Source organism: Cyprinus carpio, chromosome B9 (assembly GCF_018340385.1).
Source record: "Cyprinus carpio isolate SPL01 chromosome B9, ASM1834038v1, whole genome shotgun sequence".
Taxonomy (NCBI): domain Eukaryota; kingdom Metazoa; phylum Chordata; class Actinopteri; order Cypriniformes; family Cyprinidae; genus Cyprinus; species Cyprinus carpio.
This window is the reverse complement of record NC_056605.1, coordinates 1,275,539-1,347,627: the sequence shown is the minus strand read 5'-3', so window position 1 is coordinate 1,347,627 and position 72,089 is coordinate 1,275,539. Positions and strand designations below refer to the sequence as shown.

The 72,089-nt window shown below is 38.9% G+C and overlaps 1 protein-coding gene across 2 annotated transcripts; it reads left to right on the top strand.

The window, feature by feature from the left end:
- The first annotated feature begins 34,993 nt into the window (after positions 1 to 34,993).
- On the top strand, positions 34,994 to 71,221 carry kif5aa (kinesin family member 5A, a). Of its 2 annotated transcripts, none has more exons than XM_042730576.1 (29): positions 34,994 to 35,361; positions 36,199 to 36,286; positions 36,414 to 36,487; positions 37,935 to 38,039; positions 38,151 to 38,199; positions 38,287 to 38,342; positions 38,429 to 38,516; positions 39,992 to 40,116; positions 48,548 to 48,652; positions 48,733 to 48,881; positions 50,327 to 50,505; positions 53,536 to 53,750; positions 53,912 to 53,980; positions 54,861 to 55,067; positions 55,161 to 55,307; positions 56,444 to 56,632; positions 58,127 to 58,244; positions 59,411 to 59,469; positions 59,663 to 59,769; positions 59,870 to 59,971; positions 60,094 to 60,154; positions 65,562 to 65,633; positions 65,725 to 65,829; positions 66,570 to 66,786; positions 67,223 to 67,364; positions 67,444 to 67,508; positions 69,647 to 69,674; positions 69,858 to 69,945; positions 70,037 to 71,221. In XM_042730576.1, exons 1-28 carry the CDS (start codon positions 35,233 to 35,235, stop codon positions 69,934 to 69,936), a joined length of 3,129 nt encoding a protein of 1,042 aa, XP_042586510.1. In that variant the 5' UTR covers positions 34,994 to 35,232; the 3' UTR covers positions 69,937 to 69,945; positions 70,037 to 71,221. The 2 variants fall into 2 exon arrangements, with proteins under 2 accessions (XP_042586510.1, XP_042586511.1); XM_042730577.1 differs by having other exon boundaries at positions 34,997 to 35,361; positions 50,327 to 50,475.
- Positions 71,222 to 72,089: the final 868 nt, after the last annotated feature.

Here is a 72,089-nt window from a genome sequence, read left to right as displayed (position 1 = left end):
CAGACATGGTTCCCCAAGATGATTCAGCTGCTATCTGCAGCCCTGTGGCCAAATCCATTGAGGAAAGATCTTCTCTTGCAAGCGAGGGACATGATTTGGCATCCCTAGCTAGAGCTGTGGAACTTTCATGTCTGGCCCCTTGACTGGAATCTTTACAGCCAACTTGTGACGTGTCTTGTGACGTGTCCCACATGCTGACCTTTCTACAAGAGCTGCTGGATAAGGAGGGAACCCCTTTCACACTCAAAGTCTATGTGGCAGCCATCACAGCGAACCACTTCCTTGTGGCTGGCCAGTCAGTCACCACAGTTTTTGAGGGGAGCTACAGTAGGGGGCTGAATCCTCCTTACCCTCACACTGTGGCGATGTGGGACTTCTCTATAGTCCTTAAGGCCCTCCAGGGCCGTCCTTTCGAGCCGCTTCAATCGGCTGACTTTTGACCTATGTCGCTCAAAACAGCTCTGTTCTTAGCCTTGGCTTCGGTCAAGTGAGTGGGCGACCTGCAAACACTGTCTGTCAGCACTTCATGTCTTGAGTTTGGGCCTGACGACAGTAAAGTCATCCTGAAACAGAGACACGGCTATGTGCCGAAAGTTCTCTCTACTCCATCAGAGCTCAAATTATCTCCCTCCTGATGCTCCACGCTGAAGACGACGAGCAGGGTCTTAATCCACTCTGTCCTGTTAGGGCTCTTAGAGTGTATTTGGAGCGCTCTAGCTTTTTCAGGAATTCAGAAGAGCTCTTTGTATGCTTTTGTAGGTCACTCTAAGGGGCTACTGGTCACAAACCAGTGTCTTTCCTGCTGGATAGTGCATGCCATAGACTTGGCTTACACCTCTGCAGGCTTGCAGTGCCCCATAGGGGTAAGGGCCTACTCTACTAGAGGAATGTCCTCCTCCTGGGTGTGGTCAAGTGGGATATCTATCAATGAGATTTGTGCGGCCTTTTGTTAGATTTTATGGCTGCATTCGAAACCACATACTTCCCTACTATATAGTAGGCAAAAAGCAGTAGATGAATGAATATGTTCGAATCCTCAGTATTTATAAAAGAGTAGGCAATAATTACTTGGTTAAGTACTAATTCTCGCAGGATTCAGTCAAATGTATTCTTAAATTGCACCTAAAAATTCCTACTGACCTTCTATATAGAATGTGAAAACAGCAATGTGGGTGTTTTCAAAGGTGAGTAAACAAAAACACAGTTACTTGTATTAAAATCACATTTGTTCAACTACTGCAGAGTAAACTGTTAAAATGTTGAAGGTGTAAAGACAATAGATAGTATGGTATGTTTGTGATTTTACTAAAAAACAAAACGTTTTATAATATATAGCTCACAGGGGAGCTCCAGTAAACGCACATACGTCTCCAAAGTGGATTTACAAACATTCTGAACCATTTACATATTAAAGGCACTTATTAAATGTCTGTTTAAAATATGACAAGAAAATCTTTAAGTATTGCAGATGAGCACATCAAACATATGCTTTGAGGTTCATAAATAGTACAATTTATATGCAACATTTTATAGCTTTTTTTCAAACTATAAATTTGAATAAAGCTTTGTTTCATGTGTTTGTTATTCACACCGGCGCTAACGATGTTTGACTTCGCCAGTCGGAGATCACTAAAAATAACATTAAAGAGGTGTTTGAACTTGCAAGCACGATGTCAGACACTGTAATATGCTCTGGTCCCCTCCCTGCTTACAGTGGTGATAAGATACATAGCAGACTGTCGTCACTCAATGGCTGGATGTCTAAGTGGTGCCTGCAGAATAACATAGGTTTTATAGACAGTTGGACAAGTTTTTGGGGTAGACCAGACCTGTTGAAAAGAGATGGTCTTCATCCCTCCTGGGGTGGTGCCACTCTTCTGTTTAGAAATTTGGCACATAGTCTCAGAGTTTGTACTTGACTAACTTGGGCCCAGGTCAGGAAGCAGACAGACTGGCTAAACCGACCGTCTGCTAGCCGCCTCATGTCACAGAAGTCCATTAATTCTCAGCACATAGAGACTCTTTCACCTAGATATCACACTATAGAGACTGTGTCTGTTCCCTGAACTAGAAAATAGAAAAAAACATCTAAAAAAATTTAAGAGTAATTTTTTATAGATGTAATACTGTTGAGAATGTGTTTGTGCTTGACTTATTGAATATCAGGTCCCTTTCTACAAAAGCACTTTTTGTAAATGATATGATCACTGATCATAAGCTAGATGTGCTCTGTTTGACAGAAACCTGACTAAAACCTGATGATTACATTATTTTAAATGAGTCTACCCCCCAAGATTACCGTTATAAACATGAGCCACGTCCAAAAGGTAAAGGGGTAGGTGTTGCTTCAATTTATAACAATGTTTTCAGTATTTCTCAGAGGGTGGGCTTCAAGTATAACTCGTTTGAAGCAGCCATTTTAATGAAAAAAGCGGCAAGATCATCTGACCCAGCTGCTTTATTGTGGTCCAGAGCGGTCAATTCTTTCAGGACTTCCCCCACTAAAACAGGCTGGATGGAAAAACTGTGAAGAGGTGCTAAAAGGCTGCAGGTATTAGAGGCTGCAGGGGCTGTATCAACAGGGTTTAATGCATTGGAAACAAAGCCAGAATTTATGACATGGTGATTGAATGCTTCAGCCATGGAGTTTTTATTAGTGACAACTATGTCATCCACTTTTAGGGACAATGGTACGGTCAGGGGTTTGTCTTTTAAAAGTTTTTTTACCGTATTCCAAAATGCTTTTGGATTCGCACCACAAAGTGTGAACTGTTTTTTAAAGAAGACAGCTTTAGCCTCCCTCACTGCTTGTGTGGCCTTGTTCCTAATTTGGCGAAATAAAAGGTTTTCAGAATGTGACAGAATGTGTCTTACATGCTTTGCGCCAGGCTGTATATTTTGATGAAGCAGAACAGCTAGATCACGATTAATCCATGGGCTGTTTCGGTTTTTTATGCTTATCTTTTTGTTTGGGGCATGTTTGTTGATCACAGCATTAAGAAGATCTTTAAACAACAACCATGCATCATTCACGGTGGGAATCAGTATCCTACAGTACACAGGCTACCAGGGCACCATACAGACTTCATTAAAGAATGTGCTGATTTTATATCCGAGTTAGTGCTGGCTGCAGATAAAGTTTTAATTGTTGGTGATTTTAATATCCATGTTGATAATGAAAAAGATGCATTGGGATCAGCATTCACAGACATTCTGAACTCTATTGGGGTTAGACAACACGTCTCAGGACCTACTCATTGTCAAAATTATGCTCTAGATTTAATACTGTCACATGGAATTGATGTTGATGGTGTTGAAATTATGCAGCCAAGCGATGATATCTCAGATCATTATTTAGTATTGTGCAAACTTCATTTAGCTAAAACTGTAAATTCTACTCCTTGTTGTAAGTATGGTAGGACCATCACTTCTACCACACAAAAGACTGCTTTGTAAGTAATCTTCCTGATTTATCCCAATTCCTTAGCATATCCAAAACCTCAGAACAACATGATGATGTAACAGAAACTACAGTATAGACTCTCTTTTCTAGCATTTTAGATACAGTTGCTCCTTTACGCTTAAGGAAGATTAAGGAAAACAGTTTGACACTGTGGTATAATGAGCACATTCACACCCTAAAGAGAGCAGCCCGGAAAATGGAGCGCAGCTGGAGGAAAACAAAACTAGAGGTATTTTGTATTGCTTGGCGGGAAAGTAACCTATCTTACAGAAAAGCATTAAAAACTGCTAGATCTGATTACTTTTCATCTCTTTTAGAAGAAAACAAACATAACCCCAGGTATTTATTTAATACAGTGGCTAAATTAATGAAAAATAAAGCATAAACAGGTTTGACATTTCCCAATTGCACAGCATTAATGACTTTATGAACTACTTTACTTCCAAGATCGATACTATTAGAGATAAAATTGTAACCATGCAGCCGTCAGCTACAGTATCGCATCAGATAGTGTGCTATAGATCGCCTGAGGAACAATTCCACTCATTCTCTACTATAGGAGAGGAAGAAATGTATAAACATGTTAAATCATGTAAACCAACAACATGTATGTTAGACCCCATTCCATCTAAGCTCCTAAAAGAGGTGCTTCCAGAAGTCATAGAGCTTGACCCCAAAGAACTAGTTAATTACAGACCGATCTCGAATCTCCCTTTTCTGTAAAATATACTAGAAAAGGTAGTATCCTCACAATTATATTCCTTCTTAGAGAAAAATGGTATCTGTGGTATTTCCAGTCAGGATTTAGAGCGTATCACAGTACTGAGACTGCTCTCATTGTGCGTCCCTGTGTTTAATAAGCAGCGTTGTGGACCCGCCTATACTAACACGCTCTTTAAATAACAAAGAAAAAACATTGCACCAGACTTTAGACCAGGTTTGAGTTGGTCTATGGCGCAGTCTATTTTCAGCTCCATAAAATAGCAATGCTCCAGCAATGTGCCTGAACACCTCTTTTTTAGACCAGCACGCCCATGGGCGCACAAATGGGCACAAATGCATTTGCTAATTAAATGACGTTGTGCTGGACGGGAAAATGCGAACGGCGCCAGACTGAAACTAGCAAACACACTTGTGCTGCGCCTTGCGTCGCATCGCGCCGGGTGTATGATAGGGCCCCTTGTCTCAGACGGCCACCGGGACAAGACCACAGGAACCAATTGAGTCCTCTGCACAATGTGACTTTGCTGCAGCCTGGAATTGAACTGCTGGTTTGGTCTGGCCAGAGGAGAACTCAGTTGTCTTTTTTTCTCCATTCTGTCACTGATGGAGTTTTGGTTCCTTGCCACTGTTGCCTCTGGCTTGCTTAGTTGGGGACACTTCATTTCCAGCGATGTTGTTTTGTTATTTGCACAGGTACTATTTAAACTGGACTGAGCTGGATGATGACATCACTGAATTCAATGATGAACTGCCTTTAGCTGAAAAATTAGTGTTTACTATTGTCATTTTGCATTATTGACACACTATTTTCCTAATTAATGTTGTACAGTTGCTTTGCCACTATCTGTATTGTTAAAAGCGCTTTATAAATAAAGGTGTCTTGACTTGACTTGACCTCTGGAGGTTCTACAGCACTGACATCAGGAAACAAGGAGCGTTCAGTAATGGTTTCTTCGACCACGACATATCAGGCTGAGAGTGCATTGCTGGGCACCACCCCCAGGCAAGGAGCTGTAGCGACCACCGCTGCCTCGGGAGGTTCTGCAGCATATGCCATCACCTCTGGAGAAGCTGCAGTGGGGGCAATCACTTTGGGGAACACAGCAGCGAGCTCCACTACCCCAGGAGGTTCTGCAGCATCAGCTGCCACCTCTGTAGACACCAGAGTGAATGCCGCCACCTCGGGAGGTTGTGTATGCCCAAACACACCAAAAAGCGATCCCCATCATGGGAAGCACTTCAGACAGGGGAATCAGTTCAGGAACAAGAGGGCTAGATTGAGTGGGTTTGGGGATATCAGCTGCACGTGCAGACACCAGCGGTGGATACCAGACTGGGATACCGAAGGACTGACCTTGAAGATCTGGGTTCAACAGACAGGACGTGACAAGACTCTGGATGATCAGCTGTGATGTGACATGACTCTGGATGATCAGCTGTGGTGTGACATGTCTCTGGATGATCAGCTGTGATGTGACGTTACTCTGGAAGAGCAGCTGTGACATGAATCTGGACAAACAGCTGAGACCTGACTTGCCATGAAGAGCAGCTGTTACTTGACTTGACTCATGAAGATCAGCTGTGACTTGACTTGCCTGATGACGATCAATGGTGACTTGAGTTGACTCAGGAAAATCAGCTGTGACTTAACTCAGGAAAGACAGCAGTAGCATGACACGGCTTTGTTGTCGATGCCATTTTGTGAGCACGCGCCGGTGGTTGTGTGGTGTTTGTTTCCATAGTAATGAGCAGTTAATCTCTGGTGGTGAGCGAATGGACGGGCATTTCATAAAAAAGTAATATAATTAAGTATTGGTCAGCACTGATTATTATTATTAATGTCTAAGTGTTTGGGAGGGCTAGCTTTGCAGTCCATTCTGTGGTAATCCAATATTGTAAGTATTAATATTTACATTTTTTGAGTATATGATCAGCTATAAGCAGCTGCCTGACATCTCCTCTGTACAGACATTACAAATGCTGAGGAAAACCGTACATGTAGGGTTGTCGAGTTACTGATGTTAGTGCCCCTGTCACTCAATTTTTTTAAAGTATCAAAAATATACAGAATTGTCAAAACTGCATACAAAGAAATTACAATAAAAGCAAAGCACCATTTATACATGTGCATATAGAAAATACAAACATGAAAGCTTTAACAAATTAAAAATCTGAAATGTTAACTGTTAACAGCTTTAAGCTTCTTAGAGGATGAAATATTTTGGCTGTACTGTAGAACTGTTGTTGATGAGTTAATTTTCTGTAGTGAATATGAAATTTAGCAAAAGGGAATAATCGATTAATACTAAAGTGATACATTTTTGCTTTCTGTACATTAAAGAAGCTAAACAGTGCATCCTTAAAAAACTGTGAGAAACCTGGGAACATATTGCAATAGATAACATTAGAAAATTAAATCCAAAATAACCTGTCGTTCACATCTTTTAAACTGCTGCACTTGTTCTTACGTTGCAAGTCACATGATAACGTCAACATGGTGGATGATGTCCGGATCGCACTCATACTTAATGAGATTTGGCTATAAATGTATTCACTGAACACTCAATAAGTGAGTACTTATTGGAATTAAGTACCTACTCATTGAGTATGCGGTTTCAAAAGCAGCCTATAACTTGGACATCCCTGCACTGCAGGCACGGATTTTGTTCATTTGAATTTTGATACTCGCCCCTCTAAGTGGAGAGGTTATATATATTTGCAGCCACCACCTAAGTGCTTGGGACTCAATGTATGCTCATGCTTGTGGGAACCCCAGTCCAGGTGTCCCAAGGTTGGGCTTGCAGTATGGCCTTGTTCTGTACTCGCCTATAGCATGTCGTTGTTGGATGCATTCCCCATAAGCAGACCCTTAAGATCATCCATTAAAGCACTCTACTCCTACAGTCTTGTTTAATACTAAAAGGTGATAGATGTCTTTCATTCGCTGCCACACATAGAACTCATTTGTCCACTGTCAATGAATCACCATCCAAATGCATGAGTTTTATTACTGACCTGCCATTCAAAGTACAAATGCAAAGCAGGTACCATTTCAATAGGGCTTTTGAATTCTAAATGGCAGAAAGTTTAGATAAAGCTCCTTGGAAGACCATAAAATATGATTAAAACAATAAAATGGTGTTTGGAGTCTGCTTTACCACCAGACATTCAGCTTGGGTAGTCGTGGCCTAATGGTTAGAAAGTCAGGCTCCTAACCTGAAGGTCGCCGATTAGATTCTCTTTATGTATTTATTTATTTATTTATTTATTTTTTCGATTCTCTCACTGCCAGGAATTAAAGGTGGAGATGAACAGCACTCTCTTCCACCTTCAATATCACATCTGAGGTGTCCTTAAGCCTCAGTCGCTTTCTGTGTGCTGGAGCAATGGCTGCCCACTGCTCCGAGTGTGTGTTCATGGTGTGTGTGTGTGCGCGCACATGGATGGGTTAAATGAAGAGCACAAATTTTGAGTATGTGTTACCATACTTAATAACATGTCTCGAATTTCACTTTCACTTTGTTAAATATTTAGCAGACTCCAACCAGATGGATTATTTTGCTCACAAGCCTCTTTCATAGATGTGTGTATGTGTAAAGAAGTGTTCAGACTATAAACAATGAAATAAAATAATAATGTGTATGTGTAAAGAAGTATTCAGACTATAAACAATATATATATATATATATATATATATATATATATATATTATATATATATATATATATAGTACAGGTCAAAAGTTTGGAAACATTACTATTTTTAATGCTTTTGAAAGAAGTTTCTTCTGCATATCAAGCCTGCATTTATTTGATCAAAAATACAGAAAAAAATGTAATATTGTGATATATTATTACAATTTAAAATAATTGTTTTTTAAATTTATTATACTTTAAATTATCATTTATTTCTGTGATGCAAAGCTGAATTTTTAGGATCATTATCACATGATCCTTTAGAAATCATTCTAATATGATGATTCATTATCAAAGTTGGAAACAGTTCTGCTGCTTAATATTTTTTCAGAACATGTGATACTTTTTTAGGATACTTTGATGAATAAAAAGTAAAAAAAAAAAAAAAAAAAAAAAAAAAAAAGAAGCTATGTTTTTAAAATATAAATATTTTGTAATAACAATATACACTACTAGTCAATAATTTGGGGTCAGTAATTTTTTTTCTTTCTTTTTTTAAATAGAATCAATACTTTTATTCAGCAAGGATGTGTTAAATTGATAAAAAAGTGATAGTAAAGAAAATATATTATTAGAATATATATTATTAGAATTTTTTTTTTTACTTTTGAATAAATGCAGTTCTTTTTAACCTTTTATCATCAAATATATTAGACAGCAGAACTGTTTCCAAAACTCATAATAAATCAGAATATTAGAATGATTTCTAAATGATCATGTGATAGACTGGATGTTACATGTGACACTGAAGGCTGGAGTAATGATGCTGAAAAATTCAGCTTTGCATCACAGGAATAAATTATTTTTTTAAAGTATATTCAAATAGAAAACTATTATTTTAAGTTGTAATAATATTTCACAATATTACTGTTTGTTCTGTATTTTTGATCAAATAAATGCAGGCTTGATGAGCAGAAGAATCTTCTTTCAAAAAACATTAAAAATAGAAATGTTTCCAAACTTTTGACCTGTACTGTATATATATATATATATATATATATATATATATATATATATATATATATATATGTATGTATGTATGTATGTATAAAGCTTTATATAATTCTGAATCACCTGATTTCATTAAAGACCACTCTCAGTTTCTTAATTATCTTCAGCTTCCACATGTTAGAAGGTCAAAATTATTTAGACAATGTAGTGATGGATTGCCAATTGACATACAGTATAAAGGATATTTAATAACAAACCGGTTGGTGTTTTGAAGGAAATGTAGGCAGAGTCATTTCAAACTGGTTATTTACAACTCTTTGTTAAATCCCCTGTGAAGGCCTTTTCGACACGACAGCCATCGGCACAGATCCTCAGCAAAGATCACGAGAACTAGATGAGACCTCTGCACAGACCCCATGGAATCCTGTCTTCAAGCAGAAGGAACTGGATGAAATATTCTGAATGATACTGAACCCCATCTGACCTGTGATGCGGCCTGAATCTTAATCACACTGTGTATGTTTATTGGCCGAAGGAGAACTGCTACACAGACGAAATGACATCATCTAATAATTTATGTATTTCACACAGTTAATGAACTGAACTGAATCAACACTGATTACTATTGTCTTTTGAGAGCTGCTTTACAAAATAATTTAACCAAATCATTACAGTGGGTGCATAATTATTATGGAAGTTGATATTCTGATTTTTTATTATATTTTTTCAAGCACATTTTACCAATTCCATACCACATCAGTCTTCATGTACAGTCATGTGAAAAAATTAGGAAACCCTATTGAATGGCATGGTTTTCCGTATCAGGACATAATAATAAAAAAATAATAATTATCTGGTCCTTGGCAGGTCTTAAAATTTGGAAAATAAAACTTCAGATGAACAACATCACATGACATATTACATTGTATCATTATTTATTTAATAAAAACAAAGTCAACATGGAAAAGCCAAAGTCAACATGGAAAAGTTAAGACACCTTATAATTCAATAGCCTGTCAATCTACTTTTAGCAGCAATAACTTGAAGTAATCATTTTCTGGATGACTTTATCAGTCTCTCACATGATTCTGGTGGAATTCTGGACCACTCTTCTTTACAATGTTGCTCCATTTTATTGAGGTTTGTGGGCATTTCAGTCAGGATGAGCTCTGGACTTTGACTGGACTGTTGCAACCCCTTGATTCTTTTCTTTTCTGCCGTTCTGTTGTAGATTTGCCAGTGTGCTTTGGTTCATTTTCTTGTTACATGACCCAATTTTGGGCCAACTTTAGCTGTCATACGGATGTCCTCACATTTGACTCTACAATACTTTGGGATACAGAGGACTTCATGGTCGATTCACTACTTGGGGAAAAGATACACTCATTAAGAAATTGTTGCGTTTTATGAATTCTTTCCTTTATTTTAGTAAAACTTGAGGAACTTTATAATTTCACTCCCATTATTGAGGCCTAACTAAAACAAGAAATGAATAAATTAAAACTGGCCACAATTTAGCTAAATCATTGAAAATGAGAAGCAACGGATTAATAAAACGTCCTCACGCTTAAACTCAAGTGCACACGAGGAAAAAAAAAACCTCATTATTTGACAACTTCTGCGATTTTAAAGGGAACCTTCTTTACTCGCTCTAATACAATTTAAGCAAAATAATAATAATAATAATATTAAAATTGCAGCTGCATTTAAATGCAGGAGTGGATCAGAGTGCAAGATTTGCACGGCACGCACGATGCTGAGTGCAACAAGAGATGTGCTGTGGTTTTACATCATTTATTCTTATGTCTACATATTTTTTCTTCATTGCAAATCTTGTTTGGTTTTATTTTGTATCAGTGCATGTAAAAAAATCATATTCATTTATTACAACATTACTTTGTAATGCATATACATAATGTGAAACTGCAATCTTATTCGCTGTCTATAACATTTTATGATTATTTGTACAATAATATTTAACTTAACCTGCTTTGTACTGTATCATTTAATGCAAAAGAGATTTTTTAAAACAAGTTTATGAGAGTCATACATCCCTTTAATCTTGATCAAAAACAACTAATGATCAATGAATTGGAGCATGAACATCTTAGATCATTTTAAAACATCAAATAGCCTTCAATTTACAGGTTATAACTGCATCTATCTTGGTTGTAGACTTGTGAAGATTTATTTTTAATGCAGATCCCATAATGTAACCTAAAAGAAATGTGCTCTATTACTATTCATATTCAAGTGTTTATGCGAAAAATTATTAATGCGCATGCATGACTGAGGCGCCCTCGAGATCACTTGAATTTTTTCCTGATTATGAAATAACTTAAATTAAGGGTGCCTCACATACATGAGAAATATATAGGCCTATACAGAAAGCTTGAAAGGCTCATTATGGATTAGACTGTGTTAATTTAATATAAACGTGCGATTAGTTGAATAATGACTTAAATGAACGACTACTAGTAACTAGAAAAATCTTACCTGGGGGGCAGCCCTAAATTCCTTCTAGACATCTCTGTTAAAGGGATAGTTCACCCAAAAATGAAAATTATGTCATTAATGACTCACCCTCATGTCGTTCCAAACCCGTAAGACCTCCGTTCATCTTCGGAACACAGTTTTAGATATTTTAGATTTAGTCCGAGAGCTTTCTGTCCCTCCATTGAGAATGTATGTACGGTATACTGTCCACGTCCAGAAAGGTAATAAAAACATCTTCAAAGTAGTCCATGTGACATCAGAGGGTCCGTTAGAATTTTCTGAAGCATCGAAAATACATTTTTTGGTCCAAAAAATATCAAAAACTACGACTTTATTCAGCATTGACTTCTCTCCCGGGTCTGTTATGAGCATGTTCACAATACTGCAGTTTAGTGATATCCGGTTCACGAACGAATCACTCGATGTAACCGGATCTTCTTGAACCAGTTCACAAAATCGAACTGAATCTTTTGAAATGGTTCGCGTCAACAATAAGCATTAATCCACAAATGACTTAAGCTGTTAACTTTTTTAAAAAGGCTGACACTCCCTCTGAGTTCAAATAAACCAATATCCCGGAGTAATTCATTTACTCAATCAGTACACTGACTGAACCGAGCCAGATAACGAACGAAACATTGACTCGTTCTCGAGTCAAGAACCGTTTCTGTCGGACGCGTCCGGTTCGAGAACCGAGGAGCTGATGATACTGCGCATGCGTGATTCAGACTGACACACAGCGCGTCTTAACTGAACTGGTTCTTTTGGTGATTGATTCTGAACTGATTCTGTGCTAATGTTATGAGCGCAGGTAAACCGAAGGCTTGAATCAAGGGCAATCATCGCCAATGAAGTCATTACGTCGAGCGCAAAAGAACTGGTGAATCATTTTCGGCAACCGGTTTATTGAATCAAACTGTCCGAAAGAACCGGTTCGCGGAAAAGAACAGAACTTCCCATCACTACCGGTGATCCGAAAACCGATGCAACCGGTTCTTGACTCGAGAACGAGTCAACGTTTCGTTCGTTATCTGGCTCGGCTCGTGTTCATCTTCAGTCCTCTCTTCACAGCAGTTCAGTCAGTGTACTGTTTGAGTAAATGAATTACTCCGGGATATTGGTTTATTTGAACTCAGAGGGAGTGTCAGCCTTGTTAAAAAAGTTAACAGCTTAAGTCATTTGTGGATTAATGCTTATTGTTGACGCGAACCGTTTCAAACGATTCAGTTCGATTTGGTGAACTGGTTCAAGAAGATCCGGTTACATCGAGTGATTCGGATATCACTAAACTGCAGTGTTGTGAACACGCTCAATAACAGACCCGGGAGAGAAGTCAATGCTGAATAAAGTCGTAGTCTTTGATATTTTTGGACCAAAATGTATTTTCGATGCTTCAAAAAATTCTAACGGACCCTCTGATGTCACATGGACATGGACATGGAAAAGATGTTTTTATTACCTTTCTGGACGTGGACAGTATACCGTACATACATTCTCAATGGAGGGACAGAAAGCTCTCGGACTAAATCTAAAATATCTTAAACTGTGTTCCGAAGATGAACGGAGGTCTCACGGGTTTGGAACGACATGAGGGTGAGTCATTAATGACATAATTTTCATTTTTGGGTGAACTATCCCTTTAAAGTTTTTAAAGCATTATATATGCGTTTGCATAAATTCTGCTTTCAGAACGGTCCATAATGGAGAGATGACTCATCATTGATATTTTATGTTTTAAGAATGGTCAACCCTTCTCCATTCTGCAGATATTGTTGCTTCTGGTTTGTGCATCATAAATCACAGAAAGTCTACAAAATGTCTCCCAAAAACTTGGTTCTTTTTTCCCCAAATATAAAAATAGCCATTCATTTTTGTCATGTCATGGGCTCTGTATAAGGGAATAAAATGTGTAAAAAACAAACAAACAAACAAACAAAACAACAATAACGAATAAGTATGTGTGACCTGCTGAAATACATAAGCGAATTATTAAATGCAAGCCTTTCATAATTTGTGACATTAATGTTTCTGCCAAAATATGTGCTAGAACTAGGTCTAGCCTATAACACTCAACAATAAGCCACCTTTTCAATCGTTTTATTTTTTATGGCATAATGCACACCTCCTTAAATGTAATCTAAATATTCCAAGTTAATATCCTACTTTTTGTACGATTTCTAGATTTTCATGTTGCAGTTTCAGCCTATTAATCTTGATTTCTCACAACTCATTTTAAAAAAGTTTTGGTGTTTATGGTGTGAGTCAGAGTAAATTGCGAGGCGAATAAAGTCTCATGAACGTGCAGCCTTGTACAGAGGACCAACGGCCAAGGTCAGGAAAAAACTTTCATTAGCCTGTTGATGGAAATGAAAGGCCCTTAATACAACATAAGGAAATTCTGTAGCTTTAATGGTTTCCATATTGACTATTAAACGCACAGTATGGAATTTTTGGCCACCAGGGGTCACTCAATCAAAATAATAACAAAAGACGTACTTTGATGACGTCGGGAAAGAGCGTGGGCTCATGGGAGTTGTTGTTACTGTCAAATGTTCACTGACGAGGTAATGTATTGTTATTTGTATATTATATTTCTATTCTTGTTACGTTTAGTTATGGCTATTCAGTTCATGAAATGCCATTCTAATGAAACTGCCGCGAAGTAACGTTAGCTAATAAAACGGATAGATATAGTTAGCTGAATGGATGCATACCTGTTTATTAGAATGCAAGCGAGTTCGGCATCTCTTTGTAGATTCAGCTTGTCATGAAGCTCTCTCCATCTTGGAAATGCAGCTCCAATATTTACCTTTGTCTTGTTTCTTCTCTTGTCCCTAAACCTTCTCGGGTCATTTATTTCACCTGTTCGTTTGCGCTTCACAGAACGTTCAGGCAAAGCATAATCATGTTCCATAACTAACGTAAGTGATTGATTGAGGTTTAAATACTAATATAAACAATATAAATATAAAATATAATAGTCTTGATCAAGGCTAGGTACTACTTTTTCTTCTTCGTCTGTTCTTTGCTTCTGTTGGCTCTGTGTTCACCTTTGTATTTGGCGGTTCCACCGTGTTCCGCAGGAAGTTAGAGAAACTAGAGAGGTCAAAGGTTATATGACGCCATAGACGGGCGACAAAACGGAAATAAAGGAAACGTGCCGTGTCTTCTAATTAAACTATAATTTTCTCCGGATTTGAAAGTTCGTGGAAACTGTCGAGATAATGTAAGTACACAGCTAAAAAAAATATATAACATAGATATAGTGATTTCTGCTATTTTTAAAGCAGAAAAATTACATATTGTGCCTTTAAATAAACATAACATGCAGTAAGAGCCTTTGTGTAAATTTAATATCTTTTTCTTTTCTTTTTCTTTTTTTTTTTGATGCTTTAGGCTGCAGCCTACGACTATCTCACGTTTTGAAATTAACTTTCTAAGCCACCTGGCGGTAGTTTTGTGAACGACTTTAACACGCGACTGACTTGTATTTAACGCCGTGGCCCTGCGGCGGCGGTAGACATGGCGGTATTAGGCATTTTGTTTGGCCACCTACTGTAAGTGGGCCTCATATTTTAGGATTCTCTGGGAGCCTGACACATTGTTCTGGAGACTCCAGGTGCTGTAGGTTGCAGTTCTGGAAAATGGTGGCGCTGGAGACTATAGGGTTTCTGATGGTTTCACACTGTGTCAAAGCAGCTTTAGAGTGTCAAACAGGAAAATAGTTTATCAATAATGCAATAGGACAATAACAAAGAGTCATTTTCCCAGTTAAAGTCAGTTCATTGATGATTTAGTGATGTCATCATCTAGTTCAGCTCTCTTCCAATAGTCTCTGTACAATCAGTCAAGTGTCCCCAACTAAGCAAGCCAGAGGTGACAGCGGCAAGGAACCAAAACAGTCAGAAGTAACCCTATCATTAAGGACATTAGATCATGACCATTAAAATTAATAATTAAAATTAATTTTAAAGGCATTAACCACCTTCACTTTATAAATGCAATGTCTTCAAATTTTGGGTGTAGTTATTACTCCTACAATTAATTTCTGCTTTTTATAATCTCAATGCCTGGTGGTATAAAGACTATAAAGAAAAATATTATTACCAAATTCCTGTATTTATTTTGATCTATTCCACTTTCCCCTCCACTAGACTTTTCTCTGTATGTAATACAATTTACTTATTTGCTTTTTTAACAAAAAAACATGTCAGCCCTGTATAATGCACTTGAATGCTGAATTCTTGGCTGCCTAACATTCTATGATATATTTTACAGTGTCATGCTCAAATGCCATTCAAGACACTGTAAAGTGTGTTTCAAACAGAATGGCTGACAAAAATGTATAAATTATCTTACACAGAACTAACTCTAAATATGATGAATATTGTGAGCAAAATACACAGTTTTTGCAGTTTTTCAACATTTAGTATAATAGTATATGTATGCACTCCAGGCTCTGCTCAGGAAAAAAGAAAACAGTAGCCGATTGCAGTTACTGATCTAATCATGGATGGTGGGTGTGTTTCTCCAGCCCCCTGAGGAGCCTTATTTAAGACAGAGATCTGTCAGAAACTTCTCATCTCTCAGACTCGATCGAGGAGAAACTGCTCTTCTGACTCTGCAGTCTACAGTCGACCAAGTAAGTGTGTTTCTAACACGGAGCACCTGTGAGCTCATACCCGTGTTCTGTAGTCAAAGATATGTTGTGATACAGACATTTTAATTGTGCTAACTAGTATTTATTAGAAATGTAATGTTTAGAATATTCTGTCATTAATAAGTAACACATTATAAACACTCTAGTAACTACTATTAACTAACAAAAAAACTCTGATTAACAAATTGCTAGGTAATAGCACTCAGTTCAAAGTGGCAGTTAGCTAATCAATAACTACTGATCAGTAACTACTATTTTTTATACCTCCCAGGGGACTACTAAGAGCTGCTATATACAGGTTCATAATTTACATGAATAATGCATAACGTCTAATTAATTCTAAAGTGAAGATCATGGAAACCCACTAGTAATGACTCAAGCATCACCAAATCCTTCAGAAGGATAGGTATAAGGATAAGCCTGGCCACCCCACTCAAAACAGTGTAGATTTTGTCCCTTTTTTTTTTTTTTTTGACAAGAAATGCATTTATTAAGGAGCGGGACCACCGTATCCCTTTATGACCAGATCAAACAGGAGACTTTTCAGAGCGTACTGCAACTTCGTCTCAGCGCCAGGCGCGAGTCAAACGAGCGCGGAAAGGAACATGTGCCAGATGAGCTTCAGTAGAACAGTGACCTGCGGTCCGGTGATGTGTTGTTAGTCTATGTCAGTAAAACAGACTTTCCTGTCCTGACAGCTGTTTTACCGTGCGTACGCCGCACACTCTTCAACTTTACGCGAATATAAGGTGCACGCTCTAAATCGCTTCTTCATAAATAATGCGTGCAATAAACTATGAGCATACACTGTAGTTCTGTCGTCAGTTCATGAAATTACCAAAAAGGCGATTAGTGCATTCAGTTATGTATAGCATCACATTAAAGAACGTCTCTCCAATACATGTACTAAAATATCGCGCAATTCTAGATCACAATAAGGTGCAAGCTGATGGTTTGTTATTTATTTATTTTTTGTAATTTAATGCAAAAGCAAATATGAACACAGTGCACTCATACTGGAAAACATACGCTATTTCTTTTCATTCTTTCATTTTTTTTTTTTTAATTCTTTTTTTTTTGTTTTTTTTTTTTTTATGATTTTTTTACAATTTAAATGCATAAAATAACTAATTTTACATTCTGGCATTCATGTGCTGTTAACTTAAGGCCTTTTTTTTCTTTCTATTTTTTTCTTAACCAATTCTTATCACTATCTGCATGTCTCATCAATTAGTATGCAATGATAGAGAACCAAGCTTACTGAGCAATAAGGCTATAGTGAGCCCCTTTATTAAAATACCTGAGGTGGGGAATTATACACAAATTGTTATATTCGCTCAGCATTACTTGATCTTAGTCACAAATATCTTATTTACAATTTAGTAGAAATGAATTGTATTCACTTGTGTTTTAGGCACTAAAACAGTCCAATACTGTATAGTCAATCACATTTCTATATTGAAATAGTGAAGATTTTTGTGCCACCCCAGACTGATTGCTGGCCCCTCCCTGGCCACCCTGGCTCCGCCACTGGGCTTAACCATATCGTGTCGAGGCAGAGCCTAGACAGAGCTTTCTTTTGTGTAGGCATAAATTCTGCAACCTACCCCTGAAATATTAGTTTATCTCATAAATATTAATTTACTTCGCACCTGCACTCACAACTACTGTACCTACTAGCCTACATTTTTGTCACACCGCCTGAATTATTATAGCTATAACCACCTATTAAAATCTGTGTGGCAAAGCTGCACTGCAGCATGGGAAATGTATTGTAGATAAGCGCAGACCACTATTAATTTATGTGAACATAGGTAGTTTTAGGCTATAAACTGAGTTTATTTAATTAATATTGAGTATTGGCCAGCTAACTGATGGTATACAAAACTGTTATTTTCTCTGCCAACTAAACCAAAGTCACAGAACCGTTGTGTGACTAACTCGCAGCATTCACATTCATACTGTAAGCTCCTCTAACAGTACTAATGCTAGTGCACATAGCAGGCGCATGTAGTGGTGTATCATTTTTTTATTTTATTTATTTAACCTTTATTTTTCCAGGAAGGTCCCATTGAGATTAAAATTCCTGAATTAAACTGAGTCTTTGAAAAACTCATTATTACAGACAACAATGCAACTTCACTACAATCCATTCTCCCCGCGCTGCAGTGTGTCATGCAGCTTTGCCACACAGATTTTGATAATAGATCAGGGGGTGTGCCGAAGGACCAAAGGCTCTGCCTCGGTATGGTTAAGCCATTCATTAATCTGGCTGTTCGATGAAGAAAAAGAGATCAAATCAAGTGGAAATAAACATGTGAAGAATCAACAGAAGCGGAGGACTATTATTATGTTTTTTTTTTTTTTTTTTAGGACTATTGTCATGTTGTAATGTTTGGTTGACCAATCAGCAGAGAGGGCCGTTTCATTCCCGCCCACATGTAGAGATCGAATACTCAAGTTGCTTATTCGTTTTCTATCCCTGAACATAAAAACGAAAAATGAAGCCGGATTCTTTATTTTTCATTTTGTTTGAGACAACTGAAAAATGAACTATATGCTGTTTTTGTTTTTTTTATTTTTTTAGCGTTTATATGTTTATATTATGATTACAGTGTTCGGATGATACCCTGATTACGTTTTTGTGCTTTTTTTGGTTTATTTTTTGTGTTTTATATTTGGTTTCCTTAAAACCACTCGCTTACGAACAGTCATTGGCTGGAGTAGAATGGTACAAGGAGACCTGAGTCTGGATCACTTTATCCATTCCAGGGTATACCAGTACAGTTCACGTAAGCACTGCTTTGTCTGCATGATTCCTTGGTGACTCTCATGCACAAGCACTGTTACAGTGTGTTGCAATGTCCCTGGAACTACTAAGCAGGTGTCTCTGAATATCACATGTCCTTGATGCTCAGTTCATTCCTTATGCGATAGTAGGGCTGCAGGTCAGTATGCACAGCTTTTATGGAAACCAGCCATCCTTTAGCGATTTGATTGCCCACAGAGGTCAGTTCAGGGCACAAGGCTGCAGCAGTTTCAAACTCTCTTGTTGAGATCGGTTGGAAGCAGAGGTATGAGGCAGGGGTAACGATGCAAGGCAGTTCGCAGTATGATTTGATGAGCCAGCACGATACACCATGTTATAAGTGAAGCACAGAAGGTGAGCTGACCACCGAACAAAACACATCCCGGTCACTTCCATAGGCGAGCATAAGTAACCAGTGGTTGGTTGGTGGCTGCAGGTGTGTACTCTCAAAATTCTCCTCATACACAGATCGAGGCAGAACTGATACTGATGCGCCAGTATTCACAGACAGTTCCACAGCTGCAAAGAATTTGCTGTTCGGATGCCCACACACTAAATTTTATTTGGCATGCTAGATTCTTGGATTAACAGTTAGGTATACTCAGGTAAGTCAACATCTCTAACGGTGTGTGTTGGAGTCGAACGACACGCATGCAAAGTGTCCTTTCTTTTTACAGTTCTTCCTCACTGCTCTTGTTGCTGGGCACTCTCTTGTATTAGTCATGTTTCCAGTAGAACCACAGCGAAAACATAAGTGTGCATGCAGAGCAGGTGCCTGAGGTTTTGGAGTAATCCTTACGGTGGCCTTTTTTTTTTTTTTTTTTTTTTTTGCTGTTCTTGATTTTTACATTCTACTATGACATTTATGGCAGGTGTGCAATATGTGCTTAGTGCAGTGATAGCAGAGACTATTGTATCTCTAGTCTCTGGTAAAGTATTAAAAAAACCCTTTGCCCTAAACAATGTTCCTAAACAATGAAGCAGTAAGGCTCTTTTCCTCCTCTCTGACCAAGCATCACCTGTAGCTCCCACGACGATCCACACTGTGAATGGAATGCTGGGCTCACCTGGGCAAGGCAGAAAGTCTGGGAATGGAGCATCCCACGTAGCCATTGTTGTGTAATATAGATTCAAACCACCTCATCACTACTTTGTTGTACTGTAACTTGACTTTTCAAAACAAAAAAGATATGATGGCGCATGAATTCCTTGGATTAACCACTCTTTAATCCAGACTGAATTAACTTCCATGGCTGCATCCGAAAACTCTAAAATGCTGGCTTCAGAGGACGCATTCCAAGGCAGGAAGGCATCAAGGCACGTTCGAATCCAAATTCTGCTTTACTTCCTGTCTCCGGAGGTACCTTCTTCTGATCAAATTTTGAAGGCAGCACAGATGTATCCTTCGCTGCCTTTGATATCCCACAATCCTGTGCGTTCCATTCCGTGATGGTTGAGCTAAAAAAAAAAGATGGTGTCTGAAAGTTGCGTTTGGTGAGCAGTTTGTGTGTAAATGTATATTTCTGACGAACTTTTTGCACTTTTGATGTTAATTCTAGTGAGAAATCAGTATTATAGTAATTAAATATTCATTTAGTTATCACAAAAACTCTAAATTCTATTTTGTTACAGATCATTAAACCATTACGCTGCCTCAGTTTTGTGATTTTGATTTTTGTAAAAACGCTGCCTGTAAAGTCATTGCCCCATACAGCAGCGATGCAGCAAGACAGCTGCCTAAGTTTTTGGACGCAGCCCATGTGTACACACTTTTTCTATCCTATGATCACTCTCCTATCAAGTCCTATATCTCCTCCTAGTGTTCATTCTTTGTAATAACCATATATGTAGACAATACCAATATCATCAGACAACTTTAATTTTTCCTCTCTTATGTATAAAGTTGTTTTGGTAATCAGAGAGCTCAGTCTGAAGGACTGTTTAATGTTAATGTTTGTCTTATGGTAATCAGAGAGCTCAGTCTGAAGGATTGGAATTATTGCATTGTGCAAAGCAAAAGGCACTGACATCTGTGCAACAGACTATTACAAATATATAATCCGCTCTGATCTCGGGTGCTACATGCAGACAAGTAATATCAATCAAGGTTCAGATATCTCTATTTTCAATCTGCACCCTGCCTGCAAAAATGGAGACCATTACCTTGGGGATTGGGGTAGCCGCTTTTACATCATCAAGGGCAAATTCTACCGCACAGTCACTGACCTGATGACAGACAGCGATGCTGTAGTTTGCAGCCTTCATCCCAACTGCCAGGGTGGAGACCACTACTTTTCAGACAGTGGCTGTTTTTACATCATCTTCCAAGAAAAGGGCACTTTGCGAAAGACAACAAACATGAATCAAGACACGGATGCTCAAGAAATCCCCCTGCCTCCCAACTGGATAAATATTCTGTATTTCTGGGCCGTACAAGACCACTTCAACTTCCTCAAGGCTTCCTCAGAATGGGGAGTTGAGTTCTGCTGTGCTTTCAGCTATAAAGACAATTGCGCTGATGTCTATTCTGTTCATCCTGATGTTCTTAACTTCCTTCCTGGTGGGCTGTCAGTAACTAAAGGCCCAGCAATTGGCATTTGGGAGAATATTAAAAATATAAAAAATGACAGCAAAACACTTATGATATGGGAAAAGAATATAACAAAAAAGGTTGGATACAATAAGGAGAAGATGACCCAGATCACACACAACTGGAAGATAGGCGCATCAGCCACGATTGAATCTGGAGAGCTTGCCAAGTTAATTGCAAAGTTTCAGCTCTCGTTTTCTGCAGAATATGGAGGTTCACACGTCAGCACTGAAAAGGAAAACTGGGATGAAATGACTGAAGTGGTAGAAAAAATCAAATTTGAGCTGAAGCCAGATGAGCATGTATATCTGTGGCAGTACAAACTTTGTCTTGGTGAAGAACCAGTGCTGTTCTGCCGTGATTTAACAGCTGACGATGAGCCAAACCCTCCAACTCAAGTCCCGCTGCCACCTGCGCAACCATGAATATCAACATATCAAGATCACTGAACTCCAAGGATAACCAAGTGCTTTTCAGTTAAATACTTAAAATATAAATTCAAGTAATTATTTAGATATCTGCATACATTTCTTAAAATGAGTCTGGAATTGTTTAATATAGCAAAGAGATTTTTCAGATACATATGATGTAACTACAAATTACAACTCTATTCATTATAGCATAATTTAAATTTATGATTATATTTATAATTGAAGTTAATAAACTTAATAAACTTAAGATATTGCTTTTGATGAACAGAAACGGACAGAATCCTAGTTTAAACCTCATGAAATTTCTTCCTAAAATCTCACACACACACACAATTGAACTTAAAATCTTAAAATATGGGGGCTAAATTGGGTAACACTTTATAATTACTTTCATTAATAAATCATTAACGAACATTATATAATGCTTAATGGATCATTAGTTAATATATATTCAAAGAGTTAGGAACGTAAGATAATGTGCTTGTTAATGTTTGCTAATACACTTATTAAACATAAGATAATGTTCAAACAAATCATTAGTTAAAATGTTTAAAAATGTCATTAAACTTTTTCTTTTTTTTCGGCTTATGGCTTCGCTACCGTTCAGATGTTCTTGCACACTGCTCTGCGCTTTGCTCCCTATTTCTGTACTTTTCTCAGATTTTTACTTCAGCAGATCAGCACAGTGCTCAAACAACACATTTTTGGCACAGACACTAAAATTCAAAACTCATTTGGACTGGAATAATACTACAAAAAGGGGACTTTTTTTTTTTTTTTTTTTAAGGGGACCTAATCTTATCACCAAATGACTTCAGCCCCATTGACTCCCTCTGCCAGTGCATTGATGAAATAAACAGTTGGATGAGCCAAAGCTTTCTTCAGTTAAACAAGAAGAAAACTGAAGTCATTGCATTTGGAAACAAAGATGAAGTTCTCAAGGTGAATGCATAACTTGACTCTAGGGGACAAACAACTAAAAATCAAGTCAGGAATCTTGCTGTGATTCTGGAGACGGACCTTAGTTTCAGTAGTCATGTCAAAGCAGTAACTAAATCAGCATACTATCATCTAAAAAACATTGCAAGAATTAGATGTTTTGTTTCCAGTCAAGACTTGTAGAAACTTGTTCATGCCTTTATCACCAGCAGGGTGGACTATTGTAATGGTCTCCTCACCGGCCTTCACAAGAAGACCATTACACAGCTGCAGCTCATCCAGAACACTGCTGCCAGGATTCTGACTAGAACCAGAAGATCTGAGCATATCACACCAGTCCTCAGGTCCTTACACTGGCTTCCAGTTATATTTAGGACTGATTTTAAAGTACTTTTTTATAATTAACTCAATGGCCTTGGACCTGAACACATAGCTAAGTGCATCGTAAGAAGACATATTTAGCCTATGCAGTCACCTGCAGGACAATCGGCAGATTACACCTGTAAATTTAGCCTATTCAAGTGCAATGTGATTATAATATAAGGATTTGATTGTACACTTTATAACTCGTTTATTGTTAATTTTTTTTTAAATGAATAAATAAATGAACTAATTAAAAAGGGCAGAAAAAAATATAAAAACACATCTAAATTAAGTGACTGAAAAAGGGGGAAAAAACTAATAAAAGAAATAATGTAGGAAATTTGCTTCAAAGCCTGGGGGGTGGTGGGGGGGTGCTCTGTCAATGACTTGCTGACGTGGACCCGGAAATAGCATCTCTATATCATATAAAGTTCAATCAAATCCTTATATTATAATCACATTCCCTTTGAATAAAGTTAAAGGTGTAATCTGATGATTGTCCTGCAGGTGATCACATAAATATGTCTTCTTACGATGCACTTAGGGCTTTCCGATTATTCCAGAGCACTCGTAGATCTACGATGATTTTCAAGTGCTACATAAGTTACGATGCTTTTGGGAAACAGACCGTGATATTAAGATCAGTCGTACGATCGTTTTTACGAACTTCTTAGGCTTACGAAGCTTTAGGGAAACACAGCCCAGTTTAGCTGTGCATTTATTTAATGAGCACTATACTACGTCCGAACTGATTGCACTATATTTTATGTATAATCATTTCCTTTTCTTAACTGTTTTAAGTTTATTGTAAACCTTTTTAATATCATATTTTTATTATTGTGATTATTATTAATGATTATTTTAATCCCTTTTATGTAAAGCACTTTGAATTACCATTGTGTATTAAATGTGCTATACAAATAAACTTGCCTTGCCTTTCAATTCCATGTGATCAAGTGCTTATTGAAAATCTACAAATGATTTTAACAGATCTTATAAAATTATTAAAAGCTTGTATTAATGCACAACACTTGTGCTGCTGTTGAGGTTTGATACGGGTAAGGTTAGGGACAGGTTTGCTGGTATGGGTAGGTTTAAGGGTTGGTTGAAGGGTCAACAGTGTACAGGGGTCAATTTGATTACTCTTCATTTTTCTTTAAAAAATGATTTGTTTTCACATGTTTGATTCAAGGAATATCCTTTTAAATGATTTCCTGAAGAGTAGTTGAACTTAAAAATAAAAACTTTTTTTGCACCAAAATTACAATCTGTTATGTCTTTAGCAAGCATTTAGCTAAACTAAACTAGCTACCCTTTACACAAACCTTGTTACATTAGCTAAAAGTCCAATGCCCATAAAGATCCTAAATTATTAGTAATAGTTATTGACAAATGATGCATAGTTTCAACTTTAGATTGCAAAAACATGAACAAATGAGTAATAAATGATGATGATAATACCCCTCATTAGGTAATGTTTAGTAAGTTCATTAGTAAACATTAACAAGAACATTATCTCATATTACTAGCTATGTGAATATATATTAACTAATAATCTTTCAAGCATTATATGTTTGTTAATGATTTATAACTTAAAGTTATCATAAAGTGTTACCCACAAGTCATAAATAGTGCTGCATTCTGTATGTGCATTTGACGTTTACAAGTAATTAAAAGCTTTTGTTTTTCACATATTTCACTTTATAGCATATATGCCATTTAGATTTTGCTTTTAATGTGATGAATAAAGCTGGATACTGCTTTTAAAGTCATGGGGCCTCATTTATAAAATGCTACGCAGAAACAGTCCTAAATTTGATCTTACAATAATTTCTCAAATGTGCATATGTGTGATTCATAGAATGAACATAGGCACAGAAAACGAGTCTTTCAGATTTGAAATGGAACTAAATAGCTTTAGTTATCTGCCTTGTAAATGACGTCTGATTTATGTCATTTACCTATAAATGAGCACCAGTCATCGTCCAGATCCTTTAATTTAGAATGGTGAGCTGCAAGAATAGCTTAGATTTCCAAAACCTTGTACTACTTCAACAAATAACTAGAAGTGAACGACACCAGAAGCCAGACACAGTGGAACTCATTCACTAAGCATGAGTACGCACAAATGTGTGTGTGAAATGTGTGTACAAATGATTTCAAGAACAAATCATGATTCACCAAAAATTTTGAACTAAAATGAATTCTACAGGAAAAAAAAAACTGAAACCATACCTACACAAAAAGCACTTTCTCTGTAAGGCCTTACAATTGTGATTAGTTATATTTCATCTAAACACAACTATAATAATATTAGTGTAAGTTTACTAATTAATTGTATTTAATCCATATATGTGACCCTGGATCACAAAACCAGTCATAAGGGTAATTTTTAGGAAATTGAGATTTATAAGTCATTTCAAATCTGAATAAATAATCTCTCCATTGATGTATGGTTTGTTAGGATAGCACAATATTTTTAAAAATCTGGAATCTGATGGTGCAAAAAAATCTGAATATTGAGAAAATCATCTTTAAAGCTGTCCAATTAAAGTTCTTAGCAATGCATATTACTAATCAAAAATTAAGTTTTGATATATTTACAGTTAGAAATTTACTAAATATCTTCATGGATCATGATCTTTACCCAATGATTTTTGGCATAAAAAAATTGATAATTTTGACCCTTACAATGTATTGTTGGCTATTGCTACAACTATACCTGTGCTACTTATGATTGGTTTTGTGCTCCAGGGTCACATGTAATAAAATGATTAAATAATGCAATTTAATTTCATGTTAAATACATTTCATCACATACAGTGAACGTTAAGGAAAAGCTGCGTTTTGTTCAGCTGGTTTCTCTGAATAACGCAGATATAGGTGCCTGTACAGCTGGCTCATGAGAGGTCTGTAATCTGCATCTGAATGAAGGGTGTTTATTGTGAGAATAGCACATTTGGAAGCTCAAAGATTGGGTGAGCACGGTTTGATGAGAGTTGACGTAAGGCCCTGAAAGCGTGTGTGGAAAGCCCTTATATGGAGATAGTTTGGGTGTGTTTTATGCAAATGCCTAACTTGTGCACACAGCTGCTCATTTAGAAATACTCCAAATTCTCTAACATAAGAACAAGGTTAAAGGGTTAGTTCACCCAAAAATTTACATTTGCTGTTAATTTGCTCACCCTCAGGCCATCCAAGATGTATGTGACTTTTTTCTTCAGTTGAACAGTAAAGAAAATTTTTAGCTGAAACTGTTATCCTCTGGTATTCATATAATGGAAGTCAATGTGTGCACTCACTTTTAGTTTAAAAAAAAAACATATGCAGGAAAAACACAATTAATACCTGTGGCTCCTGATAATGCATTGAGGTCTTATGAAGCGGTACAATTGGTCTGTGCTAGAAACTGAGTATTATTTACATCATTATTACCTGTAATCCACAGCCTGGGCAAACGGTCCTGAGCACATACACAGAAGTATGCACTACAATCGTCTCATCGTAATAATGGCGTATTTGCGGGCACAACCTCACAAGGTTGCAGCGTCAGCTAATGTGTAAGGTAAAGCTTCCTTTTCAGTCAATGTGAATAGTTTTTTTTTTTTTTTTTTTTTTTTAATGAATGAACTGTAAACCTATTTTCAATGCAGAAAGATAATTCTTAAAGGGGTCATATGATGCCATTTCAAATTTTACTTTCTCTTTGGAGTGTTACAAGCTCTTGGTACATAAAGAAGATCTGTGCAAAGACTAAACCCTCAAATCCAAAGAGATATTCCCCCCCACCCGTTCTAACACGCCCCACACGTTCTAACACGCCCCACCCGTTCTAACACGCCCCACCCGTTCTAACACGCCCCACATCTCTACGTCACTATGTAGGGAAGATTTGCATAACACAGCCAAAATGTTCACGCAAAGAAAGAAGGAGTAACTTTTATTCTCACTGTAGTATTGTTGTTGCCATGTTGTGGAGACGCTGTGTGTTTTGTTGTGAAAGTGAAGCTACTTTGTTTGGCCTTCCAAAAAAGGACACAACTAGAAATCAGTGGTTAAGCTGTATTTACAACACTGTTAGAACAGTTGGACCCAAATATTCAGATTTGTGCAGCGCATTTTATGAGGACTGTGTCTTGAACCAGTATCCTACAATGAGTCTGTGGCACAAAGGCTGTTTCTATAAAGTGGGGCAGTTCAAACTTTGCTAAGGCAAACTGGCGCTTCTGACACACAGTCTGTAAGTACAGTAATTATGTCCCCACTGGATGCAACAAATGCCTCGTTTGTAATGGGTTTTATTGGTTTTGTCTCATCGTGCCGGGAGACAGCAGCACAGTATATTAAGGGGCGTAACAGGACACATAAACACATTGCATTACACCAAATACACAAAATAATGTTCTTTTAAGCAACGTCATATGAGCCTTTTAATGTTTTAGAAGTTTCTTGGACAATAAGTCATGTTAGGTCATCTATGCACAGAATGATTAGTATAGAGCTTCTATGAACAGTAATGCTCTGTTAGTGCTTCTGAGCAAATAAAGAGAATGCAAGCCCATATATATTCTTCCTGACGCATGCATGAGCGCGGCTGATCAGATCACACATACACAGAGCAACGTTACCTGGACTCTTTCATTATCATTCTCTGTGATTTTAGCAAAGCTAAACTGCCTTAATATTAACAACATATCACACGTGGTACCAGAGACAGTAACACACTGATCCATTGTTACACTGCTTTAAAGGGTGCATACCACTCTGTCCCCAGAGCAGCTTTGGGACTCTCTGACCCCTATTTGGATCATCTTTTACTAGCCTACAAGCAGAAACTTAAATATGCTAAGCCTGTGGTAAGAACCGTGAAGATATGGACCACCGAAATATAGCAGGTTTGGCAAGCCTGTTTTGACTGCACTGCACTGTTTTTTAGGCCGCATCCACTCATCTGATGAGCTCACTGACACTGTGACATCCTGCATCAGCTTCTTCAAGGAACACTCTACTCTGAAACTACTCTGAAAAGTTGAAGAACCAGTTCAACTTGAATTGGCTACTTGAATTGTGGGGAAGTCGTGGCCTAGTGGTTAGAGAGTTTGACTCCTAAGGTTGTAGGTTCGAGTCTCGGGCTGGCAATACCACGACTGATGACATAAATGGCTGCCCACTGCTCTGGGTGTGTGTTCACGGTGTGTGTATTCACTGCTGTGTTAAATGCAGAGCACGAATTCTGAGTATGGGTCACCATACTTGGCTGTATGTCACGTCACTTTCAACAAAACTACAAATGTGTGGAAGGCCCTAAAAACCATTACCAGCTACAAGACCTGCACTGTGGAGAATCAGCATTTAGCAGACAAGCTAAATATATGCTACTGCAGGTGTGAAACACCCTACACCCGCTCTGACCATCACTCCACATAGCCATTAACATCCTCTCCCTTCCTCCCCCCTACTGCATTTCAGACGGCACTTAAAATCAGTGAGATGGATGAATACAGAACCTTCAGGAAACAGAAGATAAGGAAAGCACTGGGCCCTGACGGTGTCTCACCAGCCTTTCTCAAAGCCTGTGCTGCCCAGCTGTCATCCATCTTCACACAGATCTTCAACAGATCACTGGAGCTGTGTGAAGTCCCCTCCTGCTTCAAATGCTCAACCATCATCCCCATCTCAAAAAAACAGCATTTTGTTTTCCAAAAGTTGCCAGCCACTGCCAGCGATTTTGATGATTTTCACTAAAATTTGATGGCCTACAGTGTATTTTGCTGTATGAATATTTGAATATGCATTTCACCAAAATAAAGATCAAAGCCTCTACTTTTAAACAAAAAAAAAAATAATCAGTTTTATTCTAGCTTAAAGCATTATTTTTTTATCAACACTTGAATACAGGTAGGTCTAATAAAAATGTATAAACAATGGCCATCTGCCTGAGATGGGCTGACCGAACCGTTCAGTCAAAATCAAGCATGTCATCAGAGAGAGTGCAACACGAGCTGATTTTAAGTAAAAGCTAGATAATGGACCGTAAAAAAGGAAAGGTGGTGCGGAAAAACTTTGAGAAAGCAAATGAAAAAAAAGGGGCTAAAGTCTGGCGCTGCTAAATGCGTAGAATTAGCTATACTCTTTTCAAAAGGTTTACATTCAGCTGTGGCAGTGGAAAATACAGCTAGAACAAGTCATTTTCACACTACTGCTGCCAGTTTGCTCCAGTGTTTTTTTTATAGTAGCCTACATTGCATTAATTAGTTGTAAGCTTAGCGTAGAACCCCAGTATATTTTAAAATGTTGCTGCCAGTTTGCTCCAGTGTTTTTTTTTTGTCATTGTTTTGTGATAATTGGTTACAAGTGTTAACGAGCCTGTTATTGTATTTAGTGGTTGGAATAGTGAATTGAGAGAGACACCCTGAAACAGATGCTGCCAGTTTCTTAATAATGTGTCTCTAATTAACTATTAATTTACTCTTAGGATAGGAGGAACCTGTGCATGTTTGTCACACACACACACACACACACACACACACACACACACACACACACACACACACACACACACACACACACACACACACACACACACACACACACAGAGAGAGAGAGATACAAACAAAACATACTTTACATCACACACACACATAAATGCACATGCAGCATATACTAGCAACACTAAATAATTATATATCAAAAATTATTTACTGCTGTTACTATTTATAGTTTTCACTATATATTCTATTCCCATTTGTGCTATTATTACTTGCGTGTATTCAGGTGTATTCCAAAGTTGAGAGCAGTCAGTGAGAAAATATTTTGCTGCAACGTTCATTAAATAGGATGTTGCTGGATTCAGTACAGCCAGAGACCCCTGGTCTTCTAATACCAGTGCTGTGAGGAAGGGTGCTACGGTAGTCCTAGCAGAGACAGGGAGGAGTGTGGTAGAGGTAGGGAAAAACCAACAGACAGACAGTGACAACAGAAAACAACATACTGTAGAGAATGACAGTAACAGACAAATGGCACAGACAGACAGCATACAGGCTCTACAACATCCTGAGATTCTTCTTCTTTTATTTTTTACTGTATGTGTAAATTTGTTATAAACGTGCTCTTTAAAAAGTAGTAAGCATTGTTTGCTATACACATACATATACATAAAATGTTTAAATATCTGTTACATATACAGTACTGCTTATATTATTTCACCATCTGTACACAAATGTAAGTAGTGAATGCGTGTATCCGTGGGTGGGGTTGTGTGGGTGTGGTAATGTGGGCTGGTGTGGCTACAGTGCCAGTGCTGAATTTTTGTCCCAGTCCGCCCCTGTATACAGAGTTCTGGCATGAAACTCGATACTAGATGGTGCAGTCCAATAGGTCTAACTCAATCCTAATGGCATCATTATCACATGGCACAGCTGACTGGTTCTCTCCTGTATTGGTATCCATGAGCTCGCTGCTCAGTATTCAAATATATGACTAGTACTTGCTGTAGCAGTTTGCAGCTTGCTTCAGAACAGTGAAATGAACATCTAACATGAGTGAATGCTTTTCTAATCCATATCGGTGTGTGTATTGCGTGGTCTGCCTTATTGAATGAAAAAAATAAGCAATCATAATCAAGTTTAAAAAAGTATCATGTTAACAGTTTGCATTGTATGTAGGAGCAAAATATTAAGCATATTAGCAGCAGCATTTAGCATCTGTGTTTATACAGCTGGAGCAAAACGCAGTTTAGAGCATATGTAGAATACTACAATGCAAACACGGGTCGGTCACAGCCTCTCTTAGAGGTTGAATCCCTAAGCATGAAGGGCAGCGATCATGTCCATCATCAGTAACAAGTGTGTTTGGACACAACTTGCAGCTCGGTGGAAAGTAGGAAATAAGCGAACCATGAATCCATCAAAAATATGTACTCGGTTAGCACTGTAGGAACTCAAACTGTAATAATACCAACCCAACCAAAAAAATCCTAGATAGATTTAGAAGATTAGAATCTTGAAAACAGACACAGAATTACATGCAAGTTAACCAAATATGCCTTTAGATAGCACCAAGTGGCATACGTTAACAAGCATAACAGTGACTTGCAACAAAAAAGCACTCAAAAATTATATAGGTTTGCTATATAGATGCTACCTGTGTGCAGTCGAGACCAGCCACAGGATAGTACCGTGAAGCACAGGGTATCGTTAACACAAACAATCAAATTATAATATGTACTTATGTGATGAAGAAAGAAAAATCCAATATATACCTGTCCTGATGGCAGATGAGCACGCTGTCACAGCTTGGAATGGCAAATCCTCGCAATTCAGGTAAGCTGCATGCGACAGCATGAATAAACAACATATCACAGGCGAGAAGCAAAAAGAAACTGGGTACCAAGCTACTATTTAGCACCTTTATTGTTGAGAGTGTATACCACTTATACCACAAAATTATGTTTTGCTTAAAATAAGAAAAAAAAGTTGCAAATGGGGTAAGCAAAATAAACTCAATTCAAATTATTTTTCTTGCCCCTTTGGCAGATATTTGTCATGGTTTTTAGCAACAAATAACAATTTTTTTTTTTTTACTTATATTGTCATGATTCATGTCTTGTTCTACCCTATTATGTGTTCAAGGACTTTTATGTTGAAGTGTATTTTCTGTTTCCATTGTTTCTATGTTCTCTCCCTGTGTTTAGCTCTTGAGCTCTTGTTCCTTTGCCTGTCTTTTAGTTGTCATATGTGATTCATTTACACCTCCCCCTTGTCTGCTAACTCCTCGCAATTCAGGTAAGCTGCATGCGACAGCACGAAATATAAACAACATATCCCAGGCGAGAAGCAAAAAGAAACTGGGTACCATAGCTTTACTATTTAGCACCTTTATTGTTGAGAATGTACCACAAAATTATGCCACTTTATTGTTGAGAGTGTATACCACTTATTAAAATAAGATTATGTTTTTGTTAATGTGGTAAGAAAAATTTGCTCAATTCAAATTATTTTCTTGCCCCTTTGGCAGATATTTGTCATGGTTTTTAGCAACAAATAACAATTTTTTTTTTTTTACTTAAATTGTCATGATTCATGTCTTGTTCTACCCTATTATGTGTTCAAGGACTTTTATGTTGAAGTGTATTTTCTGTTTCCATTGTTTCTATGTTCTCTCCCTGTGTTTAGCTCTTGTGTTTCTTCCCATGGTTACCCTTGTTAGTTGTCATATGTGATTCATTTACACCTCCCCCTTGTCTGTTAACCTGTGTATTTAATACCCTGAGTTTGCCTGGCTCTTGTCTGATGTTGTCTTTGAAGGCTGTTACGTGTGCCCGTGTCATTTGCCTTATTTCTTGCCATGCCTGGTTTTACTTTGTGTTTGTTTAGATAAATCTTTATTCCTGGTCCTGGATTCTCTTCTCTTTTGATCACGTGTTAACAGATATGAAAAAATGAGAAGTCATTTTGCTTTTTAAGTAAATATGTCTAGATTTAAGAATGTTAGATATTTGTACTGGAGAACAAGGCAAAAATTCTAAGTAAGAGAATCATTTATTTATTTATTTATTTATTTGCAATGTTGAGAGCCAACCTTGTGATTAAGATATGGCGGGAGTGAAAGTAATTCCAACTGGGATTAAACAAACTTGTTTGCCAAAAGGAGCAGACTAGACTGCTTGTCATTCTCTCATTTTTATATTTGTATAGGTTAATGTCAGCGATCTTCAAGAAGTTTGCTGAGAGATTTCAGCTTTATCATATATAGGATATTAATGGGAAACAGAATAGCAGGAGGTTCAGACAGAAAACTTTATAAACCTCAGCATGGTTCTTCTGGAAGAACAGACTACTGGGAGCTTTCATGAACAGTCATTCTGAGCTGAATATATCAAACACTCTGAATTACTGTCACAAGACAAGATTATTGCTAATCATTTTTATTTTATTTTATTATAATGACAAACACAATGTACAAGAGCAGCACAAAATTAGCAAGTATTATGTCAGCTGTGTAAAGTGCAGAATGGGTTAAGGTTTGCTTTATATATGCTTTAAAAATGTTGGTAAATCTGGCCATAACTGCGTTTTTAATTTAAATTGTCATATACAATTTAAATCAGACCCGTCAATGGATGGTTTTAATTATCACAATGAAGGATGTCTTAAAAATGAATAAGACATGGATGCAATGATTTGTCCATCACTAGAATGTCACAGTGACATCAGTCTGACTCAAAACTCACTCAAGCTAGTTTTCTCAGTTATTGACATGTCAGTTGTGGACGTTCTTTACTAATGCTCATAACTAGACAAAATAACATAATGCCCTTGCAGCTGTTTGCTTTCATCAACATTCTGGCTGCAGTTCTACAGGAACAGGTAGCTAAGCTCAATAAGATCACAGGCTTTTTAATCAGCTGTAGTTTCAGAAGTGTTCAGCATCTTTCTCTATATTACATTACAATTTGATTTTTGATTTACTATTATCTTGTTACTTTATGTATGTTGTTTTCTTTGTTTTATTATTTTATTTACTCATTTAATCATAATCATTTGATCATATAATTATTAGATCATTCAATTCTCCATTGCTTTTGATTTTGTATTATAACACTTGTTGGATATGTGCTGGTCAGATGAAGTTTGGACAGGTGAAGTAAGGGTGAAGTTCAGACTGAGTCTTAAAACATATGCAGCTAAGATTAATCAACTTAGCATGTGTTCCATTTTTTTTTTTTTTGTTTTTTTTATTTTTTATTATTATTATATTTTTTTTTTTTTTTTGTTTTTTTGTTTTTTTTTTTTTTTAATTGCAGTTATGTTTTATTGTATAGTAGTAATCAGGGAGTTTTTGTAATTTTTTAGTATTTGTATATCCGTATATCTATGTGTCTGTTTATATGTACACTTAGCAACCAGCAACTTGTACATTGTATTTACAGTAGGCTACACATTTTATCAGTTCATGCATTCCAAAAAATCAAACCCAAGCATTTGTCTAGTTAATAAATTAAAAATGTCATCATAATATATCTGGTTGGATTTCAAGGAGTAAAACAGTGTTTCAGTGTCACAGTTGTCTCTTTTGAGAAAACTTTTTTTTTTAAATGAATCTTAACATACCTGCATATTTTTAAAAGTTAATATATTACTAGTTATACAATATATTACACATAACATTATAATAGTATTAAATGTGTTTGTTTTGCATTATTTTTTTATTATTATTTTATTATTCATTTTATATATAATATTTATGTAATTTGTTGCTATGTTATAGGTCTACATTTGTAAATAAATTAAAACTGCTATGTTCTTTAATTAATAAGTAGTTATAATATTTGGTGGCTGGAGCTACAACAATAAAATTGTGCATAACACCCATTTAGCAAAAAGTGGCTCTGTTTTTGACAATACGTGCATGAGGTTTTGTGTCAGTACGCTGGAGTCTGTTCTCCTCTGACGAGGGATGCAAAATGTGAAGCTAAAAATTAAAAACAGGCATTGTGCTCCAGAGGGCGCTGCAAGCATCCTTTGGACAACATTCAAATCTCGAGACAAATTTGATCTTAGGAATGGTGTTTGTGCGATGGAAATGTTAAGCGTCTCTAGTTTGGCTGCTTTAGTTAGAAATGTCCAGTCGATCTTTATGTAAATGTAAAATAATCCTTATCCAGTAACCGGCTGTGATTGGTGCATCATCAGCAGCGCTGAGGAAAGTAACACGCACCACGTGACATCATGTCTACGTTCTTCTTCAGCGGAACAGAATACTTCTAATGAATTATGATTAATTTCTTACTACTAGCAGCGAGATGCCCTACGCGAGTGCATTTAGGTGCCACCTGGCGGTGAAGAGTGAAGGCAGTGCAGCGCTGATGAGCCTCCCGCGGACACGCCCTGCCTCCCTCCTCATCCCTCATGACAACAGCCTCAGCCTCAGCATCCTCCTCCTCCACAATCACACGAGCAGCTGCCTGCGAAACACCCCGCATCACAGGACTTCAGTGGCGTTTCAATCCAGACCTCTGAAGCTTAGACCACTGCGCTAACCTTACCGTCTCGTGTTTCGACATAAACATAGCATTCCGTTCTCATCTAAGTTCCCGTTATCGTCTAGCATCATGACGGACGCAGTAGCTGAGTGTAATATTAAAGTGCTCTGTCGCTTTAGGCCTCTCAATCAGGCCGAGATCCTGCGCGGCGACAAATTCCTGCCGACCTTTCAAGGGGACGACACCGTCATCATCGGGGTAATGCTTCTGATTTGTGATTATTAAACCACAGTTAACCGCGCAGCTCTAAATGATGGCAGTGATGCTGAGTAAACGGCTCGTGGCTGTGTCAGTATGACGTCAGCACATCTAGAGGCTGTAGGCCTCGTCATCCTCTCAGTCTTATTACTGTCATCTTCCTCCTGACTGACCTTCTTCATATATGCGCTGTGTATATTTTTCATACAGTGAGTGTTTATGAACGCAGGGAGTGGCGATGATTTAATTGAGGAAATGTATGGTTAAAGGATGCAAGTATGCAGTACGTAAACCAGTCATAAGGGTCAGTTTTTTGAAATTGAGATTCATGCATCATCTATCGCTTTGTAACGATAGGACAGTATTTGGCAGAGATACAACTATCTGAAAATCTGGAATCTGATGGTGCAAAAAAATCTGAATATTGAGAAAATCGCCTTTAAAGTTGTTCAAATGAAGTTTTTAGCAATGCATATTACTAATAAAAAATGAAGCTTTTAAATATTTACGGTAAAAAATTTACAAAATATCTTCATGGAACATGATCTTTACTTAATATCTTAATGATTTTTGGCATAAATGAAAAAATGTATAACTTTGACCCATACAATGTATTGTTGTCTATTGCTACAAATATACCTGTGCTACTTATGACTGCTTTTGTGCTCCAGGGACACATATTGGATAAAGCTGAAATGGCACGGTTTATAGCCCCATCTGTATGTCTCTGTGACGTGATCAGTGGCCTGATCAATACCTGAGTGAGACCAAACAATGACTTTTCTTTTTTCCTCCGTGTCTCTTCTCTTCCTCTGTGTGGGTTTTATGGGTGCGCAGGGAAAACCGTACGTGTTCGACCATGTGTTTCCCACCAACACCACCCAAGAGCAGGTGTACAACACCTGCGCCAAGCAGATTGTCAAAGGTCAGTGTGTGACGCCCTGCATGCTCGCTCAGCATATTTTGGCCATGTCTGTGGGGACAGTGTTTAGCAGATGCTCCTCAGAGGAAATCGGTTCTCTGATGTTCAGCTGTGTTTGTTTGATGTATAGATGTGCTGGGAGGTTACAACGGCACCATCTTCGCTTATGGACAAACCTCCTCTGGAAAGACCCATACCATGGAGGTACAGTCATATTTTAGATGAAATAATGATTATACTTACACATTATCGCACAATTTTGTACCCATAAATGACTCAGTCAGATGCATCAGACGACTGATATCATCCATACACAGTGTGCCTGCTACAAAATGAACATCAAATATTATTGGCCAGTTTCCCTGTAAGTACTCACAAAACCAGTCACAAGATAATGCTTTATATCGAAATGTAAGAGTGATACTCGATGAATTCACAGTCGATTTTTAAGTTAGACTCAAGGCTTTACAGTCATGGTTCACATCAGGACCCAGATTGTACATCATTTTACCAGTGGCAACCCTCCACTGCACCAAAGTCATCTACCTTTAATAAAAAAAGACCTTACTGTCAATGTTGCAGATATTTAGTATAACACAAATACAGTTTTGCTTTCGAAATACACATTATGGTCAGCACAAGCCATGAGTCAGCAGCTATGTTTCCATCCACCTATTTTTATGTGCATTTTGGAATTTGGTATAAAGGAACACTGGATGGAAACACCAAGATGTGCATAAATTCTAAAAATATTGAGTAGTATAAACTTTTTTGAAGTTATTTTTATGGGCTTTTATGCCTTTAATGGATATGACATTAGAGAGCAGACAGGAAAGCATTGGCTGGAGGCGTCCGCCTCTGAAAGCAATGACCACATTTATTGTGTTTCGTCTGCTCGCTCGAGGCACAAGTAATTAATTATATAAGAAAATGATTATATTTAGTGGCTTCTCATTCTTTTCTCAGTGTTGTTTAGTGTTAGTTTATCAGAACGTGATGATTTTGTTCTCTTTGACTCGTTGGATGGAAATGGTGCTGATTATGCTATTTTCCAGTTTTGTGCTGAAGTTAATTTCACATCATTGGATGGAAACATAGCTAGTGTCTGCTTCACCTTGTGCAGTTTGAGGTTTTCAAGGATGGAACTTGTCTTTTTTCTTTCTGTCTAATTTGACTTCTTTCTACCATGTGATGGATAAACTGGAAAAATAAAATGGTCACACTATATTAGGTGGCCTTAACTATTATGTACTCACATCAAAAAATAAGTACAATGTACTTACTGTGTTCATATTGTATTGCAAAACACTTCTGCTGTTATGGGATACGGGGATACAGGTAAGGTAAGGGACAGTTTTGGAGGTATGTGTAGGTTTAAGGGTGGGTTAGGTGTGAGGGATAGGTCAACAGTGTAATTACATAAATTAATTACATATAGGTATTTAAAAATATATTATATTATAAGTAGTAGTGAAGGCCACCTAATATAAAGTGGGACCAATTAATACACAATAATACAAAATAATAAACAATAAAAAATATAAATTCATTTTGTTATCATTTGTTTAGTTAGGAGCACTGCTGCACAGTTCAATTAGACTAAGACTAATTTTAATAATTGAAGTCAGTTTGACTGTGATGGCACTTCCAGGGCAAACTTCATGACCCACAGCAGATGGGCATCATTCCCCGCATCGCAGAGGACATCTTCAACCACATCTTCTCCATGGATGAGAACCTGGAGTTCCACATCAAGGTACACAAAGGGCACAAATGAATGGCATATCCATCATCTAGTAATAAACCTGACCGCACATGCCGCCCAAACTATGGTGCTCTCTGAATAACCAGTGTTTGCTTTTCTCAGGTGTCTTACTTTGAGATCTATATGGAGAAAATCCGGGATCTTCTGGATGGTTTGTAGAAAACAGAGAAAGTGCAGCATACCAAATTCACTACAATGGTTGTTATATTGTTCCTCATTGTGCTTCTTTCCTCTTCAGTCACGAAGACCAACCTGTCTGTGCATGAGGATAAGAACCGCGTCCCTTACGTGAAGGTGATTTTCCGGCGTGTTTTGTGAGGATGTGAGTTAATCGGAATGAACTGTAATGAAACAGCTGTTTTGTGTTTGTGTGGCGTCAGGGCTGCACCGAGCGCTTCGTGTCCAGTCCTGAAGAGGTCATGGACGTCATCGACGAGGGAAAGTCCAACCGGCATGTCGCTGTCACCAGTGAGCACTTTTGTCATTGTTCTCAAATTCAGTTAAACTTTAAACATTCACTCACAGCACTTTAGGTTAAATTTTCCAACATACAGTGAATGATTACTATTATTTTATAATCACAATAATGACACGTTTCCACTGCGTGGTGTGACTCGGCACAGCTCAGTACAGCATGGCACAGTTTGCGTTTCCACTGCAGTTTAGTATCGCTTTAGAGTAGGCGGGATTATTCACATGTTGTTATAGTTGCGCCGCCTCTACTACCACGACTCCTGAATAACTTTTCATTCCGCATCGCCCCATAAAGCTCTTGCTGGATCTGCTCCTCTGCTCCTTAACTAGAGGAACGTCTGTACTTCCTCAACAGACAATGAAAAAAAGGTGTGCTCGTTCAAAACAGTTACGTTCGATCCTTTGCTGGCTGTGCAGATTTAAATCTAGCGGTTCTGTTGTGTCCACTATTTCCAACTCTCACAAGACAAATAAGCAACCGCAGCTTCAAAAACAAGCCCAATATTTTTGATTGATTTATTATCATCAATATTATTTATTATCAATTATTTATTACCAATAAATTAGCCTGTAACATATTAAATCGAAACCACTCTTTTATCTGAAAATCAACTGCAGCTGAAGTGGGAACAAAGGGGGCGGGACATTTGGCAAATTATGCTGCAGCACTTATATTATTGCACTGGTTGGCTATTAACTGTGAGCATACAGCGAACATAAATAAAGAAACAAAGTTGCTTGTCAGATTTCCCTAACAAGCAACCATCGTTTTTAAAATAACCCCAAAAAACAACAACCTGCAAACCAGGATTTTTTCACGCAACTTTACAAAAAAAGAAGCCCAAAGTCGTTTATAATACGTGGACTTGGCAACTCTGGTTGTGTCTTGTGTTGCAAGTTCAGTGACGCAGGTGGTGACGATCCTCTCCGGCCAATCAGTGATCAGCAGAGTTTGCACGTCACGTTTTGCTAATGGTACAGCTCGCTTGGAACCTCAACCGAGGTGGTACTGAAAAAAGTACCAGATACCAGGTACGGTACCCAGTGGAAAACCCCCCAAAAGTGAACCATACTGAACCGTACCATGCCATACCATGCAGTGGAAAAGCGGCATAACAGTGTGTAAATTACAGTTGTGATACCTTCATCTCAATCTGACAGTTCAGTCAGTCAGTGGAGATCTTATGCTTGAAATGCACATAGTGTTTATATACATATACCGCTCAAAAGTTTGCTGTACGTAAGTTTGCCTTTTTTGTTTTTTAGTGTTTTATACTCATCAGGGCTACAATTATACAGTATGTATGCAGTAACTGTTTTTAATTTAAAATAACAGTTTTAAGTACTTTTTACTTTAAATACAATGTACTTCTGCAATGACCAAGCTGAGTTTTAATGAATTATAATTTTAGACTTGTACGATGCGTATTTGAGAATGAGCTGCAAACAAGACGCTGTTCTGTTGTCAGATATGAATGAGCACAGCTCTCGCAGTCACAGCATCTTCCTGATCAACATCAAGCAGGAGCACGTGGAGACGGAGCAGAAACTCTGTGGAAAGCTCTACCTGGTGGATCTGGCTGGCAGTGAGAAGGTCTTTTGTCTTTTGTTGTATAAAGCCTCTTGTCGTCATGTTTAAAGGCATAGTTCACCCATAATGAAAACACTGTCCTTTACTCCCCCTTATGTCGTAACAAAACTGTATGACTTTCTTCCCTCTAGGGAACACAAAATGTATTTTAAGAACATTTGGTTGCATATGACATTAGACTTTCATTGTATGGACAAAAAACACACAAAACGTTGAAATTATGCATGCAAATAAAAAGGAATAAAGCCTCATCTAGACCCAGGGCTCATATAGCTCATTTGACCAAGGCCTTTATGCAGAAGATGCTAGCAACTGAATAGCGATGAGCTAAAACAAAACAAAACACACTAAAAACTATGACCTAGAAACCACTGTAATCTGGCATTCCAGTTATAATTAGTTACATTGTTTAGAGAAATGAAAATGATTTATACGGTAGCTTCATAACATTGAAAACACTTGGTTTAGAGGAACCATGGAATGTAAAAAAGTGTAATGTTGCTATATATTATAGAGGTTTTAATATTAAAGGGGTCAAATGATGCAATTTCAAATGTTCCTTTCTCGTTGGAGTGTTACAAGCTCTTGGTGCATAAAGAAGATCTGTAAAGTTGCAAAGACTAAAGTCTCAAATCCAAAAAGATGTGGAAAGATTTGCATAACGCCACCCAAATGTTCACGCAAAGAAGGGAGGCGTAACTTTTATTCTCGCTGTTGCCGCCACCGCCATGTTGTGGAGATGCTGTGTTTTTCGTTGTGAAAGTGAAACTACTTTGTTTGGCCTTCCAAAAGAGGACACAACTAGAAATCAGTGGTTAAGTTGTATTTCAACACTGTTCCAGAATAGTTCAACCCAAATATTCAGATGTGTGCAGTGCATTTTACGGAGGACGAGGACTGTTTCCTGGAAGAGTAGCCTACAATGCCAGTGTCTGTTTTTATGAAGTGTGGCAATTCCAACTTTGCAAGGACAGTCTGGTGCTTCTGACTCAGTCTGTAAGTACGCTTGCATATTTAAAGAATTTGCCACTGATGATTGAAACGCGAGTACACAAAATAATGTTCTTTTTAGCAATGTCATATGACCCCTTTAATGTTTGTGTGGTGGGGGTATGAGGGTAAAAGGGATTCTTGTTTTATGTACAATGAGAATTGAACAAGAAATCAGTCTCACTCCGACTATGCCGCTATGGGAATTTCACCCAAAGAATTAGAATAAAGCACCTACAGAGGCATACACAGATTCAATACAGAATAACAATACAAAAATAAACTCTTTAATGACAAATATTGAATAAAAACAATGTAAAAATAAATACTGAAACACCAAGTTTTAAAACAAGTCGAGGGCCAGGGACTACAGCTTACCAGTAGAGGCGGATAATCAGACCACACTTCCTGCAGGTGAATCACTGCACTTCACTGTGTACACCCACCTACCCACACATCCCAGGTAGTGCATATATCCCCTTTTTTATAGCCTAGGAAAGCTGGCAATAGACTAAAACAGCAGGATAAAACAGCAGAAAACAATGACGCAAGAAAAATCGCTCCTCCTGCCACAATCTACCCTTACATTTTGCATCAGCGCCCAAACGATGGACCAAAGATCAATTACAAAAACACCCCTTCAATTCACTAACTCCAAGGCCTAAACAAAGCTGAAATGGTGTTGGACACAATCTTGGATTTACCGGTAGCTCTATTCCTTGCCTCTCCTACAGCCCGGGGAAAACGATGTCAATTCGAATGCTGACCTGCCCCAGCTTGGCCTGACCACCGATGGGTAATCACCCTCTCGTTATGGGAACCGTGAGGTACTTCACTTTCCTTACTTTAAGTTCCACGCCCGGTTCTTCTGGTTCCACCAAAAATGCTCCCATAGGAGGAAGAACCGTTGGCAACAACTCTTGAACCTCAGGCTGTACTGAGTTCCCAACATCCCAAGATCCCATTCCCTGAATAGCCCAAGGAGTCTCTGGCACCAATACTACCAAATCGACATTGTCTGCCACTTCATACTCCTGGGGGTCCTCCTGATTCTCTGTAACATCTGCGGACTGATCAACAAGCAATCCCTCCTTCTGGACAAAAGCCTTCAACAGAGAATGATGTACTCTCTGTAACTTACCCAGATCTGTAACCGGCGCAATGGTATACACCACACCTCCCTCTTCGGGGGAGTGGACCACCTGATACATCACAGAACTCCACAAGTCCTGGATCTTGTGGTGACCCCGCACTACATGATCTCTGAAGTAGACTAACTGACCATCAGACAAGGGTAGATCTCGAACATATCAGTCATGCTGCCTCTTCCGACTGGCTGCTGCAGCCTTCAGCCATTCATGTGCCCTCTCAAAGGAAACCTGCAATTGCCTACGATGTTCCATGACCCAGCTGTGTATGCTTCCTGTGCCCCATTCAGGCACCCTACCAAGCAAAATGTCTATCGGCAACTAGGTTTTTCTTGACCAAACATTAGGTAATATGGGGACTCTCCAGTCACTTGATGAGGAGTCTTTGTTATAACAAAATATCACCTGTGACAAACAAGAAACCCAGTCCCTCTTCCTAGAGCCCGGCAATGTTCGCAACAAGTTATGCAAAGTGCAATTCAATCGCTCACATTGCCCATTACCAGCTGGATAGTAAGGTGTGGTACGAGAGTTCCTTACCTGATAAAGCTCACAAAGCTGCTGAATAAGAACAGATTCAAAGTTACGGCCCTGGTCTGAATGAATACGTCCCGGGACCCCAAACTTGTAAAACCACTCCTCAACCAAAACTTGGACCACGGTCTTGGCTCTTTGGTAATGTGTGGGCACTGCCATAGAAAATTAACTAAACACATCAGTCATCACTAATATGTTTTCCTGTCCAGAATATAAAGGTTCAAGTTACGTGAAGTCAAATGTGAGGACTTCATTTGGCCTCAACGTTAGTAAATGGCCAATAAAAACACATGCTACTAGCCGATTATCTTTGGCAAGCTGGGCAGCGTTCACATTCCTGACACCAACGGGTAATATCGGCCAGCATTTTTGGCCAATAGCACCACTGCCGAATCAACTTGCTGGTGCGTTCAACCCCTTGATCCCCATGTTGTTGGTACATCTCTTCCCTTAAAACATCAGGTAGCACTAATTGATAACACTCTCCACCTCCGTCAGGACGTAATATCCTCAGATACAAAACTCCTTCCCTTGCTTCTAATCTGTTCCATTGCTGGAGGAGAGTCAAAACTGGTTTATTCAACTGCCGCAACTCCTCCAGCCCTGGACGTTGGCTCTGTTCCCAGAACTTTATTACCTGTCCCTTAACGGTATCAGCCTCCTGCATAGAATGCAGATCGGAGGCAGAATAACCCGTCAACACACTCACCGCCCTTACATCTGCCTGAACCACACATCCTGTGCCAATGGCCTGCTACAATGACCCAGGAACTGTGACACCAGCAGCTTACTCCTTAACTTTGCACTGGAAAACTGGTTTCTGGCAGAAGAAAATCAAATGCAACCAACTCTGTGGCCCAACGTTGCTCTGTGGCTCCAAGCTTTGCTGTGGCTAAATGACTCAGGGTATTATTATCTGTGAACACAATACACTGCCCCAGCAGATACTTCCTGAATTTTTCAACCATGGCCCACTTGAGTGCAAGAAGCTCTAGTTTCATTGAACTGTAATTAGTCATATTACGCTCCGTGGGGCTTAGGCTACGACTGACATATGCTATAGGTTGAATCTTCCCTTCAAATTCTTAGGAGAGGACTGCCCCTAGACCCCCATGGCTAGCACCTACTTCTAGGATGAAGGTTTTGGAAAAACCTTCATAAGCCAGTACTGGGGCGGATGTTAACTTCCCATTTAGGGCCTCAAATGCTGTCTCTGCTCGGTCCATGCATGGGTCAAACTCTGCCCTCTTCGTTTGCCTGACTTACCTCCTATCACTCCATCAACCAGCCTATGCAGAGGTGCTGCCAATTTGGCAAAACCCTTCACAAAGTGCCTATAACAACTTGCAAAACCATGGAATGTTCTTAACTCAGACACAGTCTCAGGGCAACGCCATTGTGCAAAAGCCTCGATTTTACCTGGATCAGTTGCTACACCTTGCTCAGACATAACATGCCCCAAGTACTTCACTTCGGGCCTGAAGAAAGTACTTTCTCCAGCTTTGCCTTGAGTCCTTCCTTCTCCAGACGACCCAAGACCATCTCCAGTCTCTCCAAATGCTGAGCTAGGGAAGAGGAAATCACCACAACATTGCCAAGATATAGAAGCAGGGCTGACACTGCTGATCACCGAATAATCTATCCATTAACCTCTGAAACTTACTTGGAGCATTACAAAGGCCAAAAGGCATATGGTTCTATTCGAATAAATATTCCAAACGGTGTAACAGTCTCAGGGCAACGCCATTGTGCAAAAGCCTCGATTTTACCTGGATCAGTTGCTATGGCTTGATCAAATGTAGAGAACCAGCAAGCCCCAGCTAGTGAGTCCAGAGACTTCTCGATACGAGGCAGGGGAAATACATCCCTCCTAGTCTTGGCATTCAGGTGATGGTAGTCTACACACACATGTGAAGACTACCGTCCCTTTTTTTGACCAAAACTATCGGGGATGCATAAGGGCTACAACTCTCTCGAACTATTCCATCCTCCAACAAGTGATTAATATGAGTTTTTACCACCTCATATTCAGAAGGAGGAATCTGTCGATATCGTTGATGCACAGGGACATTATCCAATAAAGGTATGTCATGAGCAATGAGGCGAGTGCAACCTAGATTGCTATCATGGCCCAAAAAAACTGCCTGATATTAGTGTGTCATGGGTATTGAGTGGATTTGATCTTAGTTTGATATAATGGATGAATCAAGGGACTCAATCTGTTGGGACAAGGAAAAACTCCCCACCACACCATGGGACTGGACAGTGTGAACTACTGGCTTTTCTTCACTGACTCCCGCTGGGAAACTGACTATATAGACCTCCCTCAAATTACCCACCACCATTGTAGGGTGAAGCATTACTTCCACTGTGCCAATATTCACTACGGGCATGTAAACTATCCCTCAATTTACCCTCACCAAAGCAGGTGGTGCTAGAAGCCCAGCTGAGAGGCCTGACTCAGGGGGCTCAAACAAAACAGTACTGCCAAAATACTGGGCTGCACAGGTTGCAGCCACCATCTTCATTGTGCCACCTGGGATGCGACACACCCTACATCCGTGCACCCACAAACACCCCACATGATCGGAGAGCTTCCTAGCATTTACTTGACAACAATATTGCAATGTACTTGACACACCGGGTAATTGTTTAATAACAGGTAGGTCAAAGAGAGCGCTGCCATGCTGCCCTAAAAGCTCCTGATAACACTGGCCAAGGATGTTCATCCCCAGCACCACAGAGACCTCCAAACTCATGCTGTCAGGAGGATCCCAAACCACCAGGACACCACACCCAATGCCACAACGTTCCACATCTAGCTCCAAATATCCAACATATGAAATGGTAAGCCCATTGGCAGCTCGTAGTTCTAACCACTGACAATTTTGAAGGCGATCCTGACCCCATGGTTCAAAATGTTGTTGAAAACAGATTTCTGTAATTGTCGACACCATCGAACCTATATCCACCAAGCAGGGCACTGAAACACCCCCCATAAAGGCAATCAAATGTGGACAAGAGGAGATCAAATTGGAAACTGAGCTGTGTGCGCCTATCTTACTTGAGTCAATTCCTTTTCCACCCAGGTTGTGACTCCGCGACCTGGTGGGAACTAGTTTTCCGATGGTGGGGGTGAATGTAGCCATCCATTCTCAGCTGTAGAGAGACCAGCCACAGGCTGGGGAGGGTGTGGGAAACTTCATTCCCCATCACACTCACAAGCAAAATGGGCCGGTTGTTGACACCACCTACATATAATTGGACCAGAATGAGAGGAACGACTACGTACATGTGAAGCTTGGAAACAGGCGAAAGTTTGTGTGAGCTGATTCAACTGCTGTTGTGGCTGTCGCAACATTTCTCTCAATTCGCCCAACTCTGACTGCTGTGACGACCTATCAATTTTAACCGGTGTCCCACTGCATACCCCATATTGAATGCCATATGCTTGTGGGACCGACTGACTACGCCCACTCGCCCCACAGGCATCCACTCTTGTTCCCACCCAATTGTTTTTGCCGCATGCTTCTAATAGGGTAGCAGTAGGTTTGATAAGGTAGCAGTAGGCTGGCAACTGCTTCAACTCTTGCCTCAGGGCACTATCAGCAACCTGTTCGACAAATTGATCACACAACAAAATTTCTGCATTAGGGGTAGCATGCGGCACCCGATTCTTAACCCTTTCCAACAGGCCCATAAGTGACAGTGACGTGACATACAGCCAGGTATGGTGACCCGTACTCAGAATTCGTGCTCTGTATTTAACCCATCCAAAGTGCACACACACAGAGCAGTGAACACACACCCGGAGCAGTGGGCAGGCATTTTATGCTGTGGCGCCCGGGGAGCAGCTGGGGGTTCGGTGCCTTGCTCAAGGGCACCTCAGTCGTGGTATTGCCGGCCCGAGATTCGAACCCACAACCTTAGGGTTAGGAGTCAAACTCTCTAACCATTAGGCCACAACTTCCCCGTTGCAAGAGAAAATTCTAACAGAGTTTCACCCTCTTGTTGCATTCTAGAAAAGAAGGCCTCTTGTAATGCTATGTAAGACTGAGAACAGCCGTAAAGGTCTCGCAATGCCTGAATAATTTTATCAGGGTTTGCACTTTCTAGATCAGGACAATACCTGATCTCTTCTCAGGCCTCTCCCTCCAAATGGTCAAATACGAAGAAGGCTTGGTCTGCATTTGTCATATAACGTACCCTCATGCACACCTGTGCCTCCTCAACCCATTCATCAATACTCAAACCCAATTTTCCCATTAAACTTTAATTATTGTTTTAAGTGCAATGGGAATTGATCAAGAAATCAGTCTCACTCCAACTACGCTACTATGGGAATTTCACTCAAAGAATTAGAATAAACTACCTACAGAGGCATACACAGATTTGTATCACCAATTAGAGTCAGAGTACAGAGACATGAGTAACAATACAAAAATTAATTCTTTATTGACAAATCTATAAAAACAATGTTAAAATAAATACAGAAAGACTTCCATCCCAACGGGCCCCAAGTTTTAAAACAAGTCGAGGGCCAGGGACTACAGCTTACCAATAGAGGCGGATAATCAGACCACACCATCAACAGGTGAATCACTGCACTTCACTGTGTACACACACCCACACTCACTCACTCACTCACTGACAAATATTAAGACAAGTCACAACACACAGTGAGTTGGTCACTGCACACTGGGAGGAAGATACCACCACCTAAAATAAAGTCAGTCCTCTGCCCCTGGTGCTCAGGCCCTGCCAAGACAAAGAAGATACACATCAAATAAACAATCACTTTGGGAGCTGGGTTGGTTTACGAGCTCAATCAACCAGTCATAAAAACACAAACAAATAAATCAAATTTTGCAACTAGTAAATCACAAATAAATAATTGCTTGAAACAAAAACACAATTCCAACAAAATACAAATATACAAGTATATAAAAGAAAATCAATAAAGGGAAACAAAATACAAACTTTACTAACTAATTATATAGACAAATTATTTAAATCACAAAAGCAAATCTAATGCAACTTGAGAGAGCATTTTTCTAGAAAGAAAAATCTCAAAAATATAATTAGAATTGAAAACAAAATTATTCAAACTTCAGAAACAAAAAATATAATACAACTGAAAAGAGCAAACAAAAACTATATAAACAGCCAAAGGAGAAAAAAAAATGGAACTTGGAAACAGGACAGCACTGCAGCAATAAATGAATGCATTTCACCCTGACTGGAATGCAGTAACAGGCCGTCACTAAACCTATAAACAAAGCAAGACTGTTACTCTGCTAGATTTATTCTCTCCCATCCTAATGTAAACAAATACCTACCGATTGTTAAGGGGATTAATGTGTTATCAAGAGCCAACAAAACCGTAGCTTTTCCGGCAAAGGCCAGTGCAGAAAAATGGCGATCTAACCTACAAAACAACTAGCAGCACGTTCTCCTTACCGTCTCCAGTACTCTCATCCCATTCCGGGAAGTGACGGAAGTGTGTTAACAACTCAGCAGTTCACCAAGTGATGCATCCCAGGTAGCGCATATGTCCCCGTTTTTGTAGCCCAGGGAAGCTGGCAATAGTCTAAAGCAGCAGAAAACAATGACGCAAGAAAAATCGCCCCTCCTGCCACATTTGCTTTATAGGTATGGAAGTGATATACATGCTAATAAAGAATTAGCTAATAGTGAGAAGGGTTCCCTAATCTGAAGTGTTACTGTTAAGCTTGTTTATGTTATATTTTCACACGCAGGTCAGTAAGACCGGTGCAGCTGGAGCCGTCCTGGATGAAGCTAAAAACATCAATAAGTCTCTGTCTTCTCTTGGCAATGTCATCTCTGCTCTTGCTGAAGGAACTGTAAGTGCTCGGAAACGCACACATGTATGACCGTGCATATTGGTGTTTGCTTACGTAATGTCCCTGGTTTGTGTGAGCAGAAGACTCACGTGCCGTATCGTGACAGTAAGATGACCAGGATCTTGCAGGACTCTCTGGGAGGAAACTGCCGGACCACCATGTTCATCTGCTGCTCTCCCTCGAGCTACAACGACGCCGAGACCAAATCCACCCTCATGTTTGGACAGCGGTACCTCCAGCACATACTCACATCACATGCATTCACATCTGCACAATAGTAATGCAAAAACATCATGGCTAGATCAAACAGAAATCTTCATTGTGTTCCTTCGTGAGTTCAGTTATCATCTCAATTATCATCATGTTTTCTGGCAACTTTACTACTAATATGAAACAGCAACATTCAAATGTAATCATAAACCTAAACTTCAGAACAAAGTAAAGTCAGAGTGATATTAAAACATTTTCAATACTGGTCCTTGCTCTTGTGAAAAAGAAGTACACTGTTAAAGGAGTATTTACAACATAAACAATTAAGTGTTAACTGAATGCAGTGTTGCAATTAAATAAAAATGAATTATACTTCAGGTGTATAATAAATGGAGTTAGCTGAACTTTAGAGTGCTTTTTTGATCCACTGAAGTAGGACATCTTTATATGTAGTCTATATGTGGATTACTGCTATTGTCTGTGAGACATGTCTGTGAATGTACTGACGAGCATTTATGACTAACTGAAATATACTTTAATGTCATTTCTATTTAAACTTGTAAGTCGTGTATTTAAATATATTTGTAATAACACATTTGTAATGGTAAGTTGCAATATGGTATATTTAAAATATATTCACTTTAAATGTATTATTGACTAACTCTATAGGTAAAATTATAGTCAAGTACTTTACATGTGCTTTAGTATGTGAGACAGCACACCAAAATAGGTGTACTTCTTTAAAACACCACAAAAGATTTTTAAAACAAGGATTTACTTAAAACATTTAATTTGACATTATTTTAAAAGACATTACTTAAAAGTGTGTTTAGATATATGTATTAATCTCTGTATTCACTTAAGTGGCCTGTTATTTTATTAATTTTATATATTGTAAATTACATTACAATTATACTAGTGGACATACAATTAATGTAGAAAAGCACTTTTTCACAAGGTTGAAGGGCATACTGAACCACTTTTGAACAGAATCAACAGAATCTCTGCTCTGCCTAGTGTGAAAAAAAGAGCAGTTGCTATTGAATATGAATCTGACTGCTTCTTAAAGGGATCGTTCCCTTTAAAAAAATGATGTATTTATTTTTTTATCATGCGCTGCAAAAAAAAGATTTTCTTACTTAGTATTTTTTTCTTGTTTTCTAGAATAAATATCTAAAAAAATATTTAATCAAGATGAATATACTTGACAAGTTAAATGACTTTGTCAAGTAAGTCAGTGACTACCATCAACTGAACATTATCAAGATGACATGAGGTCAGTGTAAATGTAATGATGACAGAATTTTAATTTTTGGGTGAACTATCCCTTTAACAAGATAATTGTTGTTGGTTAAATTTTGGCTGTTGAACGTTCTATCAATGTAAACCAATGGCGAATTTAAAGCTTTATAATAAATTGCACTGAAATAATAGAATTAACAGACTTGTGTGTCTGTTTTATAGTGCTAAGACCATCAAGAACACGGCCTCCATTAACCTGGAGCTGACAGCTGAGCAGTGGAAGAGGAAGTATGAGAAAGAAAAGGAGAAGAGCAAGAGCTTGAGGGACACCATCCAGAGGCTGGAGCTGGAGCTGCTGCGCTGGCGCAGTGGTGAGCCTTTGCACTGCTCTGATGAGTCAAGTCAGTTTTATTTATATAGTGCTTTATATAATACAAATTTTACAAGATGTGCACAGTGTAATAGTTGATTCCAAGCTACAGCAGAAGTCATTATATTGAAATTGATGGTGTTCATTGTCGATTTAAAATAATAGATAGGTTCTGATCTCTGAAAAACACTTTTAAATGTAGGATCTAAATGTCAAAAGGATTGACCACAATGACATATACAGATAATATTGATGATATTCTTGGTATTAGCAATTTGACAGAGTTGTCAAATCTCTAACTGTTGCATTTTGTACCACCTGGAGTTTCTTGGTGAATTAGCTTTTCCTATTTAAATGTTTTTTGTTTCAATAATGAAGATCTTACTAGTTGTCCTATGCAGTCCATTAACAGGGATGTGAAATATGGATTTCTGTATTTTCCGACCTCTGAGGGACGACCCATGTGATTCACGCAGATCCGAGTAATTTTTTGTTGTTTTGGGTTTTTTTTTTTGGGGGGGGGGCTGTGGGGGTAGGTTGGTTACTGCATGATGATTGAAATCGTGCAAATGGCCTTAAGCTCTTTCCTAAATAAACTACAAAAAGAAACATCACTGATGGAATGGTCCTGAGAGCAGAATCACCACAGAAACGTGTTACTTGACCCGGTGACTTTTTATGAATGCCGGTGAGAATTTGAGATTGCTTGTGCTGTCATAAAATTTAATATAACAGTACTGTTTTTAGTTGGGATTCACTGTTAGTGCTGCGCTTGGTTTGAGCTGCTTTAATTTGCTTTAATTTACATTCATCATTAGGAATATTTATAAATCTGTTGTTGTTTACAAAGAAGTTTCAGTGTCACATAATCCTTCAGAAATCATTCACACACATACTGATTTGCTGCTCAAGAAACATTTCTCATTATTATAAATGTTAAAAACTGTTTTGCTGCTTGTGGAAACAATGATACCACTCAAACATTTGTATGAGATTTAAAAAAGAGAGAGAAATTAATCATTTTATTCATCATGCTTGAAAGTGACAAAAAGTGAGTGAAGACATTTAAAATGATTTTTATTTAATAAATGCATTAACTAATTTAATACATTTGATAAATGCAAATAAATGCTGTTCATTAAACTTTATCAAAAAATCCTGAAAAATAAAGTGCATCATCATTTCCACACAAAATATGAAGCAATAAAATAGTTTTCAACATTGATAATAATCAGAAATGTTTCTTGAGAGTCAAATAAATTGTAATGATTTCTAATAGATCATGTGACACTGAAAACTGGAGTAGTGATGAAAAAAATCTGCTTTGCATCACAGAAATAACATTACATTTTCTAATATGTTAAAATTGAAAACTTTTTTTTTTTTTACTTTATTTTGATCAAATAAATTCAGCCTTGATGAGCAGAAGATAGTTATTTCAAAATCATTAATAATTGTAATGTTTTAATGACTTTTGGCAGGTACTTTAATAATAATAACAATTCTATATACTTTACTATAATACATTATAGTACTTTGTTATAATATATTATTATATTGTTGTCATGATTATTAAATGCTGCTTTTTATTTTTTTACAGGACAGTGTATGTTTGTATGTATGTATCTTGTATGCATTTTTACGATATAAGATATATCTTTTAATGTGCTAAAATATATATTTTTAATAATAAGTGCTGGGGCATGACTTGTGGGCGTGGCCAGTTTTTCCTTCTTTTTTTGTCTCTAGCTGATCACATGCCTGATTATGTTAGTAAATTGATAGGTTTCATGGGGCCTTGAGCAAAAATATGAATTTGAGGTTGCTTTCACACTTGGTTCGCTTGCCTGGTCCGAACCCGAGTTCGATTGCTCCCCCCTCCCCCTGCCCCCGCTGGACTGCGTTCATTTTATTTTATTTGGGTCTGAACCACGGTTCGTTTGCATCATCAAGCCAGCAGCTTTTTACCCACAAGAGAACAAGAGAAGGAGGCAAATGCATAACATTGCTCCCTGCACTTTTATATAGTTACGTTTTTGAACCATTCGTTTTGTTTACAAAACTTCGGTACATAACAGCACTTACGTCTGTCTTACGTCTGTCTTACGAATGTACTGCAAATGATCTGAAGAACACTGAAGGCGATTGGAAGTTTGATGTGAAGATATCTGTTTACAGCGTGTCAGTCACGCTCATCAGGAAAGTGAGTGAAACACACACACAAACATCACATTTTTATCAAATAATATGTCATTAATAGCGGTTCACTTCTGCGATTTGGTATGATTGCGTTCACATGGACCGAACCCTAGACCACCCTTTTTTTAAGCAGACTTAGGTACGGTTCGTGGGTGAACACCCGAGTTCGGAAGACAGCGTTCACATCATCCAATCAAACCGAGCTCTGACGTCAGTCGAACCCGGGTGCGCACCAAAAGTTCTAGTGTGAAAACACCCTGAGTATCAGAATATAAATAAGCAATGAAAGATTATAGCAATGAAAGATTGGTCCATGTTTCCTGATTATGTCTTCTAAGAAAAGCATATGAAAGGTGAAAAGCAAAGGACCTAGTACAGAGCCTTGTGGCACTCCCGTAACTAACTTGTATTTGATATACCATTTCTTCATTTGCCAAAACAACATGATAACAATCAAGATACATAAGATTTAAACAACACTATCATTCCACTCTGATACCAATGTAATTTTCAAGCTCATGCAAGAGAATCATGGTCAATAGTGTCAAGCAGAACTAAGGTCCTGCATAAAATAACATAGTTGAGAGAATTCAACTTTGTCCAGCATTTTTGATATGAAAGTTAGAGACAGAGATTCTGCAGTTAAGGTCTATAATTGACCAACCCTTTTGGGTCAAGTTGTGTTTTTAATAACAGCTTACTTCAAAGAATTTGGAGAATATCCTTATGATAAATAGACAAATAACAGCTTAAGGTTGTTTGCTGGTGTTACCCGCTTTAAGCTGACAAATTTTGGATTAACTTCATTGAAGATTCACTGACAAGTAACTGATCAATTGTGATGTTTTTTTTTTTCCTCTAGGAGAGAATGTTCCAGAGATGGAGCAGGCAGATGCAGATGTGGTGAAGCTGGACGGCAGTGATGAGATGTCTCTGGATAATGAGAGATCATCCGAGCGCCAGCGGGAGCGAGAGAGAGACTCTGACTCCTCCTCTATTGTGGTGCGGATCTCAGAGGAAGAGCGGCAGAAATATGAGGAAGAGATCCGCAAACTCTACCGACAGCTGGACGATAAGGTGACCTTGCACACATGACGTTATTGCTGAGATGCAGACGCATTTAGAGTAAATCAGCCAGTTAACTCTCACTGTGTATAGTGTCAGATCATGGATAACTGTATTTATAGCAAAGCAAGATAAAAATGATTAAATGCTCTCACTGTGTGTGTGTTTTGTAGGATGATGAGATCAATCTTCAGTGTCAGCTGGCGGAGAAGCTGAAGGAGCAGATACTGGATCAGGATGAGGTCAGAGGTCACATTTAAATTATCCTGTAGCGGGTGTTAATATAACAAATAAATTCAGGTGCTCAACCTACAAAACATAGAAGATAAGTCAACACTCTGTTGCAAGATCATTTAATTTGAGCTGCATGCTGTTCAAAATATTGGCTTATATGGGCTTAAAAATATTGAAAGTGAAATATTTACAAAATTAAAATTAATATCAAATTATTTTAGTTAGAGAGAAATGCTACTGGACACCAGATTTTTAAATCAATAGTTCACAAGAGGGTACAACGAATAAAAGCAAACCAAACACCACTGTGTTATAGGAATATGGATGTTTTTGCCCCAATCTGAGTTGTTTAATATTGCTAGCTTCTATTTTTCTAATGGTAAGTGGACACTTCAAGTACATAAAATCATTTAAATTAAATCCAGTGTATATGCTTGATTGACAATTGAACAGCTCTGAAATGTATTAAGAAAAAAATGACCTTATTGTTCATTCACTGTTCACAGCGGGTCAATCCCAGGCACAACTGACTATGATTTGATTATTTGAAACACTACATCTGTCCTTTCTAGACGTCTCTTTCTCAAACCTTCTTAAATAAATGAATAAACTTGACTTGTCATTCAAGTATGTTGTTATTAACACTGGTGCTCATCTTACTATCAGATGCACAGTTTTTTATATTTAAATGCCCATTTCTATCTAAAAATTCAATTAATTTTCAAAGTTCAAAATTTAATTTGACAGCCCCACTGCAAATATCCAAATGCATTGTTTCATTAACAAAAACTGTTATACGCTATCAAAAAAAAGCTTTTTAATATCAGTTGAAGTTACTGATAATGGAGCTTTTGCCAGCTCACATTAATGACTGTCATCCTGTGGCAGTTGCTGGCATCCACGCGTGGAGACAGTGATAAGGTGCAGACGGAGCTGGGCCGCCTGCAGACGGAGAGTGAGAGCGCCAAATCCGAAGTGCGGGAGGTTCTGCAGGCGCTGGAGGAGCTGGCGGTCAACTACGACCAGAAGAGTCAGGAGGTGGAGGAGAAGAACCTGCACAACAAACAGCTGGCCGAGCAGCTCAGCCTCAAGATGGTGACGTCCGCTGTCCTATTCTCGCGTTATACAGTATCCTCGATGGCAGTGAACGGCTGACGTGAGTGTTTCACTCCTTCTGTTGCTTTCTAGGCAAATCTGATGGAGCTGGAGGCGGAGCTTGCTCAAATGCAGGAAGTGAGCTCGCAGCAGCGGAAGCGCATCGCTGACGTGTTAAACGGGCTGATGAAGGACCTCAGCGAGTTCAGCAGCATAGTCGGCAATGGAGAAATCAAGCTCGTAAGCCCAGATAGGCCTCAGAGATCTTTTTAGAGATTATAAGAGGTTGTGCCATATTATAAATGTAGTCACAACAGCTTGACACACAGAAAAGGGGCTGTATTAGTGCTCTGTGAAATCTGTTTTATAGTTTCCAAAATTCATTATTTTATTTCTAATTTTTTGTTTGCTTGTCCTAATTTTTCTCAATTTTGTACTGGTAAGGGATGTAACGATGCACCACGAGCCGGTTGAAAATGTCGATTTAAATATGTGACGATTCAAATCGGTTGAGATGCTAAACAAATCATAATACAATTGGAGCGGGAGTTTATATGAGGGGAACCATGAGGGAGACGAAATTCTACAATCTAATTTAGATTAAAAACTGCTCATGCTGCATGTACGCTGCATCTATGTTTAGATCATGACTAAAATGCAGTGGTTGCCTCTAATTTTAAATGGAAAGAGCACATGCAAAGCTATAGTTTGTTTATATGAAGAGATTATTTTTTTTATTTGTGCAACTTATTTATTTGATTTGGGGTTTGTTTTAAAATTTCAATTTAGTTTTGTTATATATTTCAATTTCACAAAGAAACGTGCAGCAGTAGCCTAATAAAAGGACACCTTTTCATTTACTGTATAATCTGTCTTCAATATCATTCTGTGAAAGAATCAAATTGTGAGTTGAGTTATTCGTTACATCCCTCGTAATGGTTATATTAAATCTGAGCACAAAGCATTGCTAATTAATTTAAATCATGAAAAACTATTTATTAAAAGTAAAAAAACAAGCAAAAAACAAGTAGGGCTCTATAAAATCAGATTTGTTTTTAGTGAAATTCACAATGAAGTTTTTCGAGATTCCATTTTATTTTTTAAATAAATTTTAATAATAAAAAATGTCTAATATTCATATATTCATTAAAAATGTTACAATAATAGGGCCCTGTGAATTAATTTTTTATTTATTTAGGAAATTCTGTGTTGTTTGTTTGAATTTTTCTGGATTTATGATTTATTACAAATTTATTCTCAAAAAGAATTGTGAATCACATGAAGTCCTGAAGGATCATATGAAATGCAGTTTCCTGTAGTTGTAGTTGTGTGTGTGTTTACAGTCACTGCAGTAATCTGTGTGTGTGTGTGTGTAGCCGGTGGAGATCAGTGGTGCGATCGAGGAGGAGTTCACCGTGGCGCGGCTATACATCAGTAAGATCAAGTCGGAGGTGAAGTCGATGGTGAAGCGCTGCAGACAGCTGGAGAACATGCAGCTGGAGTGCCATCGCAAGATGGAGGAAACCAGCCGAGAGCTGTCCTCCTGCCAGCTGCTCGTCTCTCAGGTGTGTGTGTGTGTGTGTGTGTGTTACTTCATAGACCCTCTGCTCTCTTTTCAACACATAGAATCAACAGTATAGCAATGAAGATTGTAGAAGTACGTGGAATATGTGTTGCAGCAAGCATTTAAATAAGGACTAGAAATACAATAAAATAATTAATCATGATTAATCTCAATATTTGAATTAGTTGATTCCGAACGTATTTTCTTACATTCTGAAAGTTGATTTAAAGCATTTGGCTTGTAACCAAACATTTTCTTCACAAATGTAAAACCAAGCTTACCATACAGCAACAGGCATCCATTCCATTGAAAAAGAAGTAATTAACAATCAATTTGAATAATAATTAAACTATAAAAACTAAATAGGTCCAGCTTATTAACAGATGTGTAAGTGATGGCTTGTTTCCTAAAATCTGAGTCATGATTAACTTCATTAGAAACACAAGGTATAGAAACACGTTTTAAACCTGAACCTCTTTGAGCAGCATGTTTTGAAATGAAATAAGGGTTTTCTGAGCAGGCGCTTCATCTGGGAGGCATTAGGTTTAGATTTATTAGAAACAGTAAATAAAACTTATGCTAAGCACTAGATCATTTAACTCACCTTTTATTAGGTCTCTCATCATTTGCTAGTTATGATTATTTTGACTCAAATATGTCTCTGTCCACATAATTTTAAATCTATTTTAAAACATTCTTAATAGTGATTGTGGCTAGAGATGCACCGAATGTTCGGCAACTGAAATTATTCAGCCAAAATATTTGCAAAAAGTCTATAGGAATAAGAGAATAATAAGAATAAACAAAAAGAACGAATAAATTGTACCGAACAATGACATTACGCGATCAAATAGCAACCAGCGTAGTGCGACAAACATCTTCCCAAATGCGCTGAAGTTTTCCTGCAGGTTTAAAAATAAAAGCTCCTCAAAGCTTATATTGTAATTTTAATGGGTTTCTGTAAAATAAACTAAAACAGTAAGACAATAATAATAATTACAACAGCTCTGTTAATAGATTTATTATAACATTCACACATAGTGTTCAAATTGAGATCTGTAATATTTTCTAATATTTTTAAAAATTTATCTTTCTCTGTTTTAAAATTGTTGTTTTGTAATCTTTTGTTTTCTTTGCAAGAGAAACCCATAAAAAGCACATTCTGGCTATTTAATTAATGCAACGGTGAAATTTTTTTTGGCAAAATACATGGGGGAAAAATGTGTAAAAACGTATTCAATATTTCCGTGCATTCCTAATAGTGGCTCCAACGGCCCGTTAGTATGCACACCATTACATGGCATGAATCTTTCTGATTCTAGTCTCTGAGCTGGTGCATGATGTGTGGTTCACATGGACTGATGCTGTGTGTTCTTTATGATGCTGACTTTGTGTCTGTCTGTGTGTGTGTGTGTGTGTGTGTGTGTGTGTGTGTGTGTGTGTGTGTGTGTGTGTGTGTGTGTGTGTGTGTGTGTGTGTGTGTGTCTGCAAGCAGCACGAGGCAAAGATTCGGTCTCTCACAGAATACATGCAGAACGTGGAGCAAAAAAAGAGGCAGCTGGAGGATAATTATGACGCTCTTAGTGAAGAATTCTTCATGCTGCAGAACTCAGGTGAGACAAACAATAACACACCTTATGTTAGAGTGGACAGAAGTGATATTAAGCCCAATCATAACACTTTAAAAATATTATTCTTTTAAAATTATTTTGATGATGATTATTATGACATTTATTATGACTATGATTTTCTAATGATCCTTAAGACACTTATTAGCATGCTCAGGTATATTTGATTAGGGTTAGAGCTAAACTAAGATTTGAGGATCCCTACTGTACCGCTGCTTTGACACAATCTTTATTGTAAAAAATAAAGCTATATAAATAAAGAAGACTTGACTTAACCTCAATCTGGCAACCTGGGTCTGATGAGGAGGAGAGCAGAGAAACAATATTTTGAATTTGGACTGCACCTTTAAGACTTCTTCTAAATTCATAATTGCTCCAATTCCAAGCTACATTCAAACTCAGAACTGTCTGCAATTCTGCATGCTGTATCTTTTCTAAAGGAGTGGTCTTATGGGTTTCCTGTATTGGACATTAAAGTTCACCAAAAGCCTTATGGGCTGTCAAGTTAAGTCAAGTCACCTTTGTTTATATAGCGCTTTTAACAATACAGATTGTGTCAAAGCAACTGAACAGCATTAATTAGGAAAACAGTGTGTCAATAATGCAAAATGACAGTAGTAAAGACTCAATTTTCAGTTAAAGGCAGTTCATCATTGAATTCAGTGATGTCATCATCCAGCTCAGTTCAGTTTAAATAGTATCTGTGCAATCAAGTCGACAATATCACTGGAAATGAAGTGTCCCCAACTAAGCAAGCCAGAGGCGACAGCTATTGCTATCAAATAGCACCATTAGGTTCCTAACTGATGACGAAGAATTGACAGAGCAACCATCAAGTCTTAGACAGTGTTCTAGGTCATTACATGCAGAGTTTTTAGGTCCTGTAATTAACACCTCTGTTTTTTCAGAATTTAGCAGTAAGACATTACTCGTCATCCAGTTTTTTATATCAATTATGCATTCCGTTAGTTTTTCAAATTGGTATGTTTCGCCGGGCCGCGAAGAAATATAGAGCTGCGTATCATGTTGTCATTGACGGACGTTCAAATGAACTTGAAACTTAAGATTTAGATTGAGATTGAGCTCACTTCTGTAGTGCTGCTGCACACTGTACTGCTAAATTGATGATTATGTATATATGTTCATATCAGAGAATCACGTGGCAGAAGTGGATGGAGGAGAGAAGGCAGACAGAGAGGCTGGTGGGAAGGTAAGCAGAACAAACATGGATCTAGTTTTCTATACATAAACAGTTCTGTGACTAGTGTAGGAAACACATTTATGACAAGAGAGATGTTGTACATGATGGGTTCTCATACTAATGGCGGTCAGTCAGTCAGACATTAGGTAAGGTGTGTCAAATATGATTATATTAATATGATTATTTGTCTGTGTTTGTGTAGAAGGCCGCCGGTCGTCCTGCTCTCCACGCAGAGTCTCGTCAGAAGCAGCTCAGCCACCTGCGGGATGAAATTAATGAGAAGCAGCGCCTCATCGACGATCTTACTGAGTCAGTCAGGCTGAAAATACTCCCTGTATAGATGAGCCTTTCAGCGTAATCGCTGGATATGGTAACTGAGGTGCTAATGCTGTCACCACGTGTCTTGCAGTAAGAATCAGGCTCTGGAGCTGGAGCTAGCTCACGTGCGGTCCAGTCTCAGTAACCTCAAACTGCAGGACGACACCAAGAGCGCCTGCCTGGAGCAGCTGTCGTACGTTTTCTTCCACTTCCGCACAAATACTGTACTGTGAAGACTGTAAATCAGCTGTTTGCATGATGGGGCTGTAGTGTGTAATGAATCTGTTCAGTGTGTTAACAGTGGTTTCTCATCAGGTTTCAGCAGGAGAGAAACGAGCAGTCCAAACAGGATCTCAAGCGCCTTGAGGAGACTGTTGTAAGTTTCTCATACACTCTTCCTCTTATTCTACAGTTTTTCCCCTCTTTTTACATCATTCTCTTCTGAATTTATGCACCATGTCATTTTAGAGTGTGTCACTTGTAATAATAGATAAGCAGGGGTCTTAATGAAAAGTCAATAACATACTTTGGTTAAAATTTCTCAATGGTATTGTAAAAAGCACCCTTTTTACCCTGTCAAAAACAGCTCTGTTCACAGCAACCCATTCTGTTGCATATCGCTTTAAAATGCTAATGAGCTCTGCTCATTCCACCGGTCTCTTCCATGGGGTGATTTCAATGCCGTTGCGTTGTTATGCCTACGCTTAAAACAACACTTACAGCAATACAGCTTGCAAAACAGATTGTCTTACGACATAACAACATGATGCCACCGCGCTGTATTATATTTAATCTTATGGGACATCAGCAGAGAAGCTGGTTTCAAAACTCAAAGAGGTGCTTATACTAGCAGTACATTGTCTTTTTCCACTTGACTTGCAGTTTGCAACAACACAGTATTGTTACTGTTAAGATGTTTATTCTGTTTTCTACCAAACGTGTTTACATTTTATGTGGTGTGAGAATGTGAAAAAGCTATGCTAAATCCAGTCTGACCGTTCAGGCTGTAACAGAATTTTCCAGGAATGTGATTTGAATAGGATTCCAAATCACATATGAATGTACTCTAGCTGTAAATGGATTTGCAAAAATCAGATTTCATGTAGTTCATTGCTGTTCGGACTATCTAAACATGATCAGATTTCAATTGGATTTGCACAAAAATCTGATTTGGGCTGACAGTCTGAACGAGGCATACCAAAGTGCTCTCTGACCTACACTTTTCTGTCATCTCAAGTACATCAGTGTTTTCTAGCACCATTTTACTGTTCACTTGAGAGAACAACTGGGGCCCTTCCACTTGAACTGGAGCCATGACTGCTTTGCTCTGCCTCACCTGATGTTGTCTTGATGGCCTGGCGTAGGGATGTCCACTGACCCCAGAATCCCGCAAAAGTCTTACAAAAGATGATGCCACAAACCTCCACCATGGGCAGTTCTTTGCTCTCTGCCACTAAATGTTCATGGGGCCATCTGCACCTTCAGTCTTGTTCTCTGGTGCTTCTAGAGGAGAAGTTGATACACAATCTTTAGTCAGTCCCCAAAAGATCAGAGAGACACCATTAAAATTTGTGAACAGACACTCATTGCTCAGGACAAGCTGACACATTTTACGTCAACTTTAGTCAAGCAATTCAAATTGAGACATTTGGCAGAACAAGCTGAAGTTAGTGCTAAGGTGTGGCTGACACAAACTGGGATGCAGATACTGGATACTTGAGAAAATGTACACAGTACGAGTGAGACCAGTTCTAGAGAGAATAGGTTACACCACAAAATTCTGGTGACATGAATGGTTCATTTTTATTCCTGCTTAATGATAATGACAGTGAATTGCTTAGAAACTTCACCTTTGATTTATTATCATGTTTCTGTAACAAAGGAAATAGGTAAAGCATAGTAAAGGCTGATTTTATATCTTATGTTTATATGTCATATTTTTAATGCTTTATCAGTCCCTCTAGGATTTCGCAGAACTTTTTTCTGATTTTTGCGGCCTAAAATGACTGATTTTGTTGCAGCTTTTCTCAAAATTTGCGGTGATATTTGCGGCATTTCTTATTTTGACTTTGATATGACTTTTCTGACTTCAAGAACCACCGTAGGTCTCCAGACTAACGTTTGACGACACAAGCACCAGTGCCATTAAGTTCTACAGAAGGTGGCACCAGCACCTGACAGTGAAGCACTCACTCTAATCGCACATGTACATTTCGGAGATGACCATTTAATGTCTGCATTTACATATGCAAGATGTATTTTTAAGAGTGCAGTACGTCTGTAAGATGTTTCCTGTCAGATGTCAAATAAACATTTATTAGAATGCATGTAAAACTGCTTCTGAGACGTTTATCAGTACACAGCAGATGATTCCCAGATCTTTAGCAGACGTCTTACAGATGTAATAAATATATTACATCTGCAGTTTATTTACAAGGTGCAATCCAAACAATAAACAAAGACTTGACGAGGTATGAACAGACTTGACTCACCAACAGCAGGTACATACGTTAATACACGACAAGGCACAAATAGCAAAAACATGACTACTTATAACAATCAATACAGGTCACATGACAAGAACAAACCAATTGGAAACAAGACACATGACTAAGACAACCAATCAGAACATGACACATTGTAAAGAGGAACCAATAACAGGAATACAAGAAGGCAAGGGAAGCTTGACACAAACAGCATAAATCAAACTACAAAATAAAAGACATGAAAACAATGAACAAGAAACAAAACCCTTACTTACAAAAACAGACTTACATTTCCCCCCCTCAAAAAGGCGGCTCCAGATGCCTAAACCATCCAAAACAACAAAAGTCCAGGAGGGTGGTGAAGCAGAAGTAGTCCAGGGGGCGGGATGAAGGGCCAGGCCCGTGAAGAGGAACAGGATCTTGAGTGTGGCGCAATGGCGGGCCTGGAGCTAGGAGCAGTGTTGGATCAGGATAATGAGGCAATGACAGAGAATGGAGCAGAGATGGACCTGGGCCGTGGAGCAGTGACAGACATTGGAGCAGAGGGGGACCTGGGCCGTGGAGCAGTGACAGACAATGGAGCAGAGGGGGACCTGGGCCATGGAGCAGTGACAGACATTGGAGCAGAGGGGGACCTGGGCCGTGGAGCAGTGACAGACATTGGAGCAGAGGGGGACCTGGGCCGTGGAGCAGTGACAGACATTGGAGCAGAGGGGGACCTGGGCCGTGGAGCAGTGACAGACATTGGAGCAGAGGGGGACCTGGGCCGTGGAGCAGTGACAGACATTGGAGCAGAGGGGGACCTGGGCCGTGGGCAGTGACAGACATTGGAGCAGAGGGGGACCTGGGCCGTGGAGCAGAGAGCAGACAATGGAACAGAGGGGGACCTGGGCCGTGGAGCAGTGACAGACATTGGAGCAGAGGGGGACCTGGGCCGTGGAGCAGTGACAGACAATGGAACAGAGGGGGACCTGGACCGTGGAGCAGAGACAGACAATGGAACAGAGGGGGACCTGGGCCGTGGAGCAGTGACAGACATTGGAGCAGAGGGGGACCTGGGCCGTGGAGCAGTGACAGACATTGGAGCAGAGGGGGACCTAGGCCATGGAGCAGTGACAGACAATGGCACAGAGGGGGACCTGGGCCGTGGAGCAGTGACAGACAATGGAACAGAGGGGGACCTGGGCCGTGGAGCAGTGACAGACATTGGAGCAGAGGGGGACCTGGGCCGTGGAGCAGTGACAGACAATGGAACAGAGGGGGACCTGGGCCGTGGAGCAGTGACAGACAATGGAGCAGAGGGGGACCTGGGCCGTGGAGCAGTGACTGACAATGGAGCAGAGGGGGACCTGGGCCGTGGAGCAGTGACAGACATTGGAGCAGAGGGGGACCTGGGCAGTGGAGCAGTGACAGACAATGGAACAGAGGGGGACCTGGACCGTGGAGCAGAGACAGACAGTGGAGCAGAGGGGGACCTGGGCCGTGGAGCAGTGACAGACAGTGGAGCAGAGGGGGACCTGGGCCGTGGAGCAGTGACAGACAATGGAACAGAGGGGGACCTGGGCCGTGGAGCAGTGACAGACAGTGGAGCAGAGGGGGACCTGGGCCGTGGAGCAGTGACAGACAGTGGAGCAGAGGGGGACCTGGGCCGTGGAGCAGTGACAGACAATGGAACAGAGGGGGGACCTGGGCCGTGGAGCAGGTGACAGACAGTGGAGCAGAGGGGGACCTGGACCGTGGAGCAGTGACAGACAATGGAACAGAGGGGGACCTGGGCCGTGGAGCAGTGACAGAGAATGGAACAGAGGGGGACCTGGGCCGTGGAGCAGTGACAGACATTGGAGCAGAGGGGGACCTGGACCGTGGAGCAGTGACAGACAATGGAACAGAGGGGGACCTGGGCCGTGGAGCAGTGACAGACAATGGAACAGAGATGGACCTGGACCGTGGAGCAGAGACAGACAATGGAACAGAGGGGGACCTGGGCCGTGGAGCAGTGACAGACAGTGGAGCAGAGGGGGACCTGGACCGTGGAGCAGAGACAGACAATGGAACAGAGGGGGTCCTGGGCCGTGGAGCAGAGAAAGAGAATGGAGCTGAGGCTCTGGGAGTTCAGCTGAGACGTGACGAGACTCTGGGAGTTCAACGTGACAAGACTCTAGAAGTGCGGCCATTTTGTAGAGAGACTCCTGTGTGGCATCCATCTTACAATGAAGCTCTTCAATGGCGTAGTAGGGGTATGGCGAGGCATGAGATGTTAAGTCCACGTCTAAAAATGTCCTTTAAAGCCACATCATTAAAATCCACCAAATGGCACAGTCCACAAAAGTCGGCAACAAAGTCCTCTATGGCCCTGTCGCCTTGACGAAGGCAGAGGAGGCTAACTGCTGGGTCCATTTTTGAGGGTCGTGTATTCTGTATTGAGTAGTCCACTGAAGGCGAGCGTAGATGAACCCAAGTGCAGTTTATTTACAAGGTGCAATCCAAACAATAAACAAAGACGTGACGTGACGTGACGTGACGTGACGTGACCTGACCTGACTCACCAACAGCAGGTACATACATTAATACACGACAAATGGCACAAATGGCAAAACCATGACTACTTATAACAAACAATACAGGTCACATGACAAGAACAAACCAATGGGAAACAAGACACATGACTGAGACAACCAATTAGAACATGACACATTGTAAAGAGGAACCAATAGCAGGAATACAAGAAGGCAAGGGAAGCTTGACACAAACAGCATAAATCAAACTACAAAATAAAAGACATGAAAACAATGAACAAGAAACAAAACCCAAAACAGACCTTACAGTTAGGGAGTGGAAATGGCCTGTAAGTACTTCTCTTAGTTTTTTACATGGGGGAAACCTATGAAGGATGAACAAATATCTTAACATTAAAAATAACTTTCAAATTCGGTAATACTTAAAGCTTTGAAGTGATAACATAACGAGATGCGTCAAAGCCCAAATTATGCGGAAAATTGCGGAGTTTGCTTGATTTTGCAAGAAATTCAGCAATCGCAAAATCCCAAAATCCTGGAGGGACTGCTTTATGGCTGTTTTTTTTTAAACATGTTCAATGTAACTTAGTAACCTAAAATATAGATAACTGTGTTGAAGCAATAATATTGCTGCTTCACATACGTGTTCTTAGTTGTGAAGCAGGGCTTCAACATTCAGCACATGCTTTCATGATAGTAATGATTATTAACACTATATACTGTACGTTAAGAACAACTGTATGATTGTGGTCTTATGTACCTGTTTCTGTCTCTGTCTTAGGCCCGTGAACTCCAGACCCTCCACAACCTGCGCAAGCTGTTCGTTCAAGACCTCACGACTCGGGTTAAAAAAGTAAGTTTGTGTAGGAGCATGTGAGCAGGAGTACCTTGCTTAACATATGTTCCGCTGCTGTGTGTGTTTCTGACACATTCTCCTCACACAGAGTACAGAAATTGGACCTGATGATAGTGGGGGGTCTAACACTCAGAAACAGAAGATTTCCTTTCTTGAGAACAACCTGGATCAGCTTACAAAGGTTCATAAACAGGTGAGGATGTGTATGCATTTCTGTATAAATTCATTCTTAAATTGTTAATTGGGATAGTTCTTATATGAATGGATTTCCTTTTTTTCTATTGAGAATTTTCTATTTTTTTCTATGTATTTATATGAGCAATAACAGTTTAACCTTTCAAGACGTGATTCACACACTGTTTGATATTTCCAGTCTTGTGTTCTTGTTTCTAGTTAAAAAAAAAATTACAGCATCATTAGCGCCATTGATATTATCAGTGATGAAGCTTATCAAACAACTAGAAAAATGTCTGGTTGTCACACAATCAATGCCAAATGAAACATGGGAACATGTGGATCACAACAGTCTTAGTATGAATTTACCTTGATGTTTTTGACAGTGATGTAAACTATACAAACTAGTAGAATCCAGGCATATCTGTTTCGGAGTCTAAACTATACTATTTATATGAAAAAAATCATGACCAAGACACATGTAACGTGTATACAACAGTATACATGTGCAGCTTTTGTCTTTTCATTTGTAACCTTTTTTTTAAACCCTAGTAAAAAAAAAAAATGTTTTCTGTGTTCCAGTATTATAAAAAAATGACACAGCTACATAAGCTTTTCTATATCAGCTGTGTCCCCTAAAAGACTAGTGTTGTCACTGTGATGAGAGTTTACACTGTTTTTCAATATAAGCACTTGCATTTCATAATATTGTATCCCTTTATGTGTAATTGATGATAATACTGGTTAATGTTTGCGCAGCTGGTACGTGATAACGCAGATCTGCGCTGTGAGCTTCCGAAGCTGGAGAAGCGTCTTCGTTCTACGGCTGAGCGGGTTCGGGCGCTGGAGACAGCACTGAAGGATGCTAAACAGGGTGCCATGAATGACCGCCGGCGCTACCAGCAGGAAGTGGAGCGCATCCGTGACGCCATGCGCCTGCGCTATCCTCCGCGTCGATCCAACGCTGCTCAGATCGGTACTGCGCCTTTCCCGAGATTCAGTGAAGAATGCATTTTCTGTTTCTGTCAAACCTTACAATAACAGCTACGAGAGAAACTTAATGACATGTGCAAGTGCTATAAAATAAAATCAATTCAGTCATTCAAATCACAAGATGAAAACATCAATTTTGCAATCCTTGATTAATTTAGTTATAATTACAACTTCAATTTCTACTTTAAAGCAACTCTACAGAATAAAATGTTATGTCATTATTATGCTCAATTTAATTCAATTATTCCGTGATCTTGATTGATATGCTCATGTACAGGTAAATCAAGACAATTTACTGAATATTAATAGTCTTTTGAGCCACCATTAAAAAGTGGAAGAGAACAAAAGCTCCGTGAGTGAGCAGCAGACAAGATTATATAAATAATATTTTTGTTTTGTTTTATGTGTGACCGCTGTAGCTAAGCCAGTGAGACCTGGGCACCATGTTGCAGCCACATCTCCCACCAGCTTCTCCTTCACACGCGCGAGTAAACCTGCCACGTCCTACAGCAACGCTGTCTTCCTGCAAGAAGACAAATCTGCTCCTCAGAAAACCAACACGTGAGTGTCTGTCCTCCCTGTCCACTTCCTGTCTGTCTGCTGTCTTCTCCTCCTCTCACCTGCCGTTTGTTCATTTCAGTGTTGGGTACAGCACTGTGAGATCCATGGACATAATGAGCTCCTGTCCGCTCGACGTGGAGAACGGTAAGCCTTTGCGCTTTGACTGCACTAAAATCATTCGTCCACTCGGAGTGCTGCTGGTACTTGGCCATGTGAGCCTCAGAACCAACCCTGGTCACGTTACTACATAAGCAGCCCACGAACAATCATGAACAACAAACCATTTAATTCAGTCCTAACAAACTGTTCACAAGTGTCTTTGATGCAACAAAATTTAAAGGGGTCATATGATGTTGCTAAAAAGAACATTATTTTGTGTATTTGGTGTAATGCGATGTGTTTATGCAGTTTGAGGTTAAAAAAAACACATTATTTTCCACATACTGTACATTATTGTTGCTCCTCTATGCCCCGCCATTCTGAAACATGTTGATTTTTACAAAGCTCATCGTTCTGAAAAGCGAGGTGTGCTCTGATTGGCCAGCTATCCAGTGCGTTGCGATTGGCCGAATGCCTCAAGCGTGTGACAGAAATGTTACGCCCCTCACCACAGCGGTTCCCAATCCCAGTCCTCGCGCCCCCAGCTCTGCATATTGTGCATGTCTCTCTTTGTTAACACACCTGATTCAGATAATCAGCTCGTTAGAAGTGAGCTCGTGCATGAACTGTGTTCCCATTGACATGGTCCCTACACAGTGTTGTCGAACAACAGGGCACTTACGGTCGACTAGAACAAACGTCGTACATTATAAAAGGACTGGGATTGGGAAATGCTGCCTCACCATACTATGATGCCATGTCCCAGCATTACAAGAATGTAACGGTTTGATGAGTTGTAAACGAGGCATTTGTTGCATCCAGTGGGGACATAATTACAGATTATAATGACTTAAACTGTGTTTTTACGTGTTGCGTTGCTTATCACGCCACGTAAACATAACATCATGTCTGCATTTGTGATCAGAGAAATGACGAACAGCAAGTGCTACTCTACACTGCTCCAAACTCTTCATCAGTGACAAATTCTTTAAATATGTAAATGTACTTCGTACTGACAGGCTGTGAGTCAGAAGATCAGTGACAAATTCTTTACATATGCGCCAGACTTTCCCCACTTTATAGTTTGTGACTGTGGCATTTTATGGTAATATCAGAGGAAACATTATTGGTTATTTGTAAAATGTGCTGCACACATCTGAATATTTGGGTTGAATACAACAGTGTACATTGTACATCAGTTGTAAATACAACTTAACCACTGAGTTCTACTTGTGTCCTCTTTTGGAAGAACAAACAAAGTAACTTCGCTTTCACAACGAAACACACCATCGTCACAACATGGTGCCGGTGGCAACAGAGAGAATAAAAGTTACACCTTCTTTCTTTGCGTGAACATTTGGGCGGTGTTATGCAAATCTTCCACACGTGACGTCGTCGTAGAGATGTGGGGTGTGTTAGAACGAGCTGTTTCAGGGGGGCGTGGACAAGTCTTAACTTTGATAGAGAATATCTCTTTAGATTTGAGACTTTAGTCTTTGCAACTTCACAGATCTTTTAACACTCCAAAGAGAAAGGAAAAATTTAAATCACATCATATGACCCCTTTAAATGTTTATGATAAATAGTACTTGATGTTATCAATTTGATAGTTGGAAATAAATAATTTCTACCCCTATACTTAGTTGAAAATCTCCAACATTATTAATAACAGCAGTCATTTCTAGTTTGTTTTGAAGCATGAATGTATTATAGGAGGGATCTAGTTTGTTTTGTGTCAGTTTACCCAGGGATCTTGTTATTGTAAAATCTTTAGGTATAGATGTACCTTGTCTTTGGGCCTCTGACGTTCAGGATTATCAGGCTTAAAGAGCTGGTGCGGAGCAATTATTTCAAGCCCAGAACAAGCTTTTTTTAACCACTTTATTTTTCAAGGCGGAAAGCTATTTTCAGTGAACGTGCAAGACTTCCTATGCAGTAGCTACTTTTAGTAAATAACTTGAACAAAACAAAGTGTTGTACTATTTGTGCTACAAATAAATAAAATGATAGCAAATACCAGCAGCGTAAAGCATATAGCTAAAATAACTGGAAGTGGATGAAACTGGGTGCCTTGCACATTTACCTTACAGATGGTAAACTAACGCTAAAAAAATTAAGAATGCAGCATACGTGTTTGCTTGTAACAGTAGTAACATTTTATTCTTTTGCTTCATGCTTTTCAGGAAATAGTACAGATATTAATGATAACAGGTAAGTAAACTCGATAAATATTGTGACAATATGTATTGACTGACTTTAGACAAAATTCAATTGCAATATGTCAATTCAAGTCTAAACAGAATTTTAATTTCAGCTTTGAAGTAGTCATTAGCTTGCTTTTATGTGCACTTGACTGTGTAGAGTACGTTTACGCTCACTGCTTCTATGTTTCAGGAGCGATGTTCACTGTGGCAGCATGGTGGACGATGATTCACCAATCTACATCATGCAACAGGAGACTGCAGCCAGTTAATCGTTTAATGTAAGCCAGCACATATGCATATAATGAGCTAAGAAACAACTGTTTTCATCAGTGTGCTTTGCAGATTTTCATTATGTCCTGCTTTCTCTAGATATTCCAGTTGTGTGCATGCAGCCGTCCAGCCCTCGCCATCTTCGTATAGAGCTCCAGAACTTTCATTCCTAGACGTCTTGGCTCTGTAGCATCTTATACTGTATGGAATATATCGTTCATGCAGAGTCATATCACATTTCCCGTCTTATGTATCTCACTGTTGCATGTTTATCTGTTTAGTAAGAAAACAGCTCATAGGTTGTAAATGAACCCTCACGTACAGTAGATATTTGAATACACACATCTGTATTGCTTGCTTTATAAAACAGGAGAGTATGAGAAATAACTTCCCTTTAGTCTTGCTGAGCCTTAAAGACAGACGGTTAAATATTGTGAATGTGTATGCGCAAATACACAGTCCTAGATTCACATATAACAGTGTGTGTGTCATCATGTAGATTTTGATACATATTATATTCAAGTACTGACTACCTCCAATTGTGAAAAAAACTACATCAAAAAAAAAACATTTTCAATAATAATTGATTTGCATCGTATTATTTTTCACATCTAAAATGATCGGGATGAAAAATTGTTGTGATATGTCAAGAGAACATATCATAGCGATTCACAGATGCTGCGGTTGTAAATCGCCCCAAATGCTTCCGTTATTCTGCCAAAGGCTCTGACCAATCACAGCTCTTATTTCTCTCACAAAATCCTGATCAGCCAGTCAGGATGATAGAATGAAGAGCCGTGTGGTCTTTCCCTGCAGGATCGTGTAAGCTCTGTCAGATGAATGTGTGACTGTTTTTTCAAATTCTTCAGTTCTTTTTCAGGATGTCTGTAGACAGATTCACTTCACTTGTATATTTAGCAAGACAAGGCCGTATAAACTGTATTATGATGAAGGTTTAATTATAGATTTAGTTAGCACTGAAATGTTCGCTTCTTCCACTTCTTCACTAATTCAAACCTCTGTCGTCACCACTAGAAGAGAAAATCTCACTTCAGAAACAGATGAAGAGCATTTGTGCAATAGGTCAGCTGATTTACTCAAGATATCTTTATTAAAGGTTGTTTTGTGTGATATATGTACAGTGTGCTAGTTTGCTGGAAGCCAATCCGAGAAATAAATGTAATTCAAAGAAAACTGTGTGTATGTACCTTCTTCACCATATTTTGGGTACAAATTTGTACCTAAAAATGAGCAAAACTTAAATAAAATCTCCAGAAACCTCTCTTTGGGGATGTCCTCTTTTGTAAAACTGGTATATGTATATATATATATATATATTATACTGTAAAAATGCAGAAAGTTTTCTATAAGGGGTAAATAATGTAACAAAAATTCATTTTCAGGAGGCCTGTTGTATGAAGTTATCTGAACAAGCTCTGAGTTTCCGAGCAGGTTTAAAATTTAGATCAGTTTAGAGGTCAACTCAGGGTTTGACCCAGGGTTTCAGGGTTTTACTCATGTAAAGTGTTTTATTAACTAAACACTAAAACAAACTAGCCTAACAAACAAACAAACTGTGAAAAAGAGCTAAGAGAGACGTGAGCTGAGATCCTAGGATCTTTGGTGAATGGAAATTCAAGGTACGAGGCCTGGCAAGAACGTAGGGTGTCCTTAGAAGAGTTCTAGCTCACATACTCATCTTCTCAGAGTCTAACAGAAGCGCAGACTGAAGGCAGGTCACTGATGTGAGGCCTTTAAGGTCTGAGAAGATTCACGCCTCTCAGGATGGGCTTGTCCAATGAGAAAGGATGACATTCTATCAGAAAGACTCAGATAGAAGGTAAACGTTTACATGGTATTTAGTCCATAAAGTGTTAACGGATGGTGGTGAGTGAGTTACAATAATTAGTGAATAGTTATTATTTCGGCGTAGGCCCCGTCCTTTGTCCAAATCCTTGGGACACAGATTTGGCTGATCCTGCCTGAAGATGAAGTCTACCCCCAAAAAGAAATGTGAATTAATACCCATCAGTTGAGGTTTTTCTTTATTGGATATCCTAAAATGGAGTCAAAAGATTAGCATTAAATTTTATGAAAGGCATAATTAATAAATAATTGTAAACAAATGACTGTATGAGCTATGTTATGACAG

Coding starts and splice junctions, on each gene's coding strand:
- kif5aa (XM_042730576.1), top strand. CDS start 35,233: ATGACGGACGCAGTAGCTGAGTGTAATATTAAAGTGCTCTGTCGCTTT. Junction 38,200..38,286: donor AATCCGGGATCTTCTGGATG/GTTTGTAGAAAA, acceptor TTTCCTCTTCAG/TCACGAAGACCAACCTGTCT. Junction 59,770..59,869: donor CTCATCGACGATCTTACTGA/GTCAGTCAGGCT, acceptor CGTGTCTTGCAG/TAAGAATCAGGCTCTGGAGC.